This window comes from Denticeps clupeoides, chromosome 13, assembly GCF_900700375.1.
Source record: "Denticeps clupeoides chromosome 13, fDenClu1.1, whole genome shotgun sequence".
Classification (NCBI taxonomy): domain Eukaryota; kingdom Metazoa; phylum Chordata; class Actinopteri; order Clupeiformes; family Denticipitidae; genus Denticeps; species Denticeps clupeoides.
In genome coordinates, this window is record NC_041719.1 from 7,511,040 (window position 1) to 7,580,002 (window position 68,963).

The following is a 68,963-nucleotide window of genomic DNA, read 5'->3' on the forward strand; positions in this document are numbered from 1 at the left end:
TGGGCCAAGCCCTGGCACTTCGACCCTGAACAATCAAAGAGGAACGTAAAGAGCTGCTGGCTCAGACAGTTCCAGACGTCATCACGCATCTCCTTCCCTTCTGAAGGACAGGCAGCAGAAGGAACGCCTGTGGTTGCATCTTAGACTAAAACCAGGGCAGGAAAGAGTCAGCTAATCCTGCTTTTACGTAGCAGCCAACAGGGATGCGTTCATCCCCGTGTGTCACACTTGTGGACAGAAATGACACTGCAATGTTGAACTGAAGGGCTTTCCTGCAAAAAAAAAAAAAAAAAAAAAAAGATAGAAACTAAGATACTATCAAAAATGCAGATGGAATTACATACCTAAATTAATCTATTTTGTATTAAAAAAAAAAAAAAAAAAAAAAACAGCGCTAAATTTTCCAGACAAGATGCGTTTTTCCCGCCGTAACGAACGGGTCTGCCATGAGTCTTAAAAAAGAAAAATAAGAGTTTGCTTTGGCCCCAATCTCTGCTGCAGAAATCGAGGTGATATTCATTTGTCTCCCAGCATTCCCCTCAGCACCTGGCTAAAACAACATCGAGCAATGAGGGAGGAGAGGAGCAATAATTACAAACTCGCTGTGTGTGTGTGTGTGTGTGTGTGTGTGTGTGTGTGTGTATATATACGTGAATCAGGTGGGTGTAGAGTGGGTGTCAGGTGTAGGGGGTCTGTTGCAGATTTCGGCCTCTGTCTTGGCGTCCCATTCTGGGGCACAGTGCCTTGTGTCTGCTGCTCTCCCCGCTTCGGGCGATTGGGAGTCTGTGTGTGAGGTGACGGAGCTGTCACAAGGAGTGGCCTCGTCACCTCCCTGTGAACGCTCGCTGGCTTTAATCTCCATGGCAACAATATTGCCAGTTCCTCCGATCTCTGTGGCTTCGCCTGCATTGGCCATCCTGATCTCTGTCACCACGCTGAGGGCTGGTTCTTGTGCTCCGCCCGCAGCAGCTTCTCTTCGAGTCCCCGCCTCCAAGAGCGAACCCCGGAACTGAGGTGCCGACAGGGCTCCGGTGATGATGGCGGCAGTCTCCGCCATCCAGTCCAATTCTCTTGACCCGGAAGCGGTGGTGCCGTTAGGCTGGGGATCAACAGGAGCCAGGTCCTGGGCCGGTGGCGGAGCCTGAGCCTCGCCTGCCTGGTGCGCCTGGCCGTTGGTGGCTGGTCTGGTAGTGCCGGAGCCGGTGGCTGCGCTGGTAGTGTTGTTGTTCAGGTTGTCCTGCAGGGCCGTTTGGTTGGCCTGTCCTGCCTGCTGGTTCTGCAGCAACATCTCCTGGATGCGGATCTGCTGCAGGATGGCCGGCAGCTCGTAGTGGTGGAAGAAGTAAATCATGGAGTGCTGCGGCGGACCAGAGAGCAGGAATTAAATTACGGCTGTAGGCATAGCAACCACAGACAAACAGAAGGGCACTTTTTAAGTGCTTAAACTGCTTAAAAATCACATTTTCAGACAGAGACAGAGCATTCGTACACAGTACTCACCAATAATAATGAGTACATTTATTTGTATTTCATATTTAACTGCGTTTCATACCGATATACACACATACAGAGTAAAATCGAGCTGGTGCGCATGTGAGAAGTGTTGTCGATACATCCTGATCTAGTGTTTTTATCGGCTGTTTGAGTTGTGGCTGAACATCCTTTAGCTGTACACATGCCAAAGTGGATGTTTAAAGCGCCTAAATAATTCATGGCCAATTGCCACATCAACAGAAACACTTCGCTGTGCAAGACGACAGACTGTTACGGCTAGCTGATGGTAAAGCTACGGAGCCCTGAATCACTTATTATTAATTAGTGTTAGAGTAGGTACACATATATTTAAAATGCCACTGATTTCTGGGGCTTAAAATACCAAGTCACTTTTCAGGCAAATCTTTCAGGTGTATACTAAAAAAGGTGAAGATGGCGACGAATCTCACCCTACACAACTACCACACATACCTGGCCCTTTAACAGAGGTATGTACACTTTTCCACTGTATCTTGGAGCATTTCTTTGAATACACCAGCTAGTTTGGCCTGGACGTGAACCAAGACGGCATCCACTGCACAATGATCACAGTCTGCTTCTCTGTGGATATCACCCATTTTCGCTGACATGCGGCCAACATTTTTCCACAGTACCTGGGATCCAAACCGTGAAGCAACACACCAAATGTTTTTATAGATGGTACCACACGAGTGGTATCAGTTGCAGTTGTCTGGGAATTTGGTCAAGTAGCAGCACCAGCACACAAGATTGGTATCAGGCCAATGTTTCTGTTGGGCTAGACAAGTCCAGGCATGCATTGACCCATAAACAGATAGAAACATTGCTTCTTCTTGACTGGTATTGAAAAATGCTCATACCTGAATAAAGAGCCAAGAGGTGACCAGAGCCAGGCTGCTGTACTGCCCGTTGAAGCGATAATGGTAAGCGTAGAACGCAAAGTGGTACAGGTAGAAAAACCTAAATAAAAGCAGGCATTCACAGACAAATTTGAATTAATTTCCATAGTACTAACCCATTCTTCAGACAGAGACCATTATCTTAAAAGAAACATGAAAAGCAAAGGTACCTGAGCCAATGGCGTTTGCTTGTGTTGGTATGGCAACAGATGGCATCATACTGGTCGGCCAGCCACACGATGAGGATGATGTAGAATGCAGTTGTGGTGTCATTAAAGAACTCAGACATGATTGCTTCCATGCCTAAGAAAAGGCATCAATATATAACTAACAAAGCTTCCAAACATTTCTGCTCAGACTCAGACAGTAAATTAACTTGTGCACTATTTAAAGAAAATGGATCCCTATGAACATTCAGGTTCAAACAAGAGAAGACACTTTAGCCTGTAATTACAAAGAGAAGAGATTCAGCTAACATCTAGTCAGTAACTAACTTTGGATAAATGAGTGTACTAAATGAACTGAACATAGCATAATAAAAGACAAATAAATATACTGTTCAAAAAATTTGATGGGTGCTCATCAGCAAACATGTCTTACCCACAAGAGCCAGGATAACAGTGAGTAGAGGGGCTGCGGGGAAGGCGATGGTCATGTTCATCTCCAGCATCTGCAGCAAGTCCACTACAGCACAAGAGGAGTGTGTATACCGTTCAGACATTACGGCATGAGATGAACTGGATTTAGGAGCATCAGTGTATGACAGTTTTATCTTATGCCACTAATACTACACTTAAGGACTCACCAATGAAGACGAAGATCTGATGATGAGAATAGCGCAACAGCATGGAAACAGACAGGGTCTAATCAGAAGATGGCGGAGAACAAACAGAAATGTTTTAGCTATTTAACATCAACACTCTGGCTTCTGAGAAGGACCATCACAATTTAAGACACTTACAAATATGACCATGATGACAAAGGCAGCCAGGTAAGAGGTGCGGGCCATCCACATACTGACAAATCGGTAGTGTTCACCAGACACCACGTTCCTCAAGAAGCCTGGAAGTAATAAACAACAGAGATCAAGAACAGACCTGACTCCTCTACTCAACAGAAATACTCACACCCCAGATCCTCACCTTTATTCTCCTCGTTCTCTGCTAGGGCTTTCACACTGGACATCAGGATGTCGTCGTAGCCAAGAAACTCATCCAACAGGAAACGGCTGAAGCCATCACCAAAACACTGGTCCTTCATCGGGTCTACAGACAGTACAGAAGACGCTCCTAGTTTCTGACTAGGTTTAGTTGCTAAATCTAGACTAAAAGAACTTCACTGGTTAATCAGCATTTCTTTCACCCAAGCTGCCATTAGAAAGAATTCAAAAATTAAAGATTTAGGGCAGTCAAACGTACCCAGGGTGACAACCATGACGGGAATGTTGAGCCGCTGTCGCGTGGTTGGTGACAGGCGCAGGAAGCCGTATTCCAGTGAGTACTCGACTATGTACTCTTCCTGTGGCCACACTAGAGGTGAATGGATCGCAATATTAAGTCCAATACTGAAGTTCACACAGAAAACAAACACCTTTTCCGCCAAAATGCACAACAATAATTTTTTTTAGTATTTACAAGCACAGAAAACTCATGCAGCCAATGGAACAGGCCAAACAACGTGGCCCAACTAAAAACTCTAAAATGGCTTCTGTAGGCCACAGCTATTTTGGACACACAAAGCTAGCATTGTTCAACACCTGGCCTGTGCACACACAAGCACACACAGTTACAAACACTGCTGCAGACCATAAGCCTTCCTTTACAGTGCCTACAAAAAAGTATTCACTTTTTCTTTTTTTTTTTTGGAGAAAAAAATGGATGGATTGAGAGTTTGCATCATTTAATTTATAGAACATGCATACAACTTTTTTTTTTCCATTGTGAAGCAAATAAATAGAACAAAATTACAGAAGACTTTGGCGTGCGAACTGTAAATGTTCAACCCCAGTTAGTCAGTACTTTGGATACGTCTATATGAGCTTGCCACATCTTGCCCATTCTCTAGCTCCTTCACGTTGGATGGTTTTTTGCTTGTGAACAGCGATCTGACTACAGATTCTCACTTGGATTTTGGTCAGGACTTTGACTAGGCCATTCCAACACTTTTATATGTTCCCCTAAAACCACTCGAGTGGCTTCGTCTCAGTTTCAGATCACAGACATTATCCCTGTATTTAGCACCATCCATCCCAGTCCCTGCTGCAGAAAAACATCCCCACAGCATGATGCTGCCGCCACCATGCTTCACTGTGGCGCTGGTGTCCTTGGGGGATGGGGCGTGTTACGCCGGACATAGCACTTTTCTTGGTGGACAAAAACAAACAAAAAAGTTCTTTAATCTAACTGGAGCACCTTCCTCCACACCAACTCAAAATGTGTCTTATTATTGTTAACAGTTTTTGGGGACAATCTCTTTCATAACGCCTACTCTCTGGAGCATTTTGCTCTGGAACTACTTCAAGGCTACCTTTGTGCTCTCTGCCACCTCTCTAATTAATGCCCTCCCTTGCCTGGTATGTGATTTTTGTGGGCGGTCCTCTTTTGCCATGTTTTTCCTTTTGAAGATTTGATGGTGCTCCAGGGCATCATTAAAAAAAAAAAATCATGACCAAACCCAGCCTTTTCAACGACTTTGTCCCGGACTTGCTTGGAGAGCATCTTGACCTTCACAGTGTGTTGTCACTTTGGCCAATCAGAGAAGGTGGGTTTATACGGACAGATCATGTGACTGTTATAATGCACACAGTTGGGATTTCAATTCCCTAATCCTGTGACTTTTGAAGATAATTGGTAGCATCAGAACTTTTTAGGTTCTTCATAGAAAAAGGGCATGAATATAAATGCACATACCAATTATTATTATTACTTTTTTTTCTAATTTCATTCCAAATTTTGTGCAGATACATCACATAAAATAATATGCATCAAATTTGGTATAAAGCCGGGGCAGTGTGGGCCTAGCGGTTAAGGAAGCGGCCCCATAATCACTAGGTTGCCACCAAGGTGCCACTGAGCAAAGCACCGTCCCCCACACACTGCTCACCAGGCGCCTGTCATGGCTGCCCACTGCTCACCAAGGGTGATGGTTAAAAAGCAGACGACACAATGACACTCACTTCACTTTAAAGCCAAAGGGGTGAATACTTTTTATACGCACTGTAACAGACAGCCCTTATTCACTACAGAAACCAATGAGGAAACCATCAGAGAACAGCAGCATGATAAATAGTGCGGGTGGGAATAAACAGCCATTTCGAACTGTTGTTTCTGACAGTTTCCAACCAGTCGGAGCTACAAGAAGAGCCTTTAGAAAAGGAGAGTGAGTGAACGGGACAGCATCAACTCAATGTCCTCAGGTTTATCAGGACTTTTTCAAGAGCTGAACGGCTTTGTGTCTGGAGCCAAGCAAGTGAGAGAGAGGAACGAGGGGAGGAAAGGGTGGATGGAAGGTGGGGTTTAATGACCTCACGCAGGAGGAGTGAAGGTTAAGCGCTGACTCGTCACTACTGTGCCAGGGGGGAGGGGCGGAGAATGGCGGTTTACCTGCCCGTGTGAGCATCTCAATCTCCGAGACTGTCTCCCGCAGCGGCTGCATACCTTTAGTGGGCGCCTGGCTAAAGGTGAACTCCGCCGAGTCGTTCAGGCTGAGGGGCTGCTCCCCAGCGCTCAGCGAAGGCTTTAGCCGTGGCTCAATGTCCAGCTCATACTGCCAGAGGAAAAGGGAATTAGTCTGATATTTAAATAACCTTTAAATAACCACTGTGCTGCAAACTTCCTTACTGAAATAGAATGGCGATTATGAGTAATTACGACCCAATTTCTCACATGCTTCACGAAATAACATTTTTATATTCCAAATACATTTTTGAAAATAACTGCATCTGCAGACTGCAAAAAAAAAAAATCATCATAACCGAGGAAATAATCAATCGTGGGTTTCGTAGTCTTCACTAAAAGGGACTCACATGCACAGATCTGTTGTCAAACATCTCCAGGGTCATCTCCTCCTCCTCCTCCTCGTCCGGCGGCAGCGCCCCGTGCTCGCTCAAGACCCCCGGCTCTCCCGCCGGCTCCTTGACCAAGCCCTGGAAGCCCTCCGTCTCGTAGAACTGCAGGAAGATGGGCGTGCGGCTGGAGTTGCGCTGGATCTCCACGCGCAGGATGCCGTCGCGCGGCCACTTCTCCCGCACGTGCTCCAGGCAGTTGATGGGCGACCGGGAGAAGGCTATGTGGATGTAGGCCAGAATAAACAGCACGAAGAGAGCCTGTTCGACCAAAGACAAAATGGGGCAGGAGACTCAGAGACAGGAAGTCACATGCGATGGCGGATTAACAGAAAACGTTAAAGCAGCATTCACATTTACATTTACAGCATTTATCAGACGCCCTTATCCGGAGCGACTTACAATGAGTAGTTACAGGGACAGTCTCCCCCTGGAGACACTCGGGGTTAAGTGTCTTGCTCAGGGACACAATGGTAGTAAGTGGGATTTGAACCTGGGTCTTCTGGTTCACAGGCGAGTGTGTTACCCACTAGGCTACTACCACCCTTCATACCTACCAGCACTCATACTGTACATTCTGCACGTTTTTCCACAGATAGACAATTACAGTAACAATCGCCACTTGATCCGGGTCTTTTCATTTCAACCCGCCACACTAACCGTATGGGCTGCATTGTGACCTCTGAATGGAAACGTGCATCACACCGCAGGGTGGCTGCCAGTTCCCAGCTTTAACGCGTGCTGCGAGACCACGGACGCAACCGCGCTGCACCCGTGTACCGTTATTGGGGTGGTAGTAGCCTAGTGGGTAACACACTCGCCTGTGAACCAGAAGACCCAGGTTCAAATCCCACTTACTACCATTGTGTCCCTGAGCAAGACACTTAACCCTAAATTGCTCCAGGGGGGACTGTCCCTGTAACTACTGATTGTAAGTCGCTCTGGATAAGGGTGTCTGATAAATGCCATGAATGAATGTAAATGTATTTTATACAACAATGTCTGTGCTGAGTTTTGATACGGCAAAAATCCTTCACATTTCATTCTTGCTCAGATATCAGGTCAAAGTAGGAAAAAAACTGAAATCATTGTTTTATGTAACTTACATAGCTACTAAAAGTGAAATATTTCCCATCATGCCCATTGCCATGTCTGCCTCATTTTCCAGTCCAAGTCCGTCTGAAGCATGCGGTTCTGTCGGAGCACACTTACATAAGCACCAGCCTGGACATAACCAGTGAACTTACAGCAGACCACGCAAAAATCATGCTGCTCCTTCCACTTAAACCCCGTACAATGGCCTACTTTCCCTCAAAAAACAAAAAGATTGAGCGGCTGGTGGACAGAAGATGGTGGTAGTAGCCCAGAAGAGCCAGGTTCAAATCCCACTTACTACCATTGTGTCCCTGAGCAAGACACTTAACCCTGAGTGTCTCCAGGGGGGACTGTCCCTGTAACTACGGATTGTAAGTCGCTCTGGATAAGGGCGTCTGGTACATGTAAGGGCCGCAGTTTCAGAGTCGTGCTCAGGAGCAAAAACATCTCTGGGTTGGAATCTGACTGGCTTTTTTTAAGTGAAGTGATTGTCACATGTGATACACAGCAGCACAGCACACGGTGCACACAGTGAAACTTGCCCTCTGCATTTAACCCATCAGCCTGAGTGAGCAGTGGGCAGCCATGACAGGCGCCCGGGGAGCAGTGTGTGGGGACGGTGCTTTGCTCAGTGGCACCTCAGTGGCACCTTGGCGGATCGGGATTCGAACCGGCAACCTTCTGATTACGGGGCCGCTTCCTAGGCCACCACTGCCCCCCTTATAAGATCAGGGGAGACCGCGAACGCAGCCCCCCACTACCAGAAATTATGCAGTCGAGATTCCCACATTTGGGGAATTCGCAGGGGTCACCACAGCCGAAGTGCTTGGCTCGGACCAGGCCGACACAAGCAGTAACTCCCGCGTCTTGCTGCAAAACTGTGACACTTCAAGTATGTAAGCACTACTAACGGCGGGGGTCCCCAAAAACCGGCCATCCGGGGCGGGGGGTGCACTTACTTTCAACAAGACGAAAAACTCGAAGATCCTGCGGAAGGAGGGAGGGAAGAGTCTGGCGTAGGTGACTGCCATCTTAAAAAACAGGGCGTGGAACAGGCGGTCCCGCACGTTGATGAGGGGGTTCTGGTTGATGTTCGGGTTCCGGATGCGGTTCCCCGCGCCGTTGTTCAGGGGGACGTTGTTGTTGTTCCCCACGCCAGCGCCTCCGTTGTTGTTGCCCTGATTCTCCGACATTTTTTTTTTTTTATCTCTTTATTATGACGCTGCTGAATAAAGTCGGGCGCGGATTGCTTATTTCGGACTGGTATTCGAGGCAAAAACGGCCCCGTTTACACCCAAGCAGCCGCGTCCCGGAGACCCCCGGAGACCGTCAACCTGGTTCTGAACAGGGCCGAGCCGCTCCCGATCACCATGTCGGCCGATGCCTCGGTCACCGGGCAGCCCCGCTCACGGTTTCGGCGTCCCGGCTGACTGGCTACCGCTCGCCTCGGTACTTTGGACTTCGGAGGAGCCAGATAGGCCACAACCGTGAAGAAGACGAACTACAAAAAGAATCTTCTCTCGTCGTCCGTCCCCGTTCGTTATCTCAGCGCGTCGAAAAGGCGAAACTTAACCACCATGTAAATTAGGCAGAAAAATGGGCTTTACGGGCGCAGTTTAAAAAAAAAAAAAAAAAAAAACGAAAACGGAGGACCACGCAACAAATACGCAGTTGGGTCGGACGGGAGCCCGCGACCGCGCTCCGTCCGTCATCGACGACGCTTTTTCGGGAATAAAGAGCGGGACGCGGGCGGCACGCCGGCCGTACGCGGTTAAAAAGTTCGTGGCTAATTCCGCGGTTGTCGTTAGCTACCTGGCTAACGGCGGCTAGCGGCTACTGCTAGCCGGAAGCCGAGTCTCCATGGCCGCCGCTCGATGCAGAAACCCGGGTCGCGGCTACACCTCGCCGCGAGTTTTGTCGTCTTCGGGAACTGCTCGCATGGTTTTTTTTTTATTTTCTCTCTTTCTCAATATCCTCGATAAATGGCGTGTGGTTGTAACACCGCGCGGCTGACTTGCTGGCGGACCCCGCGGAGCTGTTTACACGGCGGCGTCCCTCAGACCGGAGGCAAGTAGCCGGACATGAGAGAGGAAGAGGAGGAAAAATGGAAATCAGAGCAAGACGGACGATCGGGGCGGTAGAGGTGGCGCGGAGAGAGCCGAGCCCCATCTGCAGGTGGATCATCCACAGACCACGTCTCCTGTTTTACTTCTCAAATGCGTACGTCTCTATACACGCTGCATGCAATAGCTACATTCTTTTGTTTGGGGTTTATTTATATAATAAAATAAATAAAATGAAATGTAATAAATAAAAACACATTTGTGAACATTCGATGTGTTTTCTTTATTTTCATGACCATTTACATTGGTAGATTCTCACCGAAGGCATCAAAACTATGAATGAACACATGTGGAGTTATGTACTTCAGTGAGAATCTACCAATGTAAATGGTCATGAAAATAAAGAAAACTCATTGAATGAGAAGTTGTGTCTTTTTGGCCTGCACTATTTCGTACAATACTTTTTTTTTTTTTACTGTTTTTTTTTTTTTCTTTTTTTTTTGGGGGGGTATTTTATTGTATTTTTTTACTCTACAGGCCTGAATCACTCAAAAGAATCACCCAACAATAGCATGGAAGGAAACATACATGAAAACATTGTCCCTCGGGGACAAATAATGTTCTTTGGATTTAATTGAACGTTTAAACCAGTTTTACTATTTCAGTCCCTAATTATTATAAATACATTCTTTATATTTCAGATACATGTGTATGAATAATTTTATTTCTGTGCATTATTTTAATTATTTTATTAACAAGTTTCATCCTGTCCCGTAGGTGGCGGTATTTCATTTTACGCACTGCGCTGTCCAAACATGCGCAGCCGAAGAAAAAGGAGGTTCACGGCGATACGAGCGCGTTTTTAAGTTAAATTTTCGAGCTTGCGTGTTTATTCTGCTGAGTCTGACTGCAGCGGCCCGCGATGGAAGTTGCGTATGTTTGCGAGTGGGAGAAAAGGCCGAAAAGCAACCACTGCCCCTCCATCCCTCTGGTGAGTGCCTGGTCGTGCAGAAACCTCATCGCCTTCAGCACCGATCTGAAAAATGAGGACGACGAGAAAGGTACAGGTCAATTTGTTTTGTCCCCTGTCCTACAAAGTTATTCTGAAAACGAAATGTGCTGTTTAAGTCCATTACCAATACAACATAACCAACAATACAACGCTAACCAATTTAAATGATTTTTTTTCTATCAGATCTTTGCCACATGATCCACATCATTGATACTGAGCATCCCTGGGATGTGTACTCAATCAACTCGGGCCACACCGAGGTGATCTCCTGCCTGGAGTGGGACCAGGCAGGTAAGACAAAGTCCCCATTAAGAGCGTTTGATGTTCTACTTAGTTGAATGGGGTCGGATAAAATGTTGTAAATGATCTGGTGTGTGTGCGCGCATGCGCTGTGCTGTCCTGTCCTGTAGGCTCCAAACTCCTTTCAGCTGATGGTGATGGGCAGATTAAATGCTGGGCCATGACCGAACACCTTGTGAATAGCTGGGAGAGCACCCAGAGCAGCTCTGTGGAAGGAGACCCCATTGTGGCTCTGTCCTGGCTGCACAATGGTGTTAAGTTGGCTTTGCATATTGAGAAGGTGAGGTCACCACACCCTTACATCACCATTTTATTCAGTCTCACATGTGAGCATATCTACACCTATGTCTTCATGAATAGTTTTGCGGTTACATTATTAAGCAACTGGTTATTTTTGTAATATACCCCTACTTTGCACATTTAATGACTGATTCTGAAGATGTATGGTTTTCATATATTCTATGATTCATTGAGACTTTCCTTGTACGTTTTTCCAGTCTGGCTCCTCTAACTTTGGAGAGAAGTTTTCCCGTGTGAAGTTCTCTCCATCTCTCACATTGTTTGGTGGGAAGCCCATGGAGGGCTGGCTGGCTGTGACTGTGAGCGGGCTGGTCACCGTATCGCTGCTGAAGCCCAACGGTACCCTCCTGAGCGCCAGCGAGAGCCTGTGCCGCCTGCGCGGCCGCGTGGCTCTGGCCGACATCGCCTTCACTGGCGGAGGGAACATTGTGGTGGCCACGACCGACGGCAGCAGCTGCTCGCCGGTACAGTTCTATAAGGTGTGCGTGAGCGTGGTGAACGAGAAGTGCCGCATCGACACCGAGCTCCTGCCCTCCCTTTTCATGCGCTGCACGACGGACCCGGTCCGCAGGGATAAGTACCCTGCTGTCACCCACTTGAAGTTCCTCACACGGGAGAATTCGGAGCAGGTGAAATATATTATTCATACCATGGTTGTACCGTGGCCTTTATGTGGCCATTACGTTATCTGTGATTGATAATGCTATTATGTTTAGTTGCATAATGCCGGTCAACATACCGTGCCATGTTGTGATCTAATTTTGTTCTCTTAGGTATTGCTGTGTGCCTCCAGCCCGACGGGCAGTATAGTGGAATGCTGGTCATTGCGTAAAGAGGGTCTTCCCGTCAATAATATTTTCCAGCATCGTTCACCAGTCTGTAGGTCATCACTTTTTTTTTTTTTTTGCGGACTAGTTAGATGGAATCTGGATTTCTCAATAGTTCTGGATTTCTCCAAGTTGACCCATTTTTTTCCTTCTTTAAGTGGGAGAGAAGCAACCCATGATTCTGAAATGGCGCATTCTCTCTGCCACCAATGATCTGGACCGGGTTTCCGCTGTAGCACTTCCCAAGCTGCCCATCTCCATTTCCAACACTGACCTCAAGGTGGCCTCAGAAACCAAGTTCTGTCCTGGTCTGGGTATGTAAATTTACCTCAGAATATTATTAAATGAATATTGTTATACTTCTTTGGGGTTTCTGTAATATGAATATATTTCTTATTAAATGCATTTTTTATATATTATATTATATTATATGTGTGTGTATGTGTATGTGTATATATATATATATATATATATAAATTTACAGAGATAAGTCTGTGAAGATTCTCAGTCATCCAGGTGAAATTGTCTGAAAGTGAAGTCATGGCAAAGAAAGAAGTCCAGTTGCCATGACTCAACTTTCAGACATTACAGAGACAAGGTTTTAGAAAATCTATTTGGAAAATACTTTACTGCATTTTCAAATTATTGTCCAGGTAATTTTGTGCAGTTTAAAAAAAAAAAATGGTTGACTAATCGTAACTGCCATCTCTATTTACTGAAACCGCAGGTTTGGCCCTGGCATTCCATGATGGCAACATTCATATTCTGCACCGACTTTCTCTCCATACCATGGGTGTCCACTACAGTTCCTCTTCTGGTTCCTCACAAAGGGTCGGAGAAGAACCAAGTATTAAGAGACAGCGCACGGGTGGCCCAATTATGCACTTCAAAGCCCTCCAGTTCTCCTGGACTTCACTCGCCCTGGTTGGAGTGGATAACCATGGAAAGGTGTGCAGACAGTTTACCTGATTTCCCATTCAAATGCCAAATCAGTGCTTGACTAGTCCTTCCGAACTGTCCCCTTTAGCTTCACATGATCCGGGTGTCTCCCTCCATGGGCCAAATATTGGAAATGAACACATTGCTGCGCCACCTGCTGTTCCTGTTGGAGTACTGCATGGTCACTGGGTACGACTGGTGGGACGTGCTGCTCCATGTCCAGCCTGGGATGGTGCACAACTTGGTGGAGAGACTCCATGAGGAGTACATGAGGCAGAACCAGGCCTTGCAGCAGGTAACACCTAATGTTACTTTGGATGTCTTATTGAACAATAACATTTTGGTCACAGACCGTCAAAAAAATGTGATTTCACTTTCACAATGAAAAGAGGATCATGAAAATGGCACTATGTACGGAATCATTTCTGATGCAGTTGTGGTTCCTTCCCATTTTGAAGGTCCTGTCCACGAGGATCGTGGCAGTAAAAGCCTCTCTGTGCAAACTGTCATCTGCCACGGCACCACGGGCCTGCGACTTCCACGCCAAGCTGCTGCTCATCGCCATCAGCTCCACCCTCAAGTCTCTGCTGAGGCCACACGTCCTCAACACCCCCGACAAGAGCCCTGGTGACCGGCTAGCAGAGATCTGCGCAAAGAACACCGACACAGGTAAGCGTCACAAGACCACCGAACAGTTGTGTTCTGTCTGCTCTGTCAACCTTATGTTTGCTCCATCACATTTCCTTCCTCTCAGCACGTCTTCGAGTCCCTACCGAAAACTGACAAAGCACTGCTAATACAGACATGTGCTCAGCACGCCCACGCACGGCTACAGTGTGCGTCATCTCGTCTCAGGATAATCTCATCTGCGTCCTGCGGGGACAGATTTAAATAAATAAATAAATAAATCTGATGACTTTTGCTCCTTTAGATATCGACAAGGTGATGATCAACCTGAAGACAGAGGAGTTTGTCCTGGACGGCCCTCCACTGCAGTCCCTGCAGCAGCTCATTCAGTGGGTGGGAGACTTTGTCCTCTACCTCCTGGCCAACCTGCCCAATCAGGTGAGCGTACCCAACCATTTTTTTTAATAAATATCCAAAATTACCATCCTGTTTTAGCTCATAATGTCTCAAATTAACGTGCTGTGAAGCTAATGCGCTCTGTTTTTTTGGCAGGGTTCAATCGTGCGCCCAGGGTTTGGATTCCTGCGTGACGGGGCTGCGCTGGGCATGCTGAGGGAGATGATGGTGATGATCCGTATCTGGGGGTTACTAAAGCCTGGCTGCCTGCCTATCTACACCGCAACCTCCGACAACCAGGACAGCATGTCCCTGCTCTTCCGCCTTCTCACCAAACTCTGGCTCTGCTGTAAGAGCTGCATTAGAAATCATATAGTATAGATATACCATCTCACGGTGACAAATGGAGTTACGTTTCCTCGCTCGGCCTGAAGCTCTTTTCTTCCTCCTCCGTGCAGCGAGGGACGAGAGCCACCCACAGGAGCCGGACGAGTCTCTGATTGACGAGTGCTGTCTGCTGCCCAGCCAGCTGCTGGTGCCCACCATGGACTGGCTGCCCATCAACGACGGCATCATCACCAAGATGCAGAGCAAGCACTCACTGCGCCTGCAGTTTGGCAAACCCTACACACTGCCCGGACTCAACAGCTCCACCCAGGTGGAGATTTTCAGCCGGTGAGTGTACCGATGCCTAAATCAAATTGATTCACGTGAGGCGTCTATGCGGGCCGGGGCAGCGTAGGACAGTGTCACGATTCCTCTGTCGGGTGTCCCTACAGGAGTCCCGGCTCACAGCGAATCGACAACCTGCGCTGCCTGCATATGGGTGTGTGTCCCACAGAGGACATCAAAGCCTGCACCAGGTGAGATGGCATTTCCACCGCCAGCTTTTATTTCCATTTTTTTTTTTTTTATTATTTTGATGTGCAGAGGTGAGTGGGCAAGGTTTGACACAAAAAGCACGTGTTCACGCTTCTGGTCAATTAAAATAAATATAAATAATTGAATGACCAGTATTCAACACAGTTGTATAACATTTTGTCTCTCAGGTGTGGCTGTGTCACCATGCTACGCTCGCCCAACAAGACCAATGCCATGAAGCAGTGGGAACAGCGCTGGATTAAGAACTGCCTGTGTGGAGGTCTCTGGAGGAGAATCCCGACCACTCTGTCCTGATTTAAAGGACCAGTCAGCATTTTCTCTGGACACAATGCATGAAAGTCTTTTTAAGTTTGTCTCAACTGTTCTTTTTTCAGTGTAAATATGATAAATGTTTTATATACATAGTTTGTCTTTTGTCTTTATATGTGTAAAATAGAATCTTGATATGAATTTCATGTCCAGTTGGTTGTTTTTCTTCCCCCCTTCATCAGAATTCCATATAACATGTTGATGCCTCCTAAGGGGCGGCAGGGGCAGTGGTGGCCTAGCGGTTAAGGTTGCCGGTTTGAATCCCGATCCGCCAAGGTGCCACTGAGCAAAGCACCATGCCCAGACACTGCTCCCCGGGCACCTGTCATGGCTGCCCACTGCTCACCAAGGGTGACGGGTTAAATGCACAGGAAACGTTTCACTGTGTGCTGTGCTGCTGTGTATCACAATGACAATCACTTCACTTAAAAAAAAATTAGTTCTTTACTATTTTTTCTTTACTGTTCCATATACTAACATGTAAGGAAGCTTTATGGCCACATTGTGGCAGCAGATCTATTGGGAGTGGCTCTCCTAGCCAGTCATTATTCTGGGCTTTCCCTGTTGTGTCTATTAAAGTCAGGGAGCCAGTAAAAAAATCTGAAATATTCTCCATATAATCTCATATAAAGTCATGCATACACTCATATTCTTATATTTGAGTTGATGTAGATTAGCTGATAATACAAGTGGAATTTATAAGATCATTGTGCTCTGAAATCAGACAGAAGCTGGAGGACCTGTCCCACTGGGACCAGCTGTGCTCCTTGTATGTGCCCGTCCAGGCATCCGTCCATCTGTCCCTCAGCCGACGTGCAGGGGGGACTGGAAGGAATCAACCAGCCCGCCATCGGTCGCCCTCGGCCATATACAACGGAGCTGCAGGAGAAGAGAAAGTGTCTCTCCACCAGCCGGGCCTGCCTAATGCATGCAGCGTAGCGAGAAGGCAGTTTCCTCGGATCGCACCGAGCTGATGAGGCAAATAAATCTGGCTGAGCTGTGCCCTTTCATTTGGTTTTATGGGGGTGTGGTGGCTTGATAATTTATTTTTATCAATGCTGGTTAAATTTCCATTTTAGTGTATTTCAGACTAAGAAACACAATGTACTTAAACTTTCCCCCAGACGACAAATCCAGTCACTTAATTTGAGATGTTAATTGAGGGGTGTCCATTCTTAAGCGTTGATTTTTAAGTAATTCAATATTTACCTAGAGAATGACTCCCTGACATGCATTGTCCAATTAATATTTTCCATTTGATTATAAGTGGGAATTCGTGACACTTTAAGGATTGTGAAGGGTGATTAAAATGTAATATCTCACCTTGACAGCAACACACATTCCCAGAATGAGAAAAGGGTCCCCAGAGGCTCTCTGGCCCTTGTGGCGCCCCCGAGGAGAAGAGCTGCTGGGTGCCATTAATGGACGATTGTCTGATTGTGGCTCTTTATCCGGGTCGCAGCTGCGGCCGCTCAGCATGGATGCACCAGGACCCTCCTGCAGAGTCCAGCCCCAAGTAATATGGCCCACCGGTAATGTGGCCCCGGCTTCAGTCACCATCGCAGCCGGAATGCTTGCTGTGTGCGCACATCCATTAATAATTTAAAGAAATTCATTGCGTCAAGCAGCCTAATGATGGGGAGCGTCTCCGCACACCTGCATGATGGTACGATGGCAGGCATGGGTGGGTTCAGGGTCCACGTGCTAGATCCCTCCTCAAACAGCAGAACTGAAAGGGTGGTAGTAGCCTAGTGGGCAACACACTCGCCTATGAAACAGAAGACCTGGGTTAAAATCCCACTTATTACCATTGTGTCCCTGAGCAAGACACTTAACCCTGAATGTCTCCAGGGGGGACTGTCCCTGTAACTACTGATTGTAAGTCGCTCTGGATAAGGGCGTCTGGTAAATGCTGTAAATGTAAATCTTGTTATACAAACTCCCAACAAGGCATGATGAAACGGTATGAATGCACATAGTACAATTTGACTGGTGACTCTGCAAACTGCCAACTTTCCAGCATCAGCACAGATTCGATGCTTCTTCCAAATGCCACAATTAAGATCTGGGCTGGTTTGGTTTAATTTACGCGACTGAGAATGAAGCCACGGCAGTTTAAACATTTTTTTCTTTGGTTTATGATTGTGAGACCCATGCAGGCGACGAGCAGCGGCGGTGGGTGTGTTGGGAATGAAGAAACAGAAAATAAAACCCACCACCGACACCCCCCACCCGCACGCACTGCCGTGCCGATTCCACGTCCACGCACGCGCGCGCGCGCACACGCACAACGTCTCCTCCGTACCGCGCGCCCACGCGCATCCCGCGGAACAGGGAGAACGCGGGTTTTTTAATATATATATATATATATATTTTTTTTCTGTATCCTCCCACCCCCCGACCACGGATGACTGGGGTGGTTCCCTACAGAACGTACCTGCACCGACTCGTGACTGCGCGGGACCGTGGCGACAGATTCTGCGTCTTGGCCGCGGGAGGTGAGGCGCCGTCACTGTCGTGTTTTATCGAACATTGTTCTAACACGCGTGCAACACTCGAGACCGCACAGGCGTGATGTCGCATTGGCGGACATTGGCGACAGTTCTCAACTGCGGCAACTCACGCACGTCACGGGTGTCTCTTCATTGCATTGTCTGTGTGTGTCTGTGTGTGTGTGTGTGTGTGTGTGTGTGTGTGTGTGTGTGTGTGTGTGTGAACCTGATTTATGAAATTTGCTGGTTTGCATTTTTGACGGAGAGCCCGATTGGATTGGGACCGTGATGAATGCCAGAATATATATTTGCTTATGAGTAAATCGTTGAATATATATTTCTGTTGCTGTCGGTTGCATTTAATGCCCGTCATCAGATTGCATTCATTTTATTTTATTTTTTTGTTAAAGTTACGAATGAACTGGCTGTAAAAACGTACTGGTCCCTTTCCATCAATCCACCCATCATCCATTCATCCGTTCAGCAAGGAAACCCTGCCACCGAATTGGAAGGAGTTCCTCTGTGAAATTTCGGTGACAGTCACATCTGGTGTCTGTAGTGAACAGCAGGTATGCTGTGGTCGGAGCTATGAGCGGAAGGCGAATCGCTGTCTTTTAAAATGTGTAATATGTCTTTTTTTATGGAAATAACTGTCTGGAAAACTGGAAATAAATGCCATCAACGCAGATGTCCTCTTGGCAGAGCGGGTTCATTTCTGTCCTACAAGATGAGCATCTTGGAGCCCTGATAGACATCCCCTTGATCCTACCTCCCCACACCCACCCTGCTCTCTCCACCCTTAGTATTGAGACAGACTGCTCCGCTCCTTTTCTACAGAAAGCCATGGATGCCTTCTCTATTGCTGCAGAGTCTGCTGATTGGTTTCTTCTCTACAGATTACGGCCAGTTCGGGTCAAAATGCCTTGAATTTAGCCAGACACCATTACTCAATAATGCTGGTGGTAGGACGTCTTGAGGATGCAGGCAGTCTAGCTGAAAAACATGCTAAGCATCTTGAAAAACATATTTAAAAAAAATTCTTAGCATCAAGCTCATTTTGGAATCAGAAGTAACAACACAACACAAAATGCAATGGGAGCCTCGGGGGTCTTTCAAAGAAGAGGACAAAAGAATGTCTAGAAATAAGATGGATCACAAGATTATTGAAAGAAGTAAAAGAAAGAATACATTGGAAGTCAATAGAAGGTAGAAAATGTTTAATCCTTGAAGGTAAGCTATATGTTTCGACACTAGGGGGAATGATTGCAGTGGGAATATTAAATGCACGTCATTGCTCATCCCCAAAAAAGGCGTGGTTCTGCAGGTGGTGACCACAGACCACTTCTCATTTCCTATGCTTTCTGGCTGATGTTTTGGTCACTGTTTTGGTGCTTTCACTCTAGTGGTAGTATGATACAAAGTCTACAACCCACACAAGTGGCTCAGGTAGTGCAGCTCATCCAGGATGGCACACCAATGAGAGCTGTGGCAAGAAGGCTTGCTGTGTCTGCCTGCGTAGTGTCCAGAGCATGGAGGCGCTACCAGGAGACAGGCCACTACATCAGGAGACATGGAGGAGGCCGTAGGAGGCCAACAACCCAGCAGCAGGGTTGCTACCTCCACCTTTGTGCAGGAGGAGCCCCACCAGAGCCCTGCAAAATGACCTCCAGCAGGCCACAAACGTGCATGTGTCTGCTCAAACGGTCAGAAACAGATGCCATGAGGGTGGAATGAGGGCCTGATGTCTTCATGTGGGGGTCGTGTTTACATCCCAACACTGTGCAGCACGTTTGCCAGAGAACACCAAGATCGGCAAATTCACCACTGGGGCCTTTGCTCTTCACAGATGAAAGCAGGTCTTACAGTCTGAGTCTGGAGACGCCATGGATAACGTTCTGCTGCCTACAACATCCTCCAGCATGACTGACAGTGGGTCAGTAATGGTGGCATTTCTTTGGGGGCGCCACACAGCCCTCCATGTGCTCGCCAGAGGTAGCCTGACTGCCATTAGATACCGAGATGAGATCCTCAGACCCCTTGCGAGATTTGCTGGTTGAGATATGCTGGTGCCGTTGGCCCTGGGTACCTTCTAATGCAGGACATTGCTAGGTTACCCAGACCTGAGTCCAATTGAGCACATCTGGGACATCATTTCTTGCTCCATCCACCAATGCCATGTTGCACTGTCCAGGAGTTGGCAGATGCTTTAGTCCAGGTCTTGGAGGAGATCCCTTAGGACACCATGCACCATATCATCAGAAGCTTGTCCAGGTGTTGTAGGGAAGTCATACAGGCACTTGGAGGCCACAAACACTACTGAGACTCATTTTGACTTGTTTTAAGGACATCACATCAAAGTTGGATAAGCCTGAAGCGTGTTTTTCCATTGATAATTTTTGTGTTTTTTGTCAGTAAAGAACAAAGTATTTAATCTTTAATATTCCCTGTATTTTTTTGAGCAGCGTGTTTGTTTTCCTTATGTTGAACACTTATGGGCCTGGCTTCCGTGTACATTGTCAGTTGCATCGGCTTGATTGACAGGGGCTAATTATTTTGCTCCTTGAAAAGATCTGACAATGGACAGCTGCTCAGTGATCGATCCTGGCTGCTTGTGTCTCTGTTGGTTTGATTGCCTTCCAGCTCAGTGGTGAGGGAGCTTATTATCAACCGAGTTCTACTTGAGCTGCTGACAGCCGTCACCATGATGTCATCAAGGGAGAAGCCGAAAAAGAAACCGCCAAAAGACAGTTTGACCCTTTTGCCATGCTTCTATTTTGTGGAGGTAAAACATTTTTGTTATGAATTCTTTTCATATCAGGCCATATTGAGTTATGTGGATAGATGTAACCGTGCCCTTTCTCCATGATGCAGCTTCCCATCGTGGCTTCCTCCATGGTGTCTCTGTACTTCTTGGAGCTGACTGACCTGCTGCAGCCAGCCCAAGTGGGCTTCCGTTGCCATGACCGCTCTCTCAGCATGCCGTATGTGGATAGTGGAGATGAGCTGATCCCATTGCTCATGCTGCTCAGCCTGGCCTTTGCCGGCCCTGCTGCCTCAGTGGGTACCTTCTACCCTGGCTCAACTAATCTGCCACACTTAATATTTTAGCATTGCCAAATTGTGAAGAAATCAAATAAACCTGCAGTCAGTAGTTAAGTATACGTTGCTATAGTTTTACTCATAAGCATAAATTAGACAGCTTAGTTTAAAAGAGCAAATTAACATTAAACAAATGACAGCTATGGTTTACTTTTTTTAGTGTACTTTACTCAATCCTACACAGGATAAGAAATTTTAACATTAAACATAAATATAACATTTACAGCATTTGGGTGGTAGTAGCTTAGTGGGTAACACACTTGACTATGAACCAGAAGGCCTAGGCTCAAATCCCACGTACTACTATTGTGTCCCTGAGCAAGACACTTAACCCTAAGTTGCTCCAGGGGGACTGTCCCTGTAACTACTGATTGTAAGTCGCTCTGGATAAGGACGTCTGATAAATGCTGTAAATGTAAATATAACAATGTTAACAGGCTTTGTTAATGTCACATTATTTTAATATTACCTGTCCATGTCCTCTGCAACTGACTAAAGTAGACTATAGCTGACTATAGCTATTTTGTAATTTAGTGGAGTGAATGAAACTCAAAGTAAGAACCCTGGGTAGTTTCATCATCATCATCATTACAACTGCTTGATAATGATACATGGATGTGTGTTGTTCCACGTCAGATCATGATGGGGGAGGGTCTGGTCTACTGTATGCAGTCCCGCCTGAAGATCCGACCTGGCAACGAGGGCAGCATCAATGCCGGTGGCTGCAACTTCAACTCCTTCCTTCGCCGGACCGTTCGCTTTGTGGGTGTGTCATCGTCACCCGTCCACACGCCATGTGTTCCATCTGTCCCTGGAGAAAGCTCTGTGTCTCTCTGTGTGTTTGCCTCAATGCCCACCTCCACCCTCTCTGTTTCTAGGTGTCCACGTGTTTGGGCTGTGTGCCACCGCCCTGGTCACCGATGTCATCCAATTGGCAACAGGCTACCATACCCCCTTCTTCCTGACCGTCTGCAAGCCCAATTACACGCAGCCTGGGGTTTCCTGTGACAAAAATCCCTACATCACTAAAGATATCTGCTCAGGACAGGACCAGCATGCCATCCTATCTGCCAGGTACTGCAGTGTCCTGTGAAGTGACTGTCGGAGAGATGTGCAAGAAAACTGAGATATGCTGTAATATTTCTGGCACCTTGTCATTCATAAAGCTGCGTTCCTGCTTTTTAACAGGAAAACGTTCCCCTCCCAACATGCAACGCTCTCTTCTTTTGCTGCTGTGTACATATCAGTGAGTAAAAAAAAATCCTTTTTTTATAGTTTGGGGCAAACGGTATCAGTTTAATCTTAATTAGCGAGAAAGGGAACGAACGTCCCTAATGGCACCAGTGATAGCGTCAACTCTGGGAAATTAGCATGCCAACAATGCGCTGTCACTGTGCAGATGCGGTCCAGAGTGAGTCTGCTAATATGAATGGAGCGTGTCGTTATGTCTCTGGAGCAACTGTCACGTCCCTTTCGTCTCCTAGATGTACTTCAACTCCACCATCTCTGATAGCACCAAGCTGCTCAAGCCTGTGCTGGTTTTTGCCTTCGCAATCGCCGCTGTGCTGACGGGCCTAACCCAAATTACGCAGTACCGCAGCCACCCCATCGATGTCTATGTGGGATTCTGCATTGGTGCTGGCATTGCTATGTACCTGGTGAGTAAAAAATTATGAGCTTAAAAAAAGTTATGTCTTTGTACATTTAACTCTTAATTATTCAGCTCTGCTAATGCAGAAGACATTTTTGCATGCTCAGATCGGTCAGCTATTCAGTATGCGCCCTGTCTTTCCTTTGTCCCTCTGTTTCAACGCCTCTGATTCTTTCCTGACTCAAACTGCTTTCATGTCAATTAGACTCACTTTCTCTTCCCTGAGTTTTTGAGAGTATCTTCTTCCTTCTCGCTTATCTTATTCCCCATTTCTAAATTAGCCCTGAGTGCACCCCATAATTCTTGTGTTGAGATAAATGTCCAAGTCAGCATTCCCATCTGAGCCTGTTCCTCTGAAGTGCAAAACAGAGTGAAATGAACTGTGCGTACCCAGAATAATAATAATGCAGAGATGGCCAAGAGCAATGTAAAGGTTCCCTGAGCCATCATCTACATATCTTTGTTCCAGGCTTTTCACGCTGTGGCCAACTTCAAATCGCCTGAGGATGCTTTGCCACCGGCAGCCTCTCCATCCCCCCAGAAGGACGCCCTAAGAGCCCTGACCCAGCGAGGCCATGACTCTGTCTACCAGAAAGGCCATGCCTCTGAAAGCAATGAGGAGATTACCTTACCTGCACCCCTGGGAGAAGGTCTGAACCGGCAGATCCAGCGTGAAAAGGCCTCCATGGGCAGCCTGAAGAGAGCCAGCATGGACGTGGAGCTCCTGGCTCCACGCAGTCCCATGGGAAAAGAGACCATGGTGACCTTCAGCAACACGCTTCCCCGAGCCACAGCCATCAACAATGGCCCAGAGGAGCCCACTCGCCGTCTGGTCACAGTCCCAGTGCCCATAGACCCCATGCACTCCCAGCAGCTGGTGTCGGAATGGAAGCAGAAGTCTATGGAGATGCGTGGCATCAGCCTGCGGGACGAGGAAGAGGAACAGCAGCAGGAGCAAGAGGATGGCAGTGATGATGACTCAGACGATGGCGAGGACACCATCACTGAGGAGGAGACATCAACTGCAACCACTACCCTCTACCCTGCCCCACAACCCAACAAACCTCTACACCCACCATCAGGTGCTCGAGTTGTGATCCCCGCCAGGCCCCCTGTAGCACCCCATATACCTGGGGATGCGCCCATACGACCCCCGCCACCAGTGTCACCTAAAAGTGCCAGCACCCGTGCCAAGTGGCTCTCCATTACTGAAAAGAGTGGTGCCACGATGCCCATCACCCTCCGGGCAGCCAGCCAGCCTCGTTTAATGCAAGTCATAGCCATGTCCAAGCAGCAAGGTCTCCTCTCCAGCTCTTCTAGATCCTCTGAGACCACCTCTTCCTCATCTGTCACCTCATCCTCCACCACAGGCACTGACTCTCCTCCCTACCGCCCCCCGTCGGACCGAGACACCTCCAGCATTATCACAGTGGACGCCCATGCTCCACACCACCCTGTGGTGCAACCAGCCACCAGCTGTGGGAACCCGTGGGAGTGGAGGGGACCAGGACCCCACAGCAACATCGCTTCTGACCACCGGGATTCATACGAGCTCAACGATCTCAGTCGCGGCTATCACACGGTGAAAAGCGGCCCCGCAGCTGGAGATGTCCACCAGCCCCGGCACCCCGACCTCCCTATGGACGGTCGCGGCCGCGAGCACACCCTGCGACTCAAGACCCCTCTGGTTCTTCTGGAGAGTAACCCAGGACCTGTCGAGCAGGACCCCTACTACAAAAAACTGCCTCCTGGACATAGGTACAAACAATAACTGAGACAATTGTTGAGATCATTCACAGCACATTAACTAAAACAGGGGACGTCACCTGCTATGCATCAACTGAACTTTGGTCCGTAACAATGGAACCGACTGCATGCAAAGGAAATATTCGCTAATGGGAACTACCTGCCACATTGTGGACAAAGCACAAAATGAAATGAAGAGAGACATCTTAAAATGCCCCTCCAAAGTCCTTGAGTGAGAAGATCTGCATTGCGCTTCTTTAGAATCAGAGTGATTCGGGACAACACGACAAGACCACAGTATCTCAATAATGGAGTAAGGATCCTGGAGCCATTTTTCTACACATTGATGTGCTTTCATTGATGTGCGATTTGTTCTTGACTTGTTGAACTATTCAAACGCTCAAGAACTCAGGCTTGTTGAAGGATTGTGTAATATGGGATTGGCGTTTTTTTTATCGTGGCCTTTTCTCTGTTGATACTTGATTTAAAGCACACGTGTGAGTGTTTGTAGGGGCATGTTCATCTAGGTGTGTGTGAGGTGTGTGGACTTTAGTGTGGGGAGAGTGTGGGGTTTTTAGAGGTACAGTTTTAGCAGCTCTTTCCTACAGGAGTGGGAAATTAGTGGTGGATCATGGACCAAGCATCTGCCAAATGACTGCACTTTTGAAAGCACTTATGGAGAATGGATAAAACTCAGCTAAGGAAAAGAAAAAAAAAAAGACCCTTGAATGTAACGGGTGACATGGATCATGGGGACAGCCGTATGGACTGTTCATAATATAGCTTTTCACGTTCCATGTTTCTGTGTTCTTGCGTATTTGCAACCTGAGCTGAAGTCGACAGGCTACTGCATGTTACATGTGTGGTTGTTAATTTGGAAAAAAAAAACATGTGAGAACAAATAAATGAATAAAACAAGGTCTGTACGCTTTTTCTGAATTAGACTCAACCAGATACACCATGGTTTGTGCACAGAACCAAATACAAGTCTGGTGCTACTTTGAATGCGTGCACAGATATAAGACTTAAGATATGTGCCAGTGCAGTGCATGGAAGAAAGAAAATATTCTACTCTCACATTTCCGCACCCTTTATCCAACCTGATCAGTTGTGCAAATACTTTTTAATTGAAACCCATGAATTATGAGCTTGGTCAAAGCTCAGACAAGTTCATCACTACATGTCAATATTCTTTCACAGTTATTCCCTCACAGTAGAATCTCTAATTCTAACACCTACATGCATTTAATCAATTCTTCATGATGCATCAGAGATTTAAAAAACTGAAACTCAAACAGAAACAACACACACAATACATTACTAAAAAATGCCACCATGATTTGGTCCATTTGCTGACATTGTCACAGCCTGCACCCACCGCTGCAGTGGTATCCTCTGTCAGCTGGGGGCAGCGTTCAGCTTTCACCCCAATCCAGGAATATTGCCTGGCACGTGTACCCACATCATCCCTCTTTCAACGTTGTTCTATGTGTGTTCAAGAGCCTCCTACCTCCTGCCTCTCCAGCTGCGTTGCCAGAGGTCTTTGATGACAACCCAATAGCCTAGTTTCAGACTGTGTCGCTTCAAGAATTGCATCCTCACACCTCCAAGGTCATGAGTTTGAATCTGGTCCCCGACTGTGTGTGTGTTTGCATGCAGGTTCTCTGGCTTTCTCCCACCACCAAGGCATGTGAACTAGGTGGTTTAGAGGCTCAGATTGGGATTAGGTATGAATGTGTGAATTTGTGCCCCTTGCCATGGGAGAGTCTCATCCTGGGCGCAACAGTCATGAATGTGAGTAGGATTCAGTGGTTATGAACAGTGAGTGAGAGGATGAGTGAGTGTTGTGTTTCAATCAAATCCAATCTCAAAACCTATCTGTTTTCTCTGGCTTTTTGTTAAAGTCCAAGACAATCATTTCACTTCACTTTGACACAGTGTCAATTATAAAGTCCAGTTTATCACAGAGTCCCCCTGTTAGACACAGACACAGACTGTCTGTGTTAAATTCACCACATATTACCACATATTTCAGTATCGGTCGTACAGTGCCACCGTCTGCCGCTGCTTCTGTTTGTTTTCTCCGAGACACGGAATCAAGCGCCCAGACTACTGGCAGACCCCAGTGAAGAGACCACCAGATAAATCCTGGTTCCTGACAACTGCTAAAGAAGGACATACCATGAAGGGTCACCACAGCCACCACCACCGTTACAACTACAGTGGACCAGTAGCATCAATATGGACACGTAATCTAGACCATGACACTGGACTACATCCTGGACTTCTCCAACCCTACAAATGTAGAACTTATTATTATTTTTTCGTTCTTTCTTTCCTTTTGTACAAATCACAAACCCTGCACTGACACCATTTGCAGGCTCACTCTGGAAGGCTCACCCTGAAAGTGAAAGTGAAAGTAAAGTGATTGTCACACGTGATACACAGCACAGCACACAGTGCACACAGTGAAATTTGTCCTCTGCATTTAACCCATCACCCTGAGTGAGCAGTGGGCAGCCATGACAGGCGCCCGGGGAGCAGTGTGTGGGGACGGTGCTTTGCTCAGTGGCACCTCAGTGGTAACTTGGCAGATTGGGATTCGAACCAGCAACCTTCTGATTACGGGGCCACTTCCTTAACCACTAGGCCACCACTGCCCCAGGGGGTCCCTCTCTGTATCACTCCTTCCCAACGTTTCTTCCTTTCTTTTTTTTCTCTCTCCTAGAGTTTTTTTTTTTTTTGTGGAGTTTTCCTTGTGTGCAGAAGGGTCAAGTGTGGGGGGTGTCAACTGTAGGGCCTGTCAAAGCCCATTGAGACATACTGTATGTGATTTTGGGCTATATAAGAAATAAATGTTGTTGTTGTTGATTAGTATGATACATATAATGGTTTTATGGCATTTATTAAGCCCGACACACAGTTAATCTTTGTGGAAATGTTGTGTATTCTTTCATATTTATTGGGCAAAAGGAACAGTGGGCAAAATTATGTTCAAGTTGTTTCAGTTCAGTTTTGGCCCAGTGGCTGCCTTATTTTCTATTTCTTCCTGATATGTGTGTGCATGTGCAAGTTTTAAAGTAAGACCTACGTGTTTTAAGATGCCATACTGTGCACAGTTGTTAAAAAGTTTTATGCAATGGCATAAATACAAAAAGTTGCATATCTGACTCCCAGGCAGGCTGTATTTGTAATATTTCCATGTCACCTAATATCTGTTATGTGTCATGTAATTTTGTACATTTGGATTCATGTCTTATAGTGTAAAAAAAAAGTTTTTAAATTATCAATTTTTACACATCACTGTACTCCTGCGCACACAAATAGGATAATTTGGACATATCCCTATCAATTCTGAATGGGCCATTTTGTCAAACAAACTCCATTTGTCAATGTAATCTCCACAGAATGATAACAATGATCAAAAGTAAAAACTGCAAAAACAAAACAACATGGGGGAAACTGTGAACTGTTCTGATACCTTTTGCATGCATTGTGTGTTGTATGTTTAAGAGAAACAGGTCAGAGAGGAGGGCAACATGGTGCACACCATGTTGCTTATTATTTATTTATTTATTTATCGATTTATGCATTTATTTATGTATTTGTTTGGTGGTCTCCTCTAGGCACATGCAGCCGTTTCTGTTGCTATGACGACAGTGTCTAAGCAGTGAGAGCCCAGAGTGTGAAGCAATTTATCATTTAAATGAGGATTGTGTGGGGGAAGCACAGATACACACACATTCTCTCACTTGCTTGAGTGAACATTTGATTGTTTTTGGTTGGAAGGCTGCATCTAACTGGCGTTTCACAGCTGTCTCACTGGTGTCCACCCCCCTCACTCGTCGTCATTGTCACATTCCCACTGAATTCCAGGAAATCTTTGAACTATGTAGGTGAGCAAGATTCGTAAATGGATGCTGGTAATAGAAAATGCATTGTGATGCCCAGGGGAGGAGCGGAAGTGAAGGACCCAAGCACAGATATCGGACACGCCCTTTATTTACCCTTACACTGTTCTTTACTTGTCAAAATAGGTAACGTGTTACCATGGAAGTTCAGATGAAGTTTGGAAGCCCTTATGGGAGCCACATGGCTATGAAGACAGGTGATTAGTGTGTGTTCAGGGGTGTGTCCTCTGATCAGTATTCAGGTCAATGTACTTGTGTGTGTGAGTGAGAGACTCATGCTGCAGCGTGTGCAGAGCCGGGCACCCACATACATCACAAAAATCATTTGATTCTATTTGTAATTGCATTAAAGGCCTATAAGACAATATAACATATAATAACAATATTCTATAATATTTTCACAATTATCTTGAAAGACTAGTGTAGCATGTGCAAGAGAGAGATAAGCATTACTAAATCCAAAAAATGTAAAACCAATTATGAAGACTTCAGAAAGTTATTTAAGAACTGAGACGAGGCCTGTATCTTCTGCAAAATACTCCAAGGATGAGAGTGGCTCTTCAAAAAGGCCCCGACAGCGTATTAAGCATCACAGCAACCGACACAGTATGACTGAAGCAATGCTCTCTGTAGAATAAAATGGTTGCAGAATGATGTTTGTCTTGAATAAATATTGGCACACCACTGTTTATTCAGAAAATCCCACAGTTTTCTCATGAGAATCTCACCAGACCTGAGCATCCGCGATTGGAAGAGACAGATGTCCATTTTAATTACACTGCAAGCCAAGCGAAACCCATCTAAGATTTCTCAGTTTATTACTTTAAACGCAGCATTAAGTGGTACTAGGTCACTCCTTCAGGGCTAATCCCAATCAGGCCGAGCTTGTTGTTCATGCCTCGGCCGCATGTTCTGCTCTCTTGCAATTTGTTCAGCCTGATGAATTTTTCAAGGGGTTTAATTAAGTCCTTATTTCTTTTGATCTCCGGGTGCAAGATCCACTTGCTGTGTCAAGGCCTGCTCCACCAAACAAATTTCCCAATGCAGCCTTATTGAACCGAGTGGCGACAGTTCACTGAACGGCTGCTGTACGCCAAGTGCAGACAATAATGCAACCCAACTTTTCTTGTTCAACACATGCTAAGTTCTCACAATATTGGCTTTAGGAACAGGTCCACAGCAACCAGGTCAATATGCACTGAGGTGAGTACAAAGACGAGTGGTATGTCTCTGTGTTGTGATGGTGCTAGGCTATGATTAATGACTGGCATTTTAGGAGATTCTCCATTAAGTCCCTTGAGTGGACAGTGGTGGCCCTAGCAGGTAAAAAAAAAACGCACCCGTAATCAGAAGGTTCCTGGTTCAAATCCCGAACCACTGAGGTGCTACTGAGCAAAGCACCGTCCCCACACACTGCTCCCCGGGTGCCTGTCATGGCCGCCCACTGCTCACCAAGGGTGATGGTTCATGGTGTTTCACAATGACACTCACTTTCATTAAGAAGCTATGTTTTTGAGCAATTATGTGTTTTAAAGGTTTGAACCACTGGATGGTTGTGCATGTGAACCATTGTTCCAGCTACATTTATGTAACAAGATTTCCAGCCTCAGTTGTATTGTAGCTGCTTTTTAGATTCACTGTGGTTTCACCGAAAACTTTACAGTATTATCATCTTGCCCCCACATCAGACTGGTAGGGAAAGATGAGAGAGAAAAGGGAGATGGAGGTGGAGGCTGAGAGAAAGCACCACCTTCAGCACAACTCTGCGGGCCGAGCGTTCCTCTGATCTGCTTCCACGGACAGCTGACAGGCCTCCCTGATGGAGCCAGAATACCTGGGCGGTGGGCGAACTGCCTTCGGCTCCTGCCTCTCGGGTTCTAATCCGCACCTGCTCACCCTTTGAGTGTCAGGCAGGGTTTGCATTGGATTGCATGGGAGGACAGTTACCAGGCAGCCAAGGCTCACTGCAGCATGGGCGTTAATGTGTGGAGCTTCTTCTGGCCAGCAGCTGTGAAGATCAGAGACCTTTTTCACATTCTGAAAAATGGACCAAATGGACCGCCATGTGCATTTTTCATGAACCAAAACCTGAGATCAGGAATAAGGTTTCTGCACTGGAGCTTGATGGCACCTCCTGCGCTTTCTCCCTTTCTGCATGGTTCCACCCTTGCCTTTGTCTGTATCTCTGTTTTCATGTGACGGCCCACCACCTCATGGACACACACACACATGCATTCAGTGTGCTGGCAGGTTTGCTGTGAACATTCACATTGATCGGAACAAATGGAGACATGTCAAGTTACCATGGCAACTGCCATGCCAACTTGGGTGCTGCGCTCAAGATGTAAAAGAATCATTGTAAAACCGCAGCTGCTGGAAGAGGGTCAGGAAGGGAGAACCACGAAAACCTCTTCAGGGTCCCCTGCTGAAGAGCGCAAGATTTAAAGTCGCTCCCGCAGATCCTGCTCAAATCCGAGCGGCGAGGACATTCCCGGGAAGAGGTACTGGAGCATGGATTTGCTGCAGCCACTATTGTTCCAGTAGCCATTAAAGCCCCTCCCCATTCCCCCCAGCCCAGCAGTGGGGAGGCCGAACACCGCGCCGCCTGGCGGCATGCTCTGCACATGCTGCGGTGGGTGCTGGAACGGATCCGGTGTCAATTCAAACACCCAGTGCCCTTGCTGGCTTTGTAATCGCCTGCAGCGTGTGCCCAGTGCCGCTTTCGAGACCCCATTCGGCTTTAACTCCTTCCCGTCCACCGCAGCTTGATGTGGTTAAGCATGCAGTGAAAGGACAGTGTATCTTTTTCTGACTTTTTTCCCCTGTTTTAGCTCAAAACATTGTACAAATCCATGTTATTTAATCCGATTCTTCAGATCTGCAGCAAGGCATTGCGAGTGAGGCACTCTCTTCACCACAAAGGGAGGTTTCGGACACCATCTGTTGGCCGGAAAACAACGAAAAAGACGAGAATTGCTGCTACTTTCTTACCATGACACAGAAAGCGTGAAAGAAGAACTCCTCAGTCAGTTCAGTCAATCGTAATGCTCCTACAAAAGCTCCACTAGATGGAGAAGTGCACCATGGCAGAGAACGTCCCTGTCCTTTAAAACGCAGGGTCCACCCCTCCCACAAAAAATGAATCATATTTAATCCTACACATACACACACATATGTGAGTCTGTGTAAAAGGAAAACGAGATTGTTCCGACTTTTGTGTCGAGGACGACTTTGGACGTGCTTCGTAGCCATTGCTTACATGACGTACAACAACCTTGTCTGTTCAGATCGAGAGCTATCTAGGATTTATTCCGCGTTGCGCCACACGAGGTCGTCTGCGCTCCCCTCATCTCTCCGGGCCCACCAGCTCCCCAAAACCGGCGTTCACTGGATAACAGGTCCGGGACCGCAAAAATCCGCCAGCACGCAGGAGAATTTAAAAAAAAAAAGGCAACAGAGGCCAGATCGTCGCCGTCCGTTCGTCTTGGCGCCGCGGGGTCACATCTGGCGGATCCAGCTGTCGGCAGCGCCTCGTTCGTGCGAGGGAGGGACGCGCAGGAGCAGGGGGCTGTGGGGGGAGCCACGCCGCGCAGCCTGCCGGGCATTCGGGCCAGAGGGAACCGACCCGACAGGACCGAGCGACCGAACGCTCCGATCGCAGCGCAGACGGCAGCGGCGGGGAACCGGGACGTTGGCGAGTAAGTCGGCGGTCGCGCCGTGTGCGCACCGGCGCGTGGCTTCGGTGCGGCGTTCGGTGGTGTGGAGGGGGGTGTGGGGGGGCTGCCACACCTGCATAAACCTCATCATCGCTGACCATTACCACGCCGCGACTCGGTGTTACCGTTTTTTCAGTTATTATAGCAGGAACAATCGTCACGGACCAAATACGCGCAAGGGACGACAGGCGATGCGGCGAAGATAATGTTGTGTTATGTATTATTTATGCATTCATTTATTGTTAATTTTTATAACGCAAGTTCAATTATTGTTATTTAAAAGGAAAATCGCGTGGGGGGCCTTTGATCGATCACGCTTGCCTCCGAGGTTCGTCTCCTTCCGGATCGATCTACCGTACCGTGCGCGTTATGTACATTTAATCTTTTGGAGAGCAGAAGCGTGTTTGCGCGGACGGGACGGGGGTGGGGCGCTGCTGCACCCCTGTTAGAATAAACACGTATTAGAACGACCCGGGCGCCCAGCGGTGGGCGTGCGTGTGCGTGTGCGTGGACGGGCTGTTCGGGGTGGGCTGTTCCAACATGGCTGGATTGGAGGGACCCACGATGCCCGTTCCGCGCTAGCAATGATATTAGAGCAAATTGATTTTAATCTTTTTTTTTTTTTTTTTTTTAAGAAGAAGCTGCAGTAAAAGACTGTTGTGTTCACATTCCCCCGAGCAATATCTAGCGAGGGTCATCTACTTGGGAAAGGCCTGCGGTGGGCTTCCGTCACACCTCTCATGGGATCGGAATAAAGCAGGATGCCCTGCAGCTCAGGGGTACAGGGATTCACATCGTTCCAACATGTCATCTGTGCATTGTTAGTGTACCTCTGTGTGTGTTTGTGTTCCTACGCAGTAATCCAACCCCACGTCTCCCCTGTCCCGTTTAACACTAGAGGTCTATTCACTAGGCTGTGGCCTCTGGGTGGGATGGGAGGCTTCCCAGGCATTAAAAGGGAGACAAGCGTCACCTGGTTTGGACGGTCAATTTGGAATTTCGGAATAACTCCTTGGGGACAGGAGTGACCTGACATTTATTTTTCCGTGTTTCTCTAGGTTAGTCCGCAGGCGGCAGCTCCTCTCTGAGGCCTGATTCTCTGGGTGCTGGCAGCGTCTTTCTTCCTGTCACCCAGAGAGGGTGAAGAATGGCTGCCATTCTTCCTGTACTTTGCCAAGCCCATTTATACTTTCACCATCCTAGCACCTCCTGCATAATGGGAATTATTTTTCCCCAGAATCATATATTCCAATGCATAGTAATTAAACCTGAACAACATGCACAATTTGCTGCAGCATGTAAATGTTGTAATTGTGGATGCTAAATGGCAAGAAGCTTTTGTTCAGGTTTCACCGGCCCCACTCAGAAGACAAACACCTTGGCTGCTCTTTCAGCCCCACACTAATCTGTCCAGGCTCCTCTTTGTGAAGTGTTGATTCTTGCCACATGTGCCCTCCGGGGCATCGGCAGGCCACGGGGCTGTTTGCGCCGTCTTTTTTGCATAGAAAGGCTTCCTTCGAAAAAACATGAGCTCATTAAATTTATTGCATGCAGTCGTTTAGGTCCCGAGCTGCCCAGGTTTAAGATGGGCTAACCTGACAAAATATTCCTTTAAAAAAAAAAAAAAGATACCTGCCGCTCAGCTGGATGCCATTTGGCAGAGGGGGAGTTTCCATAGAAACTAACAGCATTCTCTCACGTTTTTTTTTTTTTTTTTGGTGGCCTTTGAAAAGCAGCTTCACAGAACGCAAGACAAAAAGATGTTGATCTCAGCAGAGCCTTTTATACAAGCGCCCAGCACCTCTAAAGGGAGCGGCTGCCTCTGGCTCTAAGTTATAGTGCCGTGTGGTCATCCAGACTGGAGCTCAGGTGCTTCAGATGTAAAAGACATGCACGTTTCAGCAACCTACCTGGACTATTAGACCACTGAGGAGGCTTCAGGTATGGAGATGATTGCAGATTATCATGAAATAATTCTGATGAATAAGTGCCAAATGGGTTTTGCTCTAAATCCAACTCTTTGCAGTCCCCAAGACACTATGTTTGAATTGAGAATGTCTTCATATATTTTACATGCATTTTGTTTTATTAAATATATCATGTTATAATAAATAGATTAGGACAAATATAGATATGGACGTCTATAAATTTGAATAGGATTGTTTTTACATTCCTATATTTTGTTATACTTACGTTAATCGTAAGTAAAATGTTATCTGAAACATAGCTTTGCAACACTGTGGGAAAAAACGGTTTTCATTTTTGTTGAATCCATTTGTTGCATGATTTTTTTACTGGGAATTTGTGTTGAGTTAAACCCCAAGTCTTCTCCAGCACATCCTTAAAGATTTTCAATGGGATTAACTTTAGGATTGTGGTGGCCAATCCATGTGTGAAAATGAGGCCTCGTGCTTCCTGAACTATTCTTCACAGTTAGAGTAAGATGAATCACAGCTTTGTTGTCTTGAAATGTGCCTGGGCCATGGAAAAAAGCCATTGATGGAAAAGCATGATCCTTCAGAATATTCAGGTAGTCAGCTGGCTTCATTTTATTGCCACATAATATTGCTTAACCCAGACCAGACCAATTGAAGAATCCCAGATCCTAACCCTGCCTCCACAATGCACAGTAGGGACTGTGCATGATGTGAGTGTCATTTCATGGATTTTCCTTCTTGCCCTGATGCATCCATTATGCACGAACAGGGTGAATCTGGACCTATCCAGACCTCATTACCTTTTTACATAGCTCCAAAGTCTTAGCAAACTGAAGCCTTTTCTTTACTATTCTACTATTTTTGGACAGTTAACTACATTAACACCGTACTACATTGGCAGTTTGAAAATGGAGTCCGTTTCTATTGTCTGTGTAACCAAGTTCACCCCAAAAGTTTCAAATGTTGTTGTTGGATTAAAAAAAAACATTTATACTGGTAAGCAAATGTATGCAGAGCAGCCTCTGCTGGATCCAGTTATGGATCCTAACCTAATTATGTGAGGGGAAGCGACAGAACCATTATTCTACCACAGGAAAGGCCACTTTGCAGTAGTGCCTCAAGGCGAGCACATGCCTGGATGGTCATGTGCAATATCACGATGAGGCCGGACCATCAGTCTCCATGCTGGCTCGAGGACCCGTCAAAGCATCTGAGATTAAACAGGGCACCCCAGTGATAGATCGGGTCGGCACTCCGAGATAAATGCTATCTTCTGAGAGCCCTGTGAAAAGCTCTCTTTTTCCCACCTGATGTAAAGGCAACTGAATGTAACTGGAGGTGGGGCTCAAATTTTAGCCATGAACATGCTTTTCTCTAGAAATTTGTTCTTTTCACGTTCTCTTATGCCCTTCCATCATTATGTCTACTTATATAAGAAGGACATGAGAATATACAACAAAAATAAAATACAACACTGCACCCTTCTCATTGTCATTATTTACATCATATAAATAAGTCTAATTCACTCCCATTCTTTAAGAATGGGAACATTTTATCTGCCCCATTGCATTTAAAACCATCTGCAGTGTTGACCATCATGCCTGTGATGATTACATCATCAGCTTTAGCTTAGTCTTGCCCACTTCCTTCAGCAGAAACAGGATGGCATGAAATAGAATTACATTAGTATATACCAGGGTAATGTTGCTATAGGCAGCAATCCCACTTCCTGTTCAAATGGCAGGTTTCAACAAAATCTTGGCCTAGATCGAGGCAGTGTTGTGGTCTCTTCCATCGTCTCATCATGAAGCTTATGATGATGTTGTGTGGGTTCCGAACTGCCCAGTGCTGACATTTCCTCTGCTTTTATGAAGCTGTGATTATTTATCCGCAGACTCATAATCATGGCATGGCTCATTAAGCTGATGTGGCTAGGCCACAGTGCACGCCATTGTCCCCGGCGCCGCTGAGGGCTTGGAGAGGAAGAGACAGGAGGGAGCACAGACCACTGAGTGAATATGACTGCTCGGGCTCTTGCCGCCTTTTTTTAGGTGGTATGCCACCTGTTTGGGCGCAGTTAAATAGGGGTCGAGGAATGTTGTGCGGTTGTAATATAAGAAGAGCTTTAATGCCGTAGTTATATTTCTCACATGAGCATTTCTGCTTCACTGATCCTAATATATCCACTTTGGCCCCCGTCAATTGATTAAAGATGTTAACTAATTGCTTGCAGATTAGGAATTATAATATGTAGAACTATTACAAAGAAAGATGATTGAAGTGATTCAGGCTATCAACGCAGTCACTTCACATTCACTTTTTGTGGGTTAAGTGGCCATATTGTTACCAGCAAGAAATAAACATTGGTTGCATAGCAGGTGGTTGTGGCCTAGGTGGTAACACACTCGCCTATGAACCAGAAGAACACAAAGTCACTGTTTCGAACCTCACTCACTACCATTGTGTCCATGAGCAAGACGCTTAACCCTGAATTGTTCCATGGGGACTTTTCCTGTAACTACTGATTGAGAGTCGCTTTGGACAAGGGCGTATACTAAATCCCATAAATGTAGATGTAAATCATTTTAAGTCATCTATAATGCATGACGTCTGAAATCATCTTAACGAACGTGTAAGCGTAATGCATTGAGAGGTATGGTGCATAGATCATATCGACATGCTGAGTGTTCAGGAAATATTAAATTTGCAGTTTACAGGGGCATTTTTAAATGTGCCAGATGATAGGGTGCTTTGCTAAACGATTATTGCTTTTTTTTTGTCAGTCCTGGGGCTCCAGTCTCTACCCATGCTCTTTTTCTTTAATGCTATTCACGCCTGCATTTGCATAGCTCTTGCCATGACCCAGACCTGAAAAATTGGCTTGTGAACAACATGATATGATCTTCATAGCTCTTCATGCTTCACAATTTGTATTCCTCCTTTCAGCATCAGCAACATTTATATTCTGTGCTGCTTTGACCGAGTGCCCAGGCAATGAAACTTGGGCGTCTGAGTGAAGAGCATGAAACAAGCTAACAGGGCGAATGGACAGAATACAATGTGCAGGGAGACTGGCCAGCAGAGAGAAGCTAGACTGCTCAGAGTTGAAGTGGAAAACCATCTGTTTTGCTTCAATATGCATGGCTGATGTGATTTTGTCTGGATACAGAAGTCATTCCTTAGGTTTGTCATTCTGCACAATTTTGGGCTGTGTCACGAAGTGTCGGCAGAATACAGAACTCTACACATAACGAGCTCTACATTTTATTAAAATATCTTTTGGCTAATGTTGTCAGGTCCATATCAGCAGATAGCTGGTTTTATTGGATTAAGGCATCTGGTTAGCTGAATGATTTGCTTAAATCTAGATTACAGATGGTTTCATTGCAATAAATTAATTTGTATATTTAAGTGGAATTTGCCAAGAATTTGCTTGTTTTGATGACTGTAGCAAGGCAAGCATAATCATTATAATTATTATTATTTTATCACATTGCTCGCAATACAGTCAACAATGTGAAGTTGAAAAGCTTCTCTCCATTTATTAAGGTAAAAAATATTTTTTTAGAAAGAGATATGTGGTTCCTCTAGCATCACATAAAAATCAGATATAGGAAAGTATAAGACTTGAACATTTAAAATCTCAACATGTCCTCGTCCTTGAACAAAGGGACTGAATCTCTGTATTGGTAACTGTGTCAGGCCTTTAGTGAAAGTGAACACGTCTGAGAATTGCTTTTCAGATACAGGTGAAAGGTGCCATTCCTCCCTGTTTTTTTTTTTTTTTAAATTAAGGTTTCACTGAAAAAAACAGAGCTTCCCTGAAAAGCAGCGGTTTAATATTTTACTTTGATCGAGAGACAGCACAGTATGACAGTTGGCAGCTGTTCTTTGTCGGATACGCCTCCTCAACTCTGGCCCATACTATCAGAGTTGCTACAGTGGCTTCCCATAATCCTCCCTGAGTGGGGGGGAGGAGGGAGGGGGTCTCGCTGCCCTTTGAAACCCATGCCCCCTCTAAACAGATAGAAACGTTTCGAATTCCTGCTCAGACACCAGCGTTCTCCCGGCCACTGGAACCACTGCTGCCATTTTCGGCCACAATGGCCAGGAGGCAGGGCGCTCCCGGTAGCAAAAAGCTGCACTTGCGGTGCCCTAAACTGATTTGGTATTTTATTGTGAAGAGAGCTGATTCATACAATACGCTGCCAATGGAACAAGCTACCCTTTCACTGCTGAGTAGCCCTGAGCCCTGCCTGTTGTTTGTGCTGGATGCTATGTGCATGTGACAGCGGGGGGGCGGGGGTGGGGGAATTAGTGTCTGAATGACCTGAGACATATGATCTTCATTTTCGAGGACACAGGGCTTTCGATGCCCAGACTCTCTAAAATGCCTTCAGATGAAAGGACCGGAGAGATACAGGGCGCAGCATGTGAGGAACGCCGGGTTATGTAATGGCTGCGGCCTCACTTTGACCCACTAACCCTGGAAAGCTTTTTTACAGGTAAAACGTGGTTTCTTCTAGGCTTTATATCAGCCCTAACACACCGTAGTCACCATGCACCATAGAGTTTTTCTGCTCTTGACAGGATATGTTCAGAAAAGTGGTGCGGCAGTAACAGACTGTGTCCTTGTCCTGTTTTAGTCTTTCAGTATGATGTGGCTGGTCACACACACACACACTCAAACACACAAACACACATACTACAGTCAGCCGGCTTCCCCTCCTGATGCAACACCACTAAATTCAGCACCAATTCTGCACATCACCAGCATACGTCCTACACCAATGGCAGTGTTTCTGAGCTAAACCCCTTGCGGTATTCGGTCTCCAGAGAGACGTTTTCACAGTATTTTTCCAAGTCTCTCCGGACTGTCTCACCTGTCCCTCTGTGCTTCCTTGGGAATTTGCTGAAATGTCAGACACCAACTGGTAGGCCTTCAAATCAATGGCGACTCACATTCTCAACACTGTAGGTGATTGGCTCAGTTGCCTGAATGACATTGTATTTTTGCAGGTGGTTTGTGTTAGGTCGGGCCGGCTGAGGCTTCACGGGGGGCGGATTGGGAACACATGTTCTGCTGCTGGGTGGTGGGGGAGCGGAGGGGTTGGGGCCTTGCTGCAGTCCAGACATTCCTGCAGTCCCTTTTGGTGCGCCTCCTCATTTTACAAATGGACGTGCTGGGGAAGCTGCTCACCCACGTCCCTTCCACCACAATGCAGCTTGGCCTAGAGCCGGCTGTATGTATAGAGACAGGACTCGGGAGTCTGGCCAGTCTCGTGACCTTTGGGGAAATGTGCGTGGCGGCCTGTTATTGCATGTCATCACTCCGGTGGGGTTAGCTGAGGTCTCCACACATCTTCAACTGAGAACCATCATGTCGCTCTGCCATTCAAAAACTTAAGATATAATACTTAAAGATATAATGTTTGTCCCATTCTGTGTTATAAAAGTTTATTTTTTTTACTAGTTCTGACTGCTTTGCAAGCATCCATCTTCATTTTTACTTTGACCATGGCCTGAAGCAGTCATCAGAATGGCAGAGCATTTATTGATTCTCTTATCCAAGATGGCTATTATTCACTAATTACATGTTCAGTCCCCCCTGGAGCTACATATGGCTAAATGCATCACTGATGGACACGATGATAGTAGCATTATTTGTCAGGAGTGGGGTTTGATGTTGCTAGGTCAAACATTATTTCATTCTTGTATAACAGCGATTTCATCACAAATACAGTTTTTATGTGCTTGTAGTACATCTTCCTCCCATTATGTTCACCTAAAAATGATCCAAAGATTATGGAAAGCTTCATTTGAAGCTCTTATCCTCTCATAGGACAATATGGTGTTGTAGAGATTATTAAATGTGGCTCAGTATTTGTTGGGGCAGCTCATTGGCCGGATTTAGAGAGAGATAATCGTGTTTGCACTATGGAGAACGCTAATCATGATTTTCTTCTTGTTTATATTTGTGTCTGTTTGCATTCCTCATTTCAAAAATGAAATGGGAGTGCAAATACCATCCTCACGCCCACTTCGAAATAACACTATCCCTCTGTCTGATTAGAGAAATGTCTCTATAAATGTAAATAGTTGAATATATCCTGTCACAGGGCACCATTTTGGTAGATGAATAAGAAGCTTATTTTCATTTGACTTTTGGCTGTGCCATTGTTTTACTGCACTCCTAGCATTTCAGCATGCTGAAGAGTCAGGCTGGTGAATTTTTCTTTTAATGTGTGTCTGAACGGATTTCCAAGAAGAACACGTCCAGGAAAACGAAGCAGCCATGGGACTATTTTGCACATAGTCCGGATTCCTGTGCTCTGAAGGCATACGCATGCATGTGTTTCCTCTTCATAACTATACTCAGCTGAGAGGAATGTGACATATTATATGCTCCGACCAGGCAGGATGACCGAGTTCAGGTTCTTTGTGTGTGTGGGGGAGTGAGCGACAGCCAGTTTGGGATGTGCCTTGAGGTCGTGGGTCAGAGTAGATAACAAGTATCGAAGGAGGAAGGAACAGAAACCCCCCTCTCCCGCCCCAACTCAGACTGTGAGTGCACACACTGTGCTGAACTCTTCTCTCATCTTTTCTTTTACTTCTCTCGCTCTCTCCCAGGATGTCTGAGGCGTTGTCACAGCAGGAGCGACTCCAGGCCATAGCGGTGAGTAACACACAGCTCTTCTGTAGCGCAGTCCACACCGCAACAGATGTTGGGAAATATTTTTTTTCCTACCCCAATATTTCACAAATTTTCTGAGCATGCAGAACAGAATTGGACCAGAGTTCATATATTTCCCCCACACTTGCTGCCAACTACTTCTCAGCAGGGATATTTTGCCTTTTTCAGCAACTTGTAAATTTAATTACTAATAACTAAATGATGGCAGTGGTGGCCTAGTGGTTAAGGAAGCGGCCCTGTAATCAGAAGGTTGCTGGTTCGAATCCAGATCTGCCAAGGTACCACTGAGGAGCCACTGAGCAAAGCACCGTCCCCACACACTGCTCCCCGGGCGCCTGTCATGGCTGCCCACTGCTCACTCAGGGTGATGGGTTAAATGCAGAGGACAAATTTCACTGTGTGCGCTGTGCTGCTGTGTATCACGTGTGACAATCACTTCACTTTCACTTTCATGGCAACATTAATGAACCCAAATTGGCCATGGCCCCTCAGTGTACACACATGCACGTGTGCACATTGCGACCTTTCTTTTGCCCCCCTCACAAATGTCTTTTGTTCCCCTCACTGTTTTGGCGGTGTCCTCATCACATCCCCTACGACCACACACACATCCCCCTCATCTCTCCCATCCCCCTTTACCCCTCATCTGCCCATTAGGGGAAGGCACCAATGAGAGGTCACTCATGCCCTAAAGCCCTGATTGATCAGGGTTGCAGTCATGTCTGCTGTTCTTCTAAGAATTTTGTTTTTGCTGGTTTTGCAGTCCTGTGATGACAGAGTACAGTATTAAGATGTAGAATCTGATACTCATGTGTTACTGTTCATCCTGAAATGACACATGTTCCTTCAAACATAATCACAAACATAATCAGAGATGTTATTCCAGGATGAATAGGAGCACAAGAATAGTAGACATCATATTAGGAACTGTGTGTGGGGCAAACGTTCAATTTTCTCGCTACATCAGTAAAGCTGCACCACTGTCAGGCTCAGCCAAACGCAAGGTCTGCAATGTGCACTGCACATGTGCATCATAAATAATCATGAAAGAGTCTGATGTAGCAACTCTACTACACAGACCTACATGGGACTGGATTTCATTTTAATGTGCACACATTCCTTTTTTACACTAATACACTCATGGTAAAATTTAGTTCTCCCCTCCTATATGAAAGTGGTATGGCCTGTCTGTGCTATTTGGGCCAGACCACTTAAATGAAAAGGATGCTGATGCTGCAAGATGGCCTGTCTGAGCAGGACTGCATTGGGAGTAATGTATTACTGTAAGTGAGGGGAACAAGTGCATGCAGAAAAAGCAGCTCAGCAGGACTCTGTGTTCAGTAGTTTAAAGTGGTTTATGTTCTGCTTGTGAAATTATAGATATAGCTTAAATATTTTCTATCATTGTAATGGTAGAATTTTTTATTTATTTATTTAATCTGTGTGTTATCTTCATAATGAATGGTCCTGAGACTTTTACAAAGCCTCCAAGGGGTTTCCATGAATTTAATTCAGAAGCAGTGCAACTGAGGTGGCTTTCCATCAATGTCCTTACTTGCTTAAAAATGTCAAAGGGTTGGAAGGGTTCATCTAAATATCATATTCACAATTATGTACCTCCAACATAGTTCAGCTTTCACGGTGCAGTGGTGGCCTAGCAGGTAAGAAAGCAGAACTCGTAACCGAATTGTTGTGGGTTCAAATCCCAAACCACCAATTTGCCACTGAGGTCCCTTTGACGAAGGTACCGTCCCCACACACTGCTTCTCGTGCACCTTTCATGGCTGCCCTCTGCTTACTAAGGGTGATGGGTTCAATGCAGAGGACACATTTCATTGTGTGCACCATGTGCTGTGCTGTTTATTAAAATGACAAAAACTTTCACTGTTGACGGTACAGTTTAGTGTTGACATTTTGGTACTTACATGATGGTCCTTAACTGTATTGGGGTAACAAAATGCAAATGTCAGCAAGGTGAGACACAAGCTCAGACATTCTCATAACATTTATGTAATATTTACACATCTAGCCCAAGTGTATTGTTGCTGAAAGTTGGGCTGGATATGGACTTGGATATGCATATAAGATAATAAAGGATGATATTGACAATTTTTCCATGACTTATTGCAAGATCAGCGCACCCACGCATCATGATGCATGAGGTATGATGGTTTGATATATGAGTACATTATAGGTACAGAGCACATTTAGGCCACACCCACATCACGGGGGAAAAACAACACTGCTCTTTCCATCGATTTGCTTAGCACATATCTCTATAGTCTTAAAACCAAAGTTGCAACCATGCCAAAAATGTGTTGCATGATGATTTCCAGAGCAAATGAGACCAAGAAGAAAAATGGAGCCGACGTCATAGATGTCATAATTAGCTTCAAGCTAGTTCACTGAAAAAAGTGAACACTGGCTAAACTTTAAAAAAATGTAAGTAATCTGTCACATCTAATATTTTAGCATTGATGTAATGTAAACAAACCAGTCAAACCTGCTGTAACCTGTTTGTTTACATTATGTCAATGCTAAAATATTAGGTGCTGTTGTAGCTGTTGTCTGTTTAATGTGTTTTTCCCGTTACATATAGTTAAATATTAGTTTGCTTAATTAGTTATTAGTTTGTCTAATTTATGCTCATGAGTAATGGGCTACTGACAGCAGGTTTGTTTGGTTTATTCACATTACGGCAATGCAAAAATATTACTTTAGACAGTATTCACTTTTTTCAGTGTAGCAGACAGCATGGCTCTGTAGCCACTGGGATATTAAAAGTATTCAGATATGTGCAGCAGTCCCTGCAGCTCAGGGACGTGGAAAGGTGATACGAAATATGAGTCGTTATGTGAAATACAGGCTTCATGCTGAACCTGAGCTTTTCATCTTCTGTGGAAATGGTCAAATGTTACAGAATTATCTTTCAAGTAGACGCTATTGATTATCTTAGCACAACTGCATCTTTTGTTTGAGCACTCAGCCTATGAAATTGGTCCTCTGAGCATTTTCCCCATAGATTGCCTCGGTGTCCTGGATGTGCTTCTAAATGTGTAGACGTTTTTATGAGACCTGCTAGGGATAACGGGTAAGGAAGCGGACCCGTAATTGGAAGGGTGCCGGTTCGGCTGCGCCACTGAGCAAAGCACCGTCCCCACATGCTGCTCCCCGGCTCCCGTCATGGCTGCCCACTGCTCACCAAGGGTGATGGGTTCATAGCAGAGGACACATTTTGTTGTGTCACCGTGTGCTGCGCTGCAGTGTTTCACAATCACTTCACTTTTTCACTCCATCCTCCTCATCAAATACTTCGAGTAAACCCAGGCTGAAAATGTGGGAAAAGGGAAACTGGGTTTTGATCACTAAGCACGCTATCTCTTCCCATTGTTGTGCAGGAGAAGAGGAAGAAGCAGACAGAGATGGAGAACAAGAGGAGGCAGCTGGAAGATGACCGCCGGCAGCTCCAGCACCTGAAGGTACCATTGGCCGAAGCGGGGCTTCCCATCACCCTACCCTCCTAGTCCAAGGCTGTTTCCTGCCTGCCTTCAATAACACCTCATATCTCTCTCAGCTCTGGAGTGCCGACTTGAAGCAGGGCACGGTCACTGCCTGCCGGATATCCAGTGTTTGCACTGTTTCTGTGCTTCATCTGGTTTTCATGGTGGTTCATGGCCTGGAAAAGTAAAAGTATAAGAAATGGTTGATAGATGAATGGTTTCCCAGTGATGATTGGGATTAATGAACATTGGGGTTGACGGGAAATAAATAATGACGTAAGACTCTGCAGAACCTTGATCTCAGTTCTCAGTTCATCTCGCATGTGATGATTCAGAGGACAAGCTCTCTCATCACCCGTCTGAATTCATTGTTCATTTATGAGGACTGCATGCTTTTTGCAGGGGGCTTTTATGCCACCGATTCGGTCGGTGTTGATGTGCCAGCTCCTGGTGGGATGGAGGCACAGTCGTGAACGTTTCAGGGAAGATTTCGTGCTTGGGGGGGAGGGGGGCTGTGGATGGGAGCGCAGCAGGCACCTTGGCATCGTTGGCTGAACTTGAGAATCTGTAAAAAGTGTGAGAAAGGGGCTCCCTAAAGCCTCAGAGAAGGGGCCAAGGAGGCTCTTCTGTCATCGGGCAGAGGAAGAAGAAGCATCCAGCATCCACAGCTTTAAAGGACATCCTGTTTTAGGAGGTGGAGGAAGAAAAAACATTTCCTCCTTCTAAATATGTGTCATGTTGTCTCAGCGCCTTTCATCTGCTCCCCATTTTTTTTGTGAGAACCCTGCAGATGTTGAAGACTTTATATTCAGATGAATAAATCCATTTATTCACCCAAGTACAAATGTGGTTCTGGCCGAGGTTTGTTTTTGGTATGAAAAATGAACCGTGATTTCGTTTTTTATTTTATTTTATTGTGTTTCTTTAGCCCACACACGCCCTCATGACTGAACAAACCAAATGCAACTCATCTGGGTTGTTTAGCTGACTGTGGCGGTGTGAGCCGGACAGAGATAAGATCCAAAAAAACTCTCCCCATTAGCAGTTTCCATGGAGCCCAAATGCACAGTCAGCAAGCTGCACAGAGACAGAAAGAGCGGGTGAGAGAGAGGGAGGAAGTGCTCAGATTGAATAGCTGGTGAATAGCCGGCCTGAGCGAGCTGCGGTTTGCGGGTCGGTCGTCTGAATGTGAGGGGAAGTGATATACGTGGTGATCTATGTCTTCTTTCTCTGGTACTAGAGACCCCCGACACAAGTTTGGCTCCCTGTTGAGTCCATGACAGAAAACATGTCCGTGTGAGCTTGACCCTTACGGTGCTAAGAATGCTGGCGTAACTCGTATATGACTAACAAGCTCTTCTATTTGAGGAGCTTGATTAGAGGAAGTGCCACGTCCCTACGGAAATGGCTACAGGTCACCAATAAACTGTTAATGAGGAGATGTGGTGGGGATTCTGAGGGACAGAGCAGCTCTTATGCCCTCTTAAGCAATTAGACACAAAAAGGCTGTAGATGTATGCATTGTCAAAATTTTTATATATATATATATATATATATATACACACACACACATACATATATACATATACATATACACACACACACACACACACATATATATATATATATATATATATATAATGCAAATTACAACATGCATTTGTAGTACAAATCTAATATTTTCTCGCTGGTTGTGAGTAATGGCTTGTGATCATTCAAAGGACATTTGTGGCTCACTGGGATTTTTTTCTGTTAACCAGGACGTGAACGTTTTGCTCCTTTTAAACAATTGATCAGACACAGGAAGCCTGTGGGAGGGCGGCTCAGCCTTTGTCTTCTATTTTGGATTACATTGTGTGACTGTGGAAGTGTGTGCATGTGTGTGTGCATGCGTGTGTGTGAATCAGCTGTGCAGCTACAGCCCTTTGCCAGTAAAGACTCCCCCACTGTTTCCCCTGGGATGGGGTGGGGCGAGGCAGCAATGCAGGAAACTGAGAGGAGAATCTAAATGAAAGCAAGGGAGAGAGAAGATGAATGATTAAATAAAGCATGCGGATTAACAGTTGTGTAGAAGATATTTTAATTCTAACATTTTAACAGATCTGTAGACTAGCTGTTTTTCATTAAGTCTCCAGGAATCAGAACCATAGACAGCTCCTCCTTAATAATTTTGAACTAGATTTTATTCATGCATTTATGCATAAATTAAATAGGAACATTACCATAATCAGCATGAACAGAGTGCTCATCTGCATCTGATGCGTACATGTATTTGTGCTGCAGGTTGTGGGTTCAGTGCCTGTACTCCATTTCACTGGCAGTGTAAAAATAGGCATGTTGAGGGATCATTGTGCATATGCGTGGGTGTGTTGCTGTAGTCATTGAAACACTTGACTCTGCAGCATATTTGAGCAGCTCACAGTTATCCTCTGTACCTATATCAAAGGTCTCCTGATACAAAAGTAGAAATTGCAAAAGTTGAAAATGGGATGTTTCATACAATAATGGTACTTGTGTTGCTTCTGGCCTGCAGACCTTTTTTTATTCTATTAAATCGTGGTAAAAAAAAAATCTATATTGCACTGAATCTGAAAAATACTGCATTCATTTACATTTAAATGATTTTGTTCTTGCTCTTTTTCGTTCCCAGTGGGCCATTGCTTCATCATATCACTGTGCGTCTGTTTTCCTGGGCTGCTGACATGCTGTGGTTCAAATGGTCAAATATTTGGTTGCTCGGACCTCCATGGGTCCTGTTCTTTGCTATGTGCAGCACGCTGGAGGGGTGGGGGATGGGTGGCAGATCTGTGGTCCAGCGTCTTGGTTTGTCTGGTGTCTGGTCTTTCTGAGTGAGACCAGCAGGAAGTGCATTATCAGCTCTGATGCACTGAAATTTAATTAACTGTTGTGGTACTGCACATTGCCTTAAAATTACATATATTACATATATATGTCAATTGTAATAATCAAATATGAACGCAAAAAAAAAAAAAAAAAAAGCAAACTATGATTTCCAGCCTTTCTTCATAAAGTGTGGCTCAGTATATCAGTATATACACAGCTTTTAAATTGTACATATATACAGATATTCAAACTATATGTAGTATGTAAACTTTATTAATTTGATTGCTTTTTAAATACACAGCTCAAAAAATTAAAGGGAACACAAAAAACAACACAAAACTCTCCACTTAAGAAGCAACACTGACAATCAATTTCCCATGCTGTTGTGCAAATGGAATAGACAACAGATGGAAATTATAGGCAATTAGCACAACATCCCCAACCCACACAAGTGGCTCAGGTAGAGCAGCTCATCCAGGATGGCACATCAATGCGAGCTGTGGCAAGAAAGTTTGCTGTGTCTGTCCGCATAGTGTCCAGAGCATAGGGGCACTACCAGGAGACAGGCCAGGTTCACGCTGAGCACTGCAGTGACAGGGTCTGGAGACACCGTGAAGAACGTTCTACTGCCTGCAACATCCTCCATTATGACTGGTTTGGTAGTGGGTCAGTAATGATGTGGGTTGGCATTTCTTTTGGGTTTTGGATTTCCATGTGCTCACTAGAGGTAGTCTGACTGCCATTAGGTACGAACATGAAATCCTCAGACCCCTTATGAGACCATATGCTCTTGCGGTTGGCCTTGGGTTCCTCCTAATGCAAGACAATGCTAGACCTCATGTGGCTGGAATGTGTCAGCAGTTCCTGCAAGATTAAGGCATTGATGTTCTGGTCTGGCCCGCCCATTCCCCAGACCTGAATTCCAATTGAGCACATCTGGAACATCATATCTCGCTCCATCTACCAACGCCATGTTGCATATCAGGAGACAGTCCGCCATCCACCAACACCATGTTGCACCTCAGGAGACCATCAGGGGCATGCACAGAGATTGTAGGGATGTCATACAGGCACATGGAGGCCACACACACTACTGAGCCTCATTTAGACTTGTTTTAAGGACATTACATCAAAGTTGGATAAGCCTGTAGTTTGTTTTTCCACTTCAATTTTGAGTGTGACTCCAGATCCAGACCTCCATGGGTTGATACATTTGATTTCTGTTAATAGCTTTTGTGTTTTTGTTGTCAGCACATTCAACTACGTAAATAACAAAGTATTTAATAAGAATATTTTGTTTCTATTAAATGTATGTTTAAAAAAGAACAGTAAGTGTCCTCAATAATTCTAAACAAAATTGTCTTTTGATTTTTTCCCAATTTAGTCAAAAGCACTAAGGGAACGATGGCTGCTTGATGGAGCGCCCTCTGCTGGACCGGAGGAGGATGAGGCCAGGAAACAGCTGGAGGAGGATGAAGCCAAGACTAAAAGCCTCGAGGAGGCTATTCTCAGGTAAAGCAACTAAAAAGCTGAATGTTGGACAACCTTCCAGTATGTTTTTGTTTATCTTTGCCTGGATCTTTACATCAGCTGTTTAGCCACAGGGCAGAACAGGCCGAAATCTGGCTTTGGTCTTGTAGACCACAGCTCGTCTGATCTGATTAATCCGCTGTGCTCTCCGACTGTGATCCAAAGACCCGTCCCCTGATCAGGTTCCTGCCTTGCAGCACTGGCAGGCCGTGGGGGAGGCTCAGACGGGAGCACTGGCACAGAACTAGCTTGCTAGTGAGTGAGCAGTGCCAGCAAGCAATTGTCACCATCAAGGCAGAGTGTGAAAGTAGAGGATGCAGTGAGAGAGAGGGACGGCGTGTTCTCTCTCACGCCTCAGAAATAATCAAATCCCGACAGTCTCGCAGGATTCTCAGTGGACAAGCGAATGCAAGTGTCGGAAAGGCTGCAAATAGAGATTTTGTGGGGGGTTGTTGGGTTTCACTGCCCTCTTGGTTACATTCTGAATGCAGTGAAGCTTTATAAAAATGCTTTAAAAATCCTCCTGAAAACAGAATAGATTCTAAACTGTGTCATTCACGGACAATTGACTGCAATTGTGCTTTCTCCATCATGCTGTGTTGATGTTGCAGACTGGAACAGGAACTGGAAGAGCTAGAGACTGGCGTGTCTGCGACCTCCACCAAAGAGAACCTCTCAGAGGTCACCAAGGAGGAGGAAACAAAGACGCCAGACAACAAAGTGAGCACTAGCACCACGGCCAGTGTGTATGTGTGTGTGCTGGGAGGCGTGGAGTCAGACAGTGGACACTGTGGGCTCCCCGGACAGATGCGATTAGACAGAGCACAGCCGCCGAAGACTCGGAGGAGCTTGTTTGACCTCTATATGTAACATTTGCAGTTGAACAGCTGTGGCCATACATGCCCAATAGCCAAATGACTGACAGCGCTTACTGTCAGGCATTCAGTGGGTCAAAACGTTGTTTCAGCCATTTTATGACCTTGAATATGTGAATATGGATGAACGTTGTTCAGCATCTCTTGAATCTTGAGTCTTTCCTTTCTCATTTTATTTTTAGAACAATTCTGTAAGTGCTATTTTACCTATATATCATTTTGGGGTTGGGTAATATATAATATTTCATGATATGAAACACACTGTTTGGGGAATATAGAGGCCATTGTCTTTAATATCTCATGATTTGGGGTTGTAGAACCTAGCTCTAAATATGAGCATGATATACTTTTAAAATGATGTTTTTGCAAATGTCATCTTTACTTATTGGATTATGGGTTAAATTGATCTTTCTTTTTTTCAGACTTCTGCAGCCTCAGTAAAAGGTAATACATTTTCAGTTCAACTCTCCATCCATGTTTGTTACGTTTTTTTCCTACATGTCTTCTTTGGGTTCTCCTGTGCATTAAAACACTTCCAAAAAATATTTATGTCCATTAGATTTGTCATCAGCAATATGCACAGGGGAAACTGCAAGTGTCTGAACACTGCAGCATTATTATCACGCATCGTCACCTTGCTTTTCTCTGTCCATCACGGTGGACGTGTCCACTGTGTCCTGCTGCTATCCTTTCTTGTTCACACCGTGACTTTTTTCCTATGGCCAATCGTAGCAGTCAAAGTTCACAACAGCCCTCGTCTGGAGAAATCCGGAGATGGCTCAGAAATGATGAGAGCAGGTGAGTCTCCTCATCCTGTAGTAAACTAGTTTCATGCATAATAGTTTTTGAAACACAATCAAAATGCACAAAAACCGTAATTTGTGGATATTTCTAGATGCCACGGATGATGTGTGGTCGATTTTATCGGATTAACACAGAGGGACAATTTACCCATTGAATTATATGGGGTTTCCTGAAATCAGCAGTTCCACTCAGATGAGTGGACTAGAGCCCCAACTTTCCTGTTTCCATGGCACTTAGAGCCTCTTCAATTAAACGTTTGCTTTTCACTGGCCTGTTAGCAGTCCTAAAAAGGAGGGTGGAAAATCTTTCTTGTTCGAGGCACCGCGGAGTGAAAGTGAAGCAGTAGTCATTTTACCCTGCTCTCCGGAGAACCCTTGTTTTCATTATTGCTGTCGGCGACAGGAGTGGCTTCGCATGATCTGTCATATGCTATCGTAAAAATTTTGAGTCAAATGAACATTTTACGAGAAACATTTTACGTGGTATGCTGCTGTAGTGGGTGGCAGGGTTAAATCGTGCTCCACTTTTAGATTTATGTGGGAGGATGGACTGGGTTGGCTAACTCCGATTTGATTAGTATTTTTTTGAAGATCATGTCTTTACATGTTCATTGTGCCTTTTAATTGTTTTGTGGCCTTTAGATTAATTCCACTGAGCATCATAGATCATCATTCGGTATACTGTGTATGTTGTGTTTATCTAGCCACTTACAGACAGTCTTTGTTTTTGTCTCATAATTTTCCTGCTTTTCTGTCTCCCCCTCCACTGTCCCCACCAGTCTGTATGTCTGTGTGTATCTGTTGTGTGTTCACTTTCCTCGCCCAGTCCCCACAGATTGTCAGCTCTGCAGACTCTAACTTTAGTGAGGTGCAGTGGTTCTATATGTAGAAACTAGCTTTATTGTGCAGACAGTGTCTCCTGTGAAATTGTCATCGGAAAGCATGAGGTTGCCATGACAACCCTCAAAGAGTGCCATAGCTGTAACTCTCCTATGCGTTGTCATGGCAGCATTAAACTAGCAGTGTGTAGTCAAAACTACAGCAATTAATTACATTTTCCACATGCGGCAAAATAAAAAGAAAATTGTCAGAATTTACCTTTAATAGATACATGATGTGATGTTGTTTAATAAATCACTGAAATGTTATATTTCTTGTTTTATTTAAGTTTATGACAGCACGCTAGCTATCATTAAACTTGTGAACTTTGAAAGTAAAATGCCTAATTGAATGCCAAATAGCAATTCTTACTGTGTAGCAGGCATGGTAGAGGTAGCAGGATGTGTGTGTGTGTGTGTGTGTCTGTGTGTGAGTGCGTGAAAGTGAAGCCTCCTCAGGCCTGTAACGTCTCCTCTCGTTGGTACGCAGCAATGTACTCAGTAGAGATCACCATTGAAAGGGACAGGCTCACGGGCGCGACTAAAGTGTTGTCCACCAACACGCTGCTGCCAAAAGACCTCTCCCAGCATGGGGTCAAGGTATATGAGGATGAGCAGAAAGGTGATTTCCACTTCCAAGCCGCGTAGTTGGAGCCTGCGCCGGCTTTACGAGAAGTGGCAACTTTTTTTTTTGGGGGGAAATAATGTTACTGTGAGAAGAGGCAAAACAGCTGCAATCGGCAAGAAAATGGCTGAACTGTAGCTCTGTGAGCTTCAATTGAGCTTCCTGTGGTTCATTATACCACTTCGGCCACAGAATTGCGGAATCATTCATATTACTGTATGTAATGATTTGACATGAACCACTTCTCGTAAAGATGTCTCCCCTGCATGCTGTATTACAGCAGGGTGGCCATGATTCTGTCAGCTCTCTCTTTTTTAGTTTTTTATCTTTTGGTTGCTGCTTGTTTTACCTTTTTGGGTTCATTCATGATCACTTGGTAGACGCTGTCCCTATGCAGTGACAGGCACCCTCCAAATAGCTTGAAGATCTCCACCGCACTGCTTGGTTTGTTGTAGCTTGCCTCTGCTTCCCAGCCATTTTTGTTGATGCTGTGCCCTCACTGCCCCAGAGTCCAGCGCACCTACCATGCTCCCACACTCCCTGTGGAATCCTAGTTTCATCAGCACACCTTTTTACAACGTTGGTCTAACATTGACCTTACACCCGTGTCTCTCTTTCTGCTTCTTACAGTGGTGCATGAGGTGGTCGGCATGGACGGCACCATCGTGAATGGCGTTCACCAGCTCAGCTCTTCTGAGGTTGAGGAGCTGATCCACAAGGCTGATGAGGCAATGAGTGAGGCCAGCGCAGGTGGGACCCCCAAGGTAGAGGTGGCCGAGAACGTGGCAGCTCAGATGGAGAATGACACATCAAAGAAGGAAATCACAGGCATCGAGGCTAAGGGTGGTGGAGAGGCAGGGTCAGTACCGGTGGGTGAAGCCAGCGTGGAGAACCCCGTGACCATGGTGTTCATGGGCTACCAGAACGTGGAGGATGAGGATGAGACCAAGAAGGTCCTTGGCCTGGAAGGCACAGTGAAGGCTGAGCTGGTGGTCATCGAGGACGGAGAAAGCAAAGGGGCTACCAGTGAGAACAAGGAAGAACAGGCTCCACCCAACGGGAGCACGGCAGATCCGGCCAAGGCTCCTGAGTCGGCTGGGGAGAAGGGAGGAGAGCCGGAAAAGGGATCAGCAGAGCTCAACAATAAGGAGAAGCAGCCCTGCAAATGCTGCCTGATCATGTGAGATGCTGCTCTTGCCGGACATGACTTTTGTTTAAAAAATTATATATATGAAAAATCTGCAACAACAAAAAAACTCAACAAAATAAATGTTCTGTATCTTTTGATAGAAACCTGTTGTTCCCTACTTTGTGTTTTCTATTTTTCTCACAGTTTTGTTCTATCCCACAAAATTCTTCAGCCTTGTGTGTTATTTTCATTTTTTTTTTTTACTTTTATGCGATCAAAGTAGATGCTGCTGGGTGATGGGTATCTCCTTGACAACATTGTCCATTATGAATTTTGAATACAGAGATCCAGAATTGTCCCAACTAAAGCTTTTGACAACTCTTATCCCCATCCATGAGTTTTTGGTCTAATTTTCAACAAGGACAGAAACTACTCAATATCACTATATTATATATAGAAATGCCATTTATTTTTAAAATATATATTTATTTTGATTTTTTTGTAATTAGTTTGGAAAGCCTCTGTTTTTTTTGTTTCTGTTTTTCAGCAGAAGCATGGTATACAGCGGTATACAATGTGCTATCTGTCTGTCCTCAAAAAGAAAGAAAACATCGGGGGGAAAAATAATCATCTCATCTCTTGTAATGTAATATTTATCTCTGCTCAAGCTGTGAGAGAACACATTATTTTGTTTTCCAGAAAGAAAGGGAAAAAAAAGTGGCCGTAGATGCACAGAACAGTCATACGTAAATAACTGAGATGTGATGGGACCTCAGCTCTCTCAAAGCTGCAGTGTACAGCGCGTGTGTGTGTGTGTGTGTGTGTGTGTGTGTGAGTGCATGTGTGTACAGACATCTGGCTGTACATGTACCTGTGCATGCGTGTGTTTGTTGGGTGGATGCTGCCACTTTGGGACAATTCTTTGGCCAAGTGGCCAGCCAGCCAATCACAGCCAGCCTGAACTGTAATGTAGCGTCTCCGCCCGTCCACTTTCACAGTCTGTCTCATATGCCTCCGTCATGTCACACATGCCCTTTGCTTTCTTTCTGGAACAGCAACTCATTTATTTCTATTGACACACATTACTATAACCCAAAGAGCGATAGCCAGCATCACAGTCAGCAACATTTTCATTTTCATTCATGTGAGTGAACGTCTTACATACCAAAAGCTGAGAATGAAGAAATAAACTGTCATTAAGTAAGCATTCACACTGGTCTTCTTCAACCCGCCCCGCCTTGGAGAAGCACGTTAAGAATGAGCAGGCGGTATGTGGACAGGCTGTTGCTGTGCTTTAACTGATCTCATGCTTAAAAAACACGTTTTTCAGCTTTGATTCTTGATCTGATGACCTTAAGCCTGTGCTGAAATGAGATTCCTAATCCAAACACTTAATACTAAATCTACCATTGGCCAGATCTGTCCCTGTCAGATGGCAGCGCATGCATGTCAGTGTGGTTTCACTTTTGTACATTTTGTACACTGCCTTCACTGAGGGTGCTGTTGCCTTTTTTTGACAAAAGAAGGACAAAGAACATGCCACAGGATAAATGATGCAAACTCAACATTTCACCCCGATATTTCTATATGTACTGATGACCAAAAGCAGACCACTCAAGAACTTCACATGGAGTACAGTAGCTATACTGGAGTTGACATGTTCTTATTTTGTGGCTTGCTTGCTTTCTTCATATTTTGCCACAGATGAAGTTTGATTTAGACATATTCTGATTGTCTAAGAGGCTTGATGATTAGTCAGGTGGGTCACAGTATGGTCACAGTATGGCCAGTTTGATGAAGTAGGACAAATGTAATGACAAGCGATGCAATGTAATCAGAAGCCCATGTGTGAAATCCAAAATCTGTATTTTTTTTCTTTGCAACATGGGATTAAAAACTGCATTAACTCTTAATGGTAGACATGTAGTCTTTTTTTCATTTTGAAAATGAACATGGTGCAAAAGTAAGCACTGTTGAAGATACACAGGGCAGGCCTCCATAGCAACTGATGACTTTCCTATCTAAAATAAAGCCACATGTATATTTTTACTGGTGGTGACCTCATGCTTTGGCTGCCTCTTTTTAGCAAAATCCGACTATTCTATTTTTGTTGTTGTTTTGTTCTGTATCTACCCAGGCCTGGGTGCCCTGAATGGATCGTAGATGCCTGCACTGTCCTTCTCAGGCCACACGAACGATCATCTGGCCATTTACCCCCTATGCAAATGCATTTCAGCATTGAACATTTATGTGCTTGTTGCCATAGCACCAATAACAAGCCGCTGTGGCTGTTTGTTTATCTGTATACATTAGAAGTGTAGAATACTTTTCTTGTGCATGATGGGGTATAACAAAAGAAAATGGAGCCTAACAGTGTGTCAGATGTGGAAAAGCATAATATTGCAATCGCAGTGCAGCGTTGTGCATTTTTTTCAGTATCAAATGTAATGTGAATGTATGGCATTTCTGCTAGTTGACTGTGTGAGATGTTTGGAATGTTGCTTTGTATGCTTTGACTGGTGCTAATAGACAAAGATGCTAGTTTTTGCGGCTGGGTCGTGTCGTCTCATAGAGTGAAAGGTTGATAGTGTTGTGTCTGCGGTGATAACAGGAAATGCACTGTACATCATTACTAGGCCTTCAGAGCAAGCCTTAACGAGACGATGTTTGTAAGGATTGCAGAGGTTGCAGTGACAGATAGCGCTTCATGTTATTAGAAAAGGACTTCATGGTGTGTATTACAAATAAAACTGAATAATGTTTTTCTTGCTCTATTGAGACCTTTGCTTCTTTGACCCTGACCTGATGGCATTGGCGGTCAGGAGTTTCTCTAACTGCACTGGTGGAGGCAGTACTGAATTCAGCGGGGGTTGTATTGTGTGCCTTGAGGCTCAAACAGCTTCTAACAGTCAGAGATGGAACTGAACCGAAACGTGAAACAGCCATTACGGTTGATTCAGACCTCGCCTGTTCATTTACGCCACGGCTAGTCATCCTGCTCTGCAGGAGGCGGTCGCACCCTACCCCACTGTTGACCATGTCTCTGTCGTCGTTGGGCCCCACGCGCTCAGCCATTGGCCTGCAAGGCACTCATGGCACTGTGAGCGCCCCAGACTTCTGTCTCGTTGGCGTCCCCTGCTGTTTCTCAGCACTAACATTCCAGTTCCAACGCATTCCACACACCCCCAATGCCTTGTAGCTTGGCCTTGTCCAAGCACCTCTTTTTGTAAATGTAAACATGCATGCTTTTTTATATTCCTATAAACATATAATATCTACACATCAGTGTTTGTGTTAGGAAATGTCTCTTTAGTCTTATTATAAACCATAACGGTCAAATCTATCCTCTGTCTGTCCCTGTTCCCTACAACCAAATCTTCATGATCTCTGATTTCTCTGTTCTCTGTTGTAATGATACACCCTCTCTTTTCGTACTGACTTGAAAGATGATGTAGAAACCAGACTGAAAATGGGAACCATTAAAATGTGACGTGCTTTGAAGGAAATGTGTCCCTCTCCTCATTACTCAACATGTTTTATGGACTCAACTGCTATGGCCTTTTCTGGATTGTTGTGTCTCTTCTTTTGGATTCCGATCTTCCTTATGAGTGTGTGTTTATGAAAGTGAGAGAAATTGCAATCAATTATCCGCAACCAATAATCCTCAGATCAATGTACACTCCAGACAGGGGCAGGTGGGTGACAGTGGGCACTTGTGTAGGGCATTGGAGGGTTTTTTTTTTGGGAGCAGTTTGCTGATGGTCAGCAGCATTCCAGTACATTTCCCCTGGCCTCAGCACACACACACTCACATGCACCAAAATGCAGCAAACAAAGCCAGTCGCACCACAAAGCCTTTTGAGTCATTGTGCCTCTGTCTCCATAATGGTGGCAGTTAATACCCTCCCTGGAACACTGGCTTTGATGGACAGGGCAGATGGGTGGAGAACACAGAGAGACGCACTCGCGCCTGGTCAACAACAAACACGCCATTTGTGGAGGTGGCGCATATTGCTGGGAAACTCAAACTCTGGATGCAGCCTTGGGCTGGGTGCGAGGCATGATACACAGGTGTTCAAGGATCTGGGTCGAAGTGATGCCAGCACTAGATTACAGCCTCCTGCACTGAGCAGACCAGCATCAGGTAAGTGCCTTTTCATGTAAAAAAAACCAAAACAATAAATTATTTGAAAATTGACAACAGGCCCCATTCAGTCGTGCCTGTCTTGGTACCAACCAAATATTCTGACTGAACTGATGTCTGTAACACGATGTGTCAGTGTTTCTACACACAGAAATACTTAAAGGGAGTGAGGAATTCAAAGAACTCCCCTTTTTTTTGCAGGATGAGCGCATTGAGTACAGGTGAATTCCGGCATGCATCCGGCCTTGGAGTCTCATGAGCAGCCCTCATGAGCAACTTGAGTGTCGGTGTACACAAAACATCATTTGTGAAACACAATTAGCACAGGTGAATGATGTTCAAGTACACCCCCCCTTGGCAAGTGCTGTGTAACAGCTTGGAGCATGGTGCTAAGGTAAGGCCACAGAGACGCAAAAAGAAATAGTTGTTGCATGCTGCTGACAAGTCGACAGGATTACTACTGCAATGATTGCAACACTAAATGATGTTGGTGGTACATGGATTGCGTTAAAGACATTGTGCGAGGTTTCAGAATGGTTTGAATGGCCTTGTTCAGCATTTTTATTCAGATTTTAAAAAGCCTCGCTGTATCTAATTTTGGGGATGCAACCCATATACGTCCACAAGGGGTCAGCATTACTGTAACTGCACTTTGGTTTTAATTTCCATTTCTACACTTTTTAAAGATGCAATGTGACGATTATGTATTTTAAGTTCTAATATGTCGAGGTCAGTGGTCATTTGGCAACTGGTTGGTGTGTAATTATTAGAGGCTTGCTATAAACTTTTGAATTTGGTCAGTGTGATGTCCTTTGACAGTTTGCTCCCGAACGTTTGTGACTTATCTCTCCGGAGCCAGCAAAATCTATTTGTCTTTTCTGAGGTATTTTGTGGTGGGAGGTTGGCATGTCCTGTTCATTGTGTTTATTGAAATGTCGCACTGTAAATGGCTTCATAACATGCGTGTTATCTGACATTTTCTCCAAACTAGATGAAATGCAAAGTTGTACTAGATAAGCTGGGTCACTCTGACTCCTGGTTGTCATTGTTGTTGTTTTTCCACTCATAATTTCCACTTTATACCCTCTCTACTCACTGGGTGGGGGCAACTGTAGTTTTTCAGTCAATGAAAGAAGCATCAAAGAAGCATCAGAAGTTTTAGTTAATTCTCCTGACATGCTAAATTCACAAAAGTCACAAAACAAAAAATATGTTTTTGCCTAACATCCTGGATATTAATTATTTATTTCTGTTTCTATGAGAAAGCCAATCATTTTCAAGACATTTCTAATATTTATGATCTAAAACACAGTCTGTGAATTCATCTGAGTGGGTTATGCATAAACAGGTTTAATTTGTGGGCTGTCCCTGTTTAGGCCCAGCAAATGAGGGCATTTGTTAAAACTGCTTCCAGGAAGTCCATCTGCGTTGGTCTTATCAGGGGTGCACAGTTTATTATGCCACACATGGTCACGCACTGACAGTGAGCCGAGGAGGGGTGAACTCCCATCGTAACCCGCCATTTGGGCAACTCGCGTTTGTCGGCGAGGCATTCAGAAGGAATTCTGTGTGATCCGTGGATATATTTCTTTAAAAAGACTACAAATGGAACTGCATGGCAGTGTGCAATTACAACTCACGTTATTCAGAAGGTGAGTTCTATTTTAATTATTGAATTTCACACCCCATCAGGATTTTACAGGTTCCAGTAAAAGTGGTTACTCAGTTACTTCAGTGAAGCAGTTCATCATTAATAATGAGGGTTTCTGCATTTTCCTGTCCAAATGAGACCATTGCAATGAGACCCAAAAAACATGTGCACTGAGACTATAATAGTGTATTTTTCATTTAAAGCAAAATGTTCGTTACAGTGATTAAGATTATAATTGCATGATATTTTTACAATTATTACTTTTAATCAACATCTTCACAAATATCTGTAATTATATCAACAATATTAACTGATTTACATAGTTGCCCATTGTGTTACATTTTATTATTTTGAGCATGCATGCTTTGTACAGACTTGAAAAGAGTTGTCACTAAAACTAGAGCGAAAAAATATGTTTCATGTTTAGTGAGATTTTGTGGTTATGATGCATTTCTATTAGTAAATGAGTTTTAAAATCTGGAATAGCACAGAAGCCAGACCGCTCTAATCCAGCAAGATTTTATTGTTTGGGTGGAATGTAGATCATTAGTTCCCATCATTGACCTATATAGTTACAGTAAGCCATAAAAATCAAGCACTCCCACTTATCAGAAACTTGCAGTCTTCGTATCTACATTGTGACTGTAATATAGATTTTCCAGGTTCACTTCTCCAACACAATGTAATTTTATCTAATATTTCATGCATTTATTTGTGAGGTAAATTCCATCTTTTTCATTTTTTTCATTACATTGTTTTACATTTAGTAAAAACTAAAGAATAAAAAAGGTTTCTTCTTCCTGTTTTTAGAGACAATCATCAGTTCCGAAAGAAAATCTACAAGATGTGTTGACCCAGAGGGAGGATAGAGTACTAAGCGGTTTAGTCCCTTCTCGTGTGAAGTCTGTCCAACATACAGCATCTCTTTTTGAGAAAAGTGACAATTCATCTGGAGAAGTGATGACAAGCACACCAAAGAAATGGGTTCTTAAACCCCTGTCCCCTAAACTGGAGCAGTCTGACCTGAGGGCCATGCTCAGCCCCAGCATGGAGGACCTGAGCTGGAAGGAGAAAGACACACTTGTTTTCAGATTTGATAACATATCTGTGTCTCGAACTCAGACCTCAGTGACTACGTCAGCAAACAATGGGAAGGTGGAGAAGATGTTTTGGTCCAGGCTCGGCGTGTAGCCATGACAGAGCAAAGCAGCGGAAGCAATGAATGGCAGCCAAGCAGTCCAAGCATCTCCAGTACCCCAACCACACCCAGCAGCCCTGGGTCACACAGTGGCTTCTATTCCTTTGTGGAGGATCCCAACTGCCTAGAAGCTGAGAAGAACGAGGAGTGGATGGTCTCTCCAGAAAGGCAAGCCAAGCTGACCACCCTGAAGGAGGAGAGTAGCTTCAAGCTTCAAACATACATTGAGGACAGGAGGCCAGAGAAGCTCTTCCAAGAGACCAATGGTGACTCACAGTATCGGATCGATAATACAGCCTCCTTGTCCATGGATGACACTGGGAATAAGCAAGACAGGACTCAGATCATACGGAGCCAGGCACCCAGGAAGAACCGCTTACTTAAGGAGCAGTGGAGCTCTCTGGAGAACCTGGAATTCAGCAAAACACCCAAGAAGTTAATGGAGGGCTTCAGCCTCTCTTACAGAGGTTCTGACAGCCCCAAGGACCGGCCGGTGCCAGCTGAACAGGGTGCGATTGACCATGAGCAGATTGATTTTAATGCAGCCCGTAAGCAGTTCTTGATGATGGAGCAGTTGAATAAGTCAGCCCCCCTTTTCCGAAGATCTCTACAGCTCTCCCTCACTCCAACAAAGGAGAGAAACCCTTTGCCCAGTCCTGCTACAGTAAAGGATGACACAAAATATAGGCATATGGCCCAGAGTCAAAGTCCACAGAATGAGCAAAAAGAAGCCGATATATTCACATTCAACCTGTCCGAGAACACCCCTGATGCCAAGGTAGACCAAAGGGAGACCGATGACTCGGGCCTTAGCAGCCACATCAATGATGGGAGCACAGCCAAAGAGCACGCAGAGTCAGCAGCTCAAAGCAGGCCTGCCCCCGAGACCCCCATAGAGAGGGAGATCCGCATTGCCCAGGAGAGAGAGGAGAGCCTACGGCGGGCAAGAGGCATCAAGCACAGTGACAGTACTGAGATGGTGGAGATTAAGACAAAGCCTCTGCTCTCCCAGGCCATGCAACCCATGAAGGCAGTCAAGGCCAAGGACACCAACCGGGTGAGTTTCCTCATCCAACGGGAGTTTGAGATGGAGAACAAAAGGAAGGAACATTTGGACAAGTTACAAGGACCCTACACTTGTGGGACGTTACAAGAACTCGGAGAGAGAAAGAAGATCTTCGAGCCTCAGAGGGAAATGTCTCCTGTCTCATCGGTCACCTGTCTCATTGGTCCTGCTTTGAAGCAAATTGACAACCCCCAGAGCCAAGCCAGGGATGCAGAGGACTGCATCATGAATAAGCCTCTTGATTTGGTTGAGGGTGGAGACAACTCAGAAAAGGAAGATGGTCTCTCACCTTGTTGCCCTCACCGACACCCTAATGATGTAATCTTACCTTCCCACAACAGCCGCATGGGCTCAACGAATAAACACACTAAGGGCAGTATGAATGGATCTTTACCACATTTTTTCAAAGGGGAGAGGTCCTCACTGACTCTTTTGAACCCTGCCAGCCCCACCTTGTCCACGCCTATGTTTTCCCCTTTCTTTGGATATGATCCTAAGAAGAGGTTCATCTCTCCTTGGAGGAAGCGTCTAGACTACCAGATGAACAATTCTCAAGACCTTATCCGAAAGGAGATAGAGAGAGACCTGCAGCGGGAGCAGGAGCACATGGAGCTGCTGGAATCCAGAAGCTTGTCTGTATCCCTGGAGAAAGGGCTGGATGCCCAGGATGGCATACAGCGGACGACAAGTGCAGGGGAGCAAAGTGACGTCCAGCCAGGGAGTGACGAGGACATCATTAGGCCTCGGTCTGACAAGATTCCACCTTCTTTACCAGAGGAGCACACAAGAAGCTCTAACCAATCATATGGCCGCAGTGTTGATCCATATCCAGTCACCAGAGAATCAGCATCAGGTAAGGATTTGGAGGTGTGGTTCTGACGCACGAGAGTTCAATCAGGGTAAACGCTGACCTGCAAGCCTACAGAAGTTACATGTCTCCTGAGACCTGATAACGCTGGTCTGAAGTCATTTCCTCTCCCCATCACCCACTCGTTCCCGTCAAGTGCATAACTCATTAACCTGTTTTATGAGTGTCAGCAGTTGAGAAGAGCCTGACTTGCTAAATTAGTTCGGCATTTGTACTTTGCCCATGGAACTTAGGTTGAAACTGTGCTGCTCTGATGTTTTATGAAAAAAAGGGGTTAAATATTAATGTGAAGGCAGCCGTTTGCAGGAGGTTCTACTGAAAAGAGAACGTAATTCAAACGTTGAATCTTTTTGTGTGAATTTTGTGAAGTTTACATTTACAGCATTTATCAGACACCCTAAATTCTGCCACCTGGTGATCACATTGGTGTATTTTTTCATCTAACAAAATGTGTTTTGGAATTATGTCACCAATTGACCTTTAATTTACAATATACATTATTGACTCATATTTTACTGCTACGTCTAATATATTTTATTTGGTCTGTGGAAGAAAGGCTGCCAGTCTAATCATATATACTGTAACTGTCATTCAAAAGTAAACAATGCTAATAATCTGCATTCCTGCGTCATAAAAAGCCGTTATAAAATTTGGGTGAGAGTGCAGCATGGAGCTTGCTCTCTTCCTTGCCCATAGTAGATGGCGAGTGTGTCATGATCTGAACGTTCTCTTATCATTTCAGATAAATTCTCCCATGATGACTCCCCGCATCTGCCTTCACGGCTCCCCTCTGTGTCCATTGTAACGGCCCAGCCCTGGGGAAACCAAAAACCTTCTTCTCCAGGGTTACCCAGGGTCTCGGCTCTTACAGGTTCTGAGGGGGTTGGCACACCAGCCCAAAAGGGCCTGACAGAAACACTTCTGGAGGACTTTGAGGAGAGGCGAGCCAGGCTGAGGCTGGAAGAAAGTGCAGTAAGTGACAAATGACCTTTTTATAAATAAGGGGTACCTAAAGAATTGACAAAACGGCTGACAACTTTCTTAATGTCCTTCAAAGTATGCTGGAATCCAACCCACTGATGATGTGAACAATGAGGTGAGAAGTTGCTTCTTTTCTTAGATTTTCTCCATTCTGGTTTTGTCGTGATCCTCTTGTTATCCACCCATAGGTGCTGGAAGCTACGCGAGTCACCAGGCACAAAAACATGCGAGCTCTGCGATGGGAGGCTGGCGTGTACGCCAACGAAGATATGGACTGAGCATTTTTGCAATCACAGTGCACTTACAGTTATAAGATAATATAAGTCAAAAAAGCCTTAGCACTCAACAATGGTAGCTGGATTTGTGGACTGGTCCTGAAGCACTTTTCAAATAAAAACCATCCACCTCTGAAGTGGTATCATTCTAAAACAAATGTCTGCCCCCCAAAATGGGTTCTCTGCATAAAAGCTCTATATCAATATCCAGTTTGGATTTGGAGTTCTGTGTGGAGCATGCTTTGGCTGGACTTCTGGACACAGCATGATGAATCTTGTTAAAGTAGCTGAAAAAGAATCGTGTTTTTTTTTTTAGATGAAAACTTGAAGTTCAAATAGTTAATTGTTCAAATATGAAATAGGTTTATTACCAAAAAATAACAAATCTAGTGCTGCTCCATTTCCAAAGATCATTGGCCAAGAGTTGATTCTGTGGATTTAATTCTGGTGAATGCTTTGTTCAATCTGCAGATATGATTTTTCACTTGATATAATTCTACCACTATGATTTTCAGTACAAGTATATGGAAAATAAAAAGGCACCACAAAATTATGCAATATGTAATCAAATTGGCCACAGTTGTACAAAAAAAAACCCAAAAACATAAAAACTTGATTTACAGAACATGGTTTGAAAGGGTTTTATGATTGTGATGCTCCTCACTGTAACTCCACAAAAGTATTTGCATTAGTCTATTGCTTATTCTAAAACATTCCATAGACCATAATGTGATAATATCTGTAGGATGTATGTTAGGATGAATTATATTGTTAGCTATTCAAATTAGACATTGTTATCTAAATCTAACATCTAACAAATAAATCTGGTTTACATAATTTTATCACTTATAAAATATTTATAATATTTTAATAATTATAATGTTTTGTTTTACTTATGCTGTATATATATTTAGAATATTTTGATGCTGTTTATTAACATTTTCAAGTTCTGAAATAAATGAAGAAATTAAAATTTAACATAATGCTGCCTTATGGAAATTCCTACATGCTTTTGTGGGGTATTAATATTGGAATATTTAGAAAATGAGAATTATTTTATTACATTATTTATGTGTGATTTTACACAGTTACTTTAATCTAGAAGGCGTATTCATCATTAGTCAGCAGGATTTATCACTCCTCCGGTCGTTTTTGTAAACTTTGGCCTTTTCTGGTTCCACGTAAAATCGTGGTCCCCTTGGACAGAAACCTCCTGCATTTTATTTTTAAAAACTTTCACTTCACTTCTCCAAATTCCCCTAAATGCCCCCGCCTGACCCTCTTCCTCCTGCCTGATTGGAGTATAAGTACAGTGTATGTTCTATTAGCTCTGAAAATGAGACAGAAGGGCACTAACTGGCCAAATGATGTGAGGAAGACCTACAGGTAAGTGTCCGCTATTTAAGAGGAGCATTTCAGTGCTTTTACTCACTACTGTGAACATTAAAGTTGTATAAGTAGTATACATTAAAGTATAAGCCAACAAGGGATGCCTTTTACACAGTAACTTTATGCATTTAATGCATTATACAAGTAATTTTATAGCTTTTTTTAGACACCACAGCATCTGTCTCCGCAACTGAGAACTTTCTGTTACTTTCACTGTGAAAACCTTTGCAGATGCTTAACTTAACGGGAATAAAAGATCAGTGTGACCATCAGTGTGACTGTAGGATTTGTGACATCATTTAATGCAGAAATCTATATTTACATATCAATTGTGCCTAATGGCTAACAGATCAGAAATATGCTCCATTATTAAGAGTCTCTCTTTCTCAATCACAGCCTCCAATACTGTGCCAAAAGAGGTCAGCAGTTGTTGGCTTGGTTTGTACTTTCATTCTGATGTGATCAAATTTCTTGCAGGGTAACCAAAACCACGAAGGGGCTGAGAGTCAGCGTTCTGCCTTACTGAAATGGGGGGTTATTTAACTGTGGTGGAACCACTGGTGGTTATTCACCGAGTGGGCACCTCCTCCTTCGAGATGGCGCTGACGTTGGCCGTTTACAATCGCTCCTTGGAGATTGCGGCGGGACAGAGCGATCAAGCTCAGGCCCTCACCATGCGACTTTTCTTGTACCAAAGTGTCCTCTCTTGCTTGTGTGCCTTCCTGTCCATCGTACCCCGCAACCGCCTGGCTCGCCGGTTTGGGCAGCGGGTGCTGCTTCTAACTCCTCAGCTGGGCTCTCTTTTGGGCATGACGTTCCTCCTCTTGTTTCTGCTCGTTCGTCTGCCGCTGGAGGTGCTGTACCTGGGCACGGTGGTGTACGGCCTAAGTGGAGGCTCCCCGGGCTTCTGGAGTGCAGTGGTGTCCCTGGCTGCATTAGGCTCCGAGCAGGGCCGCCACACACTGAAGCTCAACACCGTGGACTTCTTCTCTGGGCTTGCTGGGGTGGCGGGGGGTTTGATGTCCGGGTATGCATATCGGTTGGACCACCGCGGCGTGGCGCTGGTTGGGATGGCCATGTCACTCACCGCATTCTGTGTCCTCTATTCTGCGCTGCTCCCCTCATACCCTGACTCCACGACAGCAGAAAGCCAGCCATTGGTGCCAATCCAACGTGGCATTAGGAAGATAGAAGGAAGTGTTGGGATGACCATCATGGCCATACTAATTTTTGCATTTGGCATGTGTGGAGCAGAAGAAGTGCTTTGTCTCTATGTTCTGAAGCCTCCGCTGAGCTGGGACTCAGTGTGGGTCGGGTACGGCAATGCTGCCACCAACGCCATGTACCTGACTAGCTTCCTGGGGGTCCTGCTGTTGTCTCGTTACATGGAGGACACGGCCCTTGTCCTGTTAGGAATCGTGTCAAACTGCACTGGCATGGCGATGATGGCTTTTGCCACGGAGAGCTGGGTGTACTTTGTGGGTAAGCGGACCTTTTCTCACTAAATTAACTTGGAGAAATGTCTGAACAGAAATGTCTGGTAAGAGGAAACTGTCTTCACTTCAACAGCTCGAGGAGTGATGATGTTTGCCTGTGTTCCTATGCCCACTCTGAAGGCTCAGCTGTCGAAGATTCTGGACGCCGATCGATACAGTACGTCTGCTTGTACATTTAATGGACACACAAATGGCACGGGTTTATTTATACATAGAGCCCAGGTTATCCCAGGTTCAACAATACTCATAAATTGTGTATGAAATGAGCATTGTTTTTGTATTAATGCATTAACAAAGATGAACGAAAGAGACAAAGATTGTTGGAACAATACAATACACAAGCCAGTGCGGGTTGCGAAACTGCGTCTTGAGCTCAACAATTTGTTGAGTTCCTTGGAAGCTAAATCAAGAATCAAGGGGAATTTAGTCTTTGGCTTCTTCTGCAGATGGATAGGAACTGGAACTGCAAGAAATGGATATGAATCCATTATAAGAACGAGCACCATCTTAAAAGTCACCTCTGTTTTCCTACATTTATCAGACGCCCTTATTCAGAGCGACTTACACTCAGTATCTACGTTTACATTTACAGCATTTACCAGACGCACTTATCCAGAGCGACTTACAGTCAGTAGTTACAGGGACAGTCCCCCTGGAGCAACTTAGGGTTAAGTGTCTTGCTCAGGGACACAATGGTAGTAAGTGGGATTTGAATCTGGGTCTTCTGGTTCATAGGCGAGTGTGTTGCCCACTAGGCTACTACTACACTACCACCCAGCTATACACAGTCAGACACTAAGTAGTACACAATAAGTATGTAATAATGCAGAGGACGATTTTACATTGGACAACGTGAAATTCATTAAAAGGAGTAGTGTCTTTTCTTTCCGCATGTCTTCCTAACACACACACGCACACACACACACACACACACACACAAAAACAATAATTACTCATTTAGTAGCAAGTTATTAAAACCGGTCAGTATTCCGATTTGTATTCTTATTCCCAGGCCGTGTGTTTGGCTGGCTCCAGTTGGCCCTGTCTGTGAATGACGTACTTTCCAAAGCGTTCTTCTCCACCCTGTATCCTCTTACGCTCACCTGGAACAGCGGCTTCTGCTTCCTCGTCTCATGTGTCATCTCCTACCTCAGCGCCATACCCATTCTGTAAGGCAGCCTCAGAGGCATGGCTTCACGCCGCCTGTTGCCGTCCCCTGTCATGCTGTGGTGTGTTAACTGTGGTTTATTTATTTATTCTAGGTATCTGAGCTGGAGAGGAGACGGGAATTATTAAAGACTCGCTTTCCAGAAAACACTCAAAAGTACCAATGTTAAAGAAACCTTTTCTTTTTGTACATGAAAAATGAAGGTTATAGCACCATCTAGTGCTATAAGTTCACGCCCTTGTCTCTGTTGATGGCACATGCGATTTCTGAAGAGCATGAAGACCGCTGAGGATCGAGGCCAAGGGTTCACCGTAAGCCTTGTTGACGGAGATGCCCACCCTTTGGTTCAGTACACTGGCACCCACCATATGACCAATGTGCCGTGTTCAGTTTGAAGCTCTGATGATGGTCTGATGGTCTACAGGTTCTGCATAACCAAGAGCTTTGACAGTTTCTCTGATGACCTCCATTTTCCTTATACAAAAGCTGAGAACACTATAATAAAACATTTATGTCACATGCCTTGTCATTTAGCAACATGCTGTTCAGTTCGAGTGTGTTAAATTGCAATGTGATCATTTTCTCCGGCAACATATATATATTTTATATTCATCAAAAAAAAAATAAAAAAAAAGTTTCAATGTACTGGAATAGTGACGGCTCGTGTTCATTTATAACTTTAACCACCAGAGGACGCTTGAACCTGGTCCCCGTCCTCCGGTGTCTAATTTCCGATCGGTGCGTTGATCCGTCTCTTTTGTTCGTATACGAGTTTGACTACAGTGGATGTTAGCGCGGCCTCCCCTACTCGCCAGCGCACCATTAACCCTCCAAAGCGCGGACACAGTGAGCTGAAGTCTGGACTGCGGCGGGACACCGTCAATTATTCATCCCCCGGCCAGGCGTGTCGCCGGTCGCCTGTCCCTGCCTACACAAAGTCATTTCCCGAAAGGAAGCGAAGCGCATTAACTAATTAATGCCGCCATCGGAGACGCATGAAAGTAACGGAGCCGGGGAGGGGGGGGGGAGGCGGTCCGCTGCCCCGTGCGGCGCTAACTAGTTTAGCTGGTTTAACCACGAGTTTCCCCCGGCGTGGGTCTGTCGTATCGGTAGTTCGTGGTTCGACGGAGGCCAGTTTTCACACATCAGGCCTTTTGATGCCGGACAAGACTCGAAATCTAATCGCAGGAGATAAAGGTCCTGATCAGGATGGCCGCGGACAGGCATCGATCATGTTCCCCCCCCCCCCCAAAAAAAAAAAAAAGAAGAAGTAAAGTGGCATGAATCGCAATTACGTGTCCTGGACGCTTCACTCGAGATTGCGTGTTCCGCGAACTAAACAAAACGTAAAACGCGGCGGTGAATATGAGTTACGTTTGTTGTACTAAACCGTCCAGTTCATAACGCGGCGGGGCCCGGGGAGGAAGAGCGCCGGTGAAATGGACACGGGGCGCGGTGAAATATTCATGCGGTTCCCTCACACGCCCCGCGGCCGCGGGGAGGCGTCGGTAAACCAGTCGCGCGGTGGGTTGGTTAGTTGGTTACTGTCTGTAGTTGTGTGGTAGTGGCCTAGTGGGTAACACACTCGCCTATGAACCTGAAGACCCAGGTTCAAACCCCACTTACTACCGTTGTGTCCCTGAGCAAGACACTTAACCCTGAGTGTCTCCAGGGGGTGACTGTCCCTGTAACTACTGACTGTAAGTCGCTCTGGATAAGGGCGTCTGATAAATGGTGTAAATGTTTCACTCGCTCTCTGGGACGTCGGTAAACCAGTCGCGCGGTGGGTTGGTTGGTTACTCTCTCTCTCTCTCTCTGGAACGCCCACCGCCTCGTCGGTAAACCAGTCGCGCGGTGGGTTGGTTAGTTGGTTACTCTCTCTCTCTCTCTGGAACGCCCACCGCCTCGTCGGTAAACCAGTCGCGCGGTGGGTTGGTTAGTTGGTTACTCTCTCTCTCTCTCTGGAACGCCCACCGCCTCGTCGGTAAACCAGTCGCGCGGTGGGTTGGTTAGTTGGTTACTCTCTCTCTCTCTCTCTCTAGAACGCCCACCGCCTCGTCGGTAAACCAGTCG

General features: G+C 45.3%; 6 protein-coding genes, 1 long non-coding RNA gene and 1 pseudogene across 12 annotated transcripts; 5 read left to right on the plus strand and 3 right to left on the minus strand.

The window, feature by feature from the left end:
* Positions 1–394: 394 nt before the first annotated feature.
* On the minus strand, positions 395–9,694 carry tmem259 (transmembrane protein 259). 2 transcript variants are annotated; one of them, XM_029000346.1, is made up of 11 exons: positions 8,529–9,694; positions 6,436–6,735; positions 6,014–6,176; positions 3,830–3,940; positions 3,554–3,676; positions 3,373–3,473; positions 3,217–3,274; positions 3,012–3,095; positions 2,582–2,714; positions 2,373–2,472; positions 395–1,357 (listed from the first exon to the last, which is right to left on the minus strand). In XM_029000346.1, exons 1-11 carry the CDS (start codon positions 8,760–8,762, stop codon positions 656–658), a joined length of 2,109 nt encoding a protein of 702 aa, XP_028856179.1. In that variant the 5' UTR covers positions 8,763–9,694; the 3' UTR covers positions 395–655. The 2 variants fall into 2 exon arrangements, with proteins under 2 accessions (XP_028856179.1, XP_028856180.1); XM_029000347.1 differs by having other exon boundaries at positions 6,068–6,176; positions 8,529–9,686.
* LOC114802759 (uncharacterized) lies at positions 8,299–8,451 on the minus strand (annotated as a pseudogene).
* med16 (mediator complex subunit 16) lies at positions 8,790–15,269 on the plus strand. Of its 2 annotated transcripts, XM_029000344.1 has the most exons (15): positions 8,790–9,789; positions 10,410–10,693; positions 10,828–10,935; positions 11,055–11,224; positions 11,442–11,873; positions 12,018–12,123; positions 12,230–12,385; positions 12,799–13,019; positions 13,099–13,305; positions 13,469–13,679; positions 13,942–14,075; positions 14,190–14,382; positions 14,492–14,708; positions 14,813–14,896; positions 15,083–15,269. In XM_029000344.1, exons 2-15 carry the CDS (start codon positions 10,555–10,557, stop codon positions 15,207–15,209), a joined length of 2,505 nt encoding a protein of 834 aa, XP_028856177.1. In that variant the 5' UTR covers positions 8,790–9,789; positions 10,410–10,554; the 3' UTR covers positions 15,210–15,269. The 2 variants fall into 2 exon arrangements, with proteins under 2 accessions (XP_028856177.1, XP_028856176.1); XM_029000343.1 differs by lacking the exon at positions 8,790–9,789 and having other exon boundaries at positions 10,159–10,693.
* LOC114801886 (uncharacterized) lies at positions 10,144–17,863 on the minus strand. The gene is made up of 3 exons (XR_003751640.1): positions 17,662–17,863; positions 16,548–16,992; positions 10,144–10,668 (listed from the first exon to the last, which is right to left on the minus strand). It is a non-coding gene; the product is annotated as an uncharacterized LOC114801886 (long non-coding RNA).
* plppr3b (phospholipid phosphatase related 3b) lies at positions 17,525–25,130 on the plus strand. The gene is made up of 8 exons (XM_029000345.1): positions 17,525–17,722; positions 20,357–20,498; positions 20,588–20,773; positions 21,452–21,581; positions 21,694–21,889; positions 22,004–22,061; positions 22,300–22,473; positions 22,936–25,130. The coding sequence occupies exons 2-8, from the start codon at positions 20,418–20,420 to the stop codon at positions 24,235–24,237; spliced, it is 2,127 nt and encodes a 708-aa protein (XP_028856178.1). The 5' UTR covers positions 17,525–17,722; positions 20,357–20,417; the 3' UTR covers positions 24,238–25,130.
* A 6,175-nt stretch (positions 25,131–31,305) lies between these two features.
* palm1a (paralemmin 1a) lies at positions 31,306–54,567 on the plus strand. 3 transcript variants are annotated; one of them, XM_029001539.1, is made up of 9 exons: positions 31,306–31,821; positions 40,407–40,452; positions 43,869–43,949; positions 48,199–48,326; positions 48,956–49,064; positions 49,642–49,663; positions 49,952–50,017; positions 51,391–51,522; positions 52,156–54,567. In XM_029001539.1, exons 2-9 carry the CDS (start codon positions 40,408–40,410, stop codon positions 52,707–52,709), a joined length of 1,137 nt encoding a protein of 378 aa, XP_028857372.1. In that variant the 5' UTR covers positions 31,306–31,821; position 40,407; the 3' UTR covers positions 52,710–54,567. The 3 variants fall into 3 exon arrangements, with proteins under 3 accessions (XP_028857372.1, XP_028857373.1, XP_028857374.1); XM_029001540.1 differs by lacking the exon at positions 51,391–51,522 and having other exon boundaries at positions 31,309–31,821; XM_029001541.1 differs by lacking the exons at positions 49,952–50,017; positions 51,391–51,522 and having other exon boundaries at positions 31,313–31,821.
* A 2,045-nt stretch (positions 54,568–56,612) lies between these two features.
* misp (mitotic spindle positioning) lies at positions 56,613–63,732 on the plus strand. Its single transcript, XM_029000990.1, is given in 7 exon segments — positions 56,613–56,798; positions 57,000–57,192; positions 59,260–59,584; positions 59,587–61,566; positions 62,324–62,553; positions 62,639–62,677; positions 62,751–63,732. Coding segments are annotated over 6 exon segments (2,727 nt in total). The 5' UTR covers positions 56,613–56,798; positions 57,000–57,129; the 3' UTR covers positions 62,841–63,732.
* A 68-nt stretch (positions 63,733–63,800) lies between these two features.
* Positions 63,801–67,473, plus strand: LOC114802411 (thymic stromal cotransporter homolog). 2 transcript variants are annotated; one of them, XM_029001297.1, is made up of 5 exons: positions 64,206–64,223; positions 64,704–65,708; positions 65,796–65,879; positions 66,735–66,891; positions 66,985–67,473. In XM_029001297.1, the coding sequence occupies exons 2-5, from the start codon at positions 64,754–64,756 to the stop codon at positions 67,016–67,018; spliced, it is 1,230 nt and encodes a 409-aa protein (XP_028857130.1). In that variant the 5' UTR covers positions 64,206–64,223; positions 64,704–64,753; the 3' UTR covers positions 67,019–67,473. The 2 variants fall into 2 exon arrangements, with proteins under 2 accessions (XP_028857129.1, XP_028857130.1); XM_029001296.1 differs by having other exon boundaries at positions 63,801–65,708.
* The last annotated feature ends 1,490 nt before the right edge of the window (positions 67,474–68,963 follow it).

Coding starts and splice junctions, on each gene's coding strand:
- tmem259 (XM_029000346.1), bottom strand. CDS start 8,762: ATGTCGGAGAATCAGGGCAACAACAACGGAGGCGCTGGCGTGGGGAAC. Junction 3,677..3,829: donor CGTCATGGTTGTCACCCTGG/GTACGTTTGACT, acceptor TACTGTCTGTAG/ACCCGATGAAGGACCAGTGT. Junction 1,358..2,372: donor CCTCTTGGCTCTTTATTCAG/GTATGAGCATTT, acceptor GGTCCGCCGCAG/CACTCCATGATTTACTTCTT.
- med16 (XM_029000344.1), top strand. CDS start 10,555: ATGGAAGTTGCGTATGTTTGCGAGTGGGAGAAAAGGCCGAAAAGCAAC. Junction 12,386..12,798: donor CAAGTTCTGTCCTGGTCTGG/GTATGTAAATTT, acceptor CTGAAACCGCAG/GTTTGGCCCTGGCATTCCAT. Junction 14,897..15,082: donor GACATCAAAGCCTGCACCAG/GTGAGATGGCAT, acceptor TTTGTCTCTCAG/GTGTGGCTGTGTCACCATGC.
- plppr3b (XM_029000345.1), top strand. CDS start 20,418: ATGATGTCATCAAGGGAGAAGCCGAAAAAGAAACCGCCAAAAGACAGT. Junction 20,499..20,587: donor CATGCTTCTATTTTGTGGAG/GTAAAACATTTT, acceptor TCCATGATGCAG/CTTCCCATCGTGGCTTCCTC. Junction 22,474..22,935: donor CTGGCATTGCTATGTACCTG/GTGAGTAAAAAA, acceptor TCTTTGTTCCAG/GCTTTTCACGCTGTGGCCAA.
- palm1a (XM_029001539.1), top strand. CDS start 40,408: ATGTCTGAGGCGTTGTCACAGCAGGAGCGACTCCAGGCCATAGCG. Junction 40,453..43,868: donor AGCGACTCCAGGCCATAGCG/GTGAGTAACACA, acceptor ATTGTTGTGCAG/GAGAAGAGGAAGAAGCAGAC. Junction 50,018..51,390: donor CTCAGAAATGATGAGAGCAG/GTGAGTCTCCTC, acceptor GTTGGTACGCAG/CAATGTACTCAGTAGAGATC.
- LOC114802411 (XM_029001296.1), top strand. CDS start 64,754: ATGGGGGGTTATTTAACTGTGGTGGAACCACTGGTGGTTATTCACCGA. Junction 65,880..66,734: donor TCTGGACGCCGATCGATACA/GTACGTCTGCTT, acceptor TCTTATTCCCAG/GCCGTGTGTTTGGCTGGCTC. Junction 66,892..66,984: donor CTCAGCGCCATACCCATTCT/GTAAGGCAGCCT, acceptor TATTTATTCTAG/GTATCTGAGCTGGAGAGGAG.